Genomic DNA, 72089 nt, shown 5'->3' on the forward strand with positions numbered 1-72089 from the left:
AAGCATGTGTGTGCACACGTGTGCATGTGAGCAGGTGCACACATGTATGATCATGTATGTGACTGCGTGTGAAAGTGTAGTGTGTACACACATGTGTGCATGTGTGTTTGAAGGTTGTATGCACATGTGTGAGTGTGTGTGAGCATTGCATGCATGTGTGTACACGAGTGTGTGAATCTGTGTGTGTGCATTTGTGTGAGTATATGTGTGTGTGAGCGTGCAGCCACATGGGCCTCAGCTGAGTGAAGAATGATCAGCCTGTATCTGCTAGTAAACTTCATTGCTCACTTTGTGCTGTTTTGGGAGTTCAACTAAATTTGCACATTTAGAAAAAAAATCTTATCTCATTTGAAGAACTGCAATGTGCAGAGAACTTCCCCAATGCTGAGCCCAGAGCGCTGAAGGTGACATGGGCACCTGCAAGCCCTCACACTCCTGCACAGAGCCAAACCTCAGAACACGGGGGGTCTCCCCCCTGCAGCTGAGCGCACGCTCCACCCCTCTGCCCTCCCGTTTCTGACAAGGATGTTTGTTAAGAGCTCGCTTTCGCTGGCTTGTCTTGGACAGTCAGGAGCTGAAGCATAGAGATGAACGTGGTGCTGCCTTCCTCCCAAGGACACGTGGTGATCCCACACTCTTCCATAGACACGTGGTGATCCCACACTTTTCCATGGACATGTGGTGATGTCTCTCTTGCTCCCAAGGGCACGTGGTGATGCCACACTTGCTCCCAAGGGCGTGTGGCCAGACTTGATGTCCACCGGTAAGGCAGCACAGTGGTAACACAAGTGCTTTCCCATGGGAAAAAATCAGTGAAGGAGTCTGAGAGGGGTTTAGGGCTTCTGATTTTCCTGGCATGTGGGCTGAAAGCCCCACGTCTTTTTAGAAGAACTGGACTTGGGTAAGATAGGGACTTGACAGATGGGCTGTGTTTGGTGAATAATCATCTGTATTCATGTGATGTACCCAGAGGGACGCAGGTTTCCTGTGATGCTTGTCTTCGTACTACATACAGTGAGGAGGGAGGGAAACACAATGGTTTCGAAAACCCCTCCTGCGTCGCCTGCCACAGTCTCTGGTTTTGTGCATAGGAGACCACGGGGCTCCTTGTCTCTCCCCCGTCACCCCTACCCCAGGCAGGACAGGTGGGTCCTCCTCACTCACAGCCTTGTCCTTCATCTCCCAAGAGCCTCCCAGCCCTCAAGATTGTCCTGTTCTCTCCCAGCCAGAGATGACCCCTCTGCCTGTGAAACCTCAAAGACTTCGTGCTAAAGACCTCAAGTGCTTTGGACCGTGCGAGCTTACAGAGGCTGTGAATGAGCCAAGCGTGACTGGAACCAGGCCCTCTCCTTTCTTCGCAGCAGTCACAGATTTCTGCTCCCCTGACCACCGGACCCCACCCTGGCTGCCGTCGGCCGTCTGTGACCGGTTCCCCACCTGCTCCCAACCCGGCTGCTGGCCCCGGCCTCCTCCCTTGCTCAGGGTTTGCATCCCCAGTGAAGACCTCCTGGATCCCCTGTCACACCACCTGGACCCTAGCTATGGCGTCCACTGTGAGGATGATGAAGACTTCCTGGAACCTCTGTCACACCACCCGAAGTCCACTGTGAGGACGAAGCCTGCTCCGGCGCTGAGCTAACCGGGCCCTGCGTGTCCAGACAGGGTCAGACAGGAGCATGTTCCCTCTCTGTGTGTGAGCCTGTAGCACTTCACTCTATTCAACAAAATGGCACTTTCCATAATTTAGCAAAGACTAAAGTTAGACACCTAATTCTATCAGTGAGTTATTTTCCCATGTCTGCAACAAACTGTGAAATGAGGTGTAAAATTGGATAAATTTTAATGTCCCCTGTGCCTCTTAACATTCTAGACTCTGCTGTTTGCTACATCGTCGTCAGGATAAGAGCACTCTGAGTGGGTGTTTGAAGTGTGGAGGGAGACTAGGGGAGTGAAAAGAACTGTGCAGCATTAGGACCTGAGATCGGTGATGTCTTCTATTGAAGCTCGATTATGCACAGGCATTCACTCTGAACTCCCCGTGTGCCTGGGAGCCAGCGGGCAAAACGCAGGTCACGTCCTCCTTTGGGCGTCTGGTGGAGGGGCCATCAGGCGTCGGCGTCACCGGCCATGCTTGCTGGGCACGGATGGGTTGGAGAAGCTCAGCACTGCCCATGGTTCTAAAGCCTGGCACTTGCTCTGCGTTGAAGTCTCTGGCAGAGGATTCGAATTTCAAGTGACAAACATCTCCTTGTCCTCAAATGCTCTCCGAGAAGTAAGAAAAGAAACAAGATTAATGTGGAGATTCAGTGTGCTGAGGGACTCAGCTATTAAAAGCTGGGGCATCTAAGGAGACTCAGGTATCCCGAGGGCCCGATGTGGTCTTCATAAACTCAGCGCAGGGTAACAGCAGGGAGAGCTCCTCCCCATAACCAGCATGGCTCTCCTTCCAGAAGCAATGCCTTCAAGAGTGTCACCAGGCAGCGACAAGTGCGGCCAGCGGGGGAAAGAAGCCAGCACACGTGATCACGGCCAGCGCCTCCGTCTGCACCTGCCCCCTCCCCAGGGCAACCCCAGAGAGCGACTCGGGAAAGGCCACGTGCTTTCCCGCACTGCCACGCTAGGTCCTAGCCCACAGCTGCTGGGGTCACGTGGCGGAGGGAGGGACAAGTCCCTAAGTTCTTTTGAATTCCTGCTCCAGTGAACTGCAAAACCGCGCTGGCCATCCTCACACCTCTCTCTGGAAAGCAACTCGTGCAGGCCCCGGGGCGTGAGGAGACCCAGCAGCTGGAGATGAAGCTTGCAGAGGGGCAGAAGAACACAGGAGACGTGTGTGGAGGACGGCGCTGTCGCTACCTCTATCCAGAGTGTAGACCTTGTGGTGTCAATGGTAGACGCCCAATGTACAATGTTAGGATTAATGAACAAAATCAAGATCGGAAATTTGTGTTGCACTTTGTCTCTGAAGGCTCCTTGTAGATGTCAACATGCCAGGGTCACAGGATGTGCAGACATTAGGTCAAACATTATTCCAGGTGTTTCAATGAGGGTGTTTTTTTTAAAGATTTATTTATTCATTTGAAAGAGTTACAGAGAGAGAGAGAGAGAGAGAGAGAGGAAGAGAGAGAGAGAGAGAGAGAGAGAGGTCTTCCATCTGCTAGTTCACTCCCCAGATGACCACAACGGCCAGAGCTGTGCCGATCTGAAGCCAGGAGCCAGGAGCTTCCTCTGGGTCTCTCAGGTGGGTGCAGGGGCCCAAGGACTTGTGCCATCTTCTACTGCTTTCCCAGGGCACAGCAGAGAGCTGGATTGGAAGTGAAGCAGCTGGGACCAGAACCGGTGCCCATATGGGATGCTGGTGCTTCAGGCCAGGGTGTTAACCCACTGTGCCACAGCATCGATGCCAGCCAAACTTTAAAATCTCTTAATAGTCCAGGGACTCTTACAAATCAATCATAAAAAAGAGAAGGCAGGCATTCAATGGGTACTTGGGGGCCCGAGGGGGTGGAGAGCTCGCAATGCTGCTCATGCCCATTTGGCACAACTAGAAATTGAAACCAGGGCTGCCGATCTGGCATAGTAGGTTAAGCAGCCGCCTGCAGTGCCAGCACCCCATATGGGCTCTGATTTGAGTCCCAGCTGCTCCACTTCTGATCCAGCTCTCTGCTATGACCTGGGAAAGCAGTAGGAGATGGCCCAAATACTTGTACCTGTACCTGCGTGGGAGACCCGGAAGAAGCTCCTGTCTCCTTGACTTGGGATTGGCCCATTTGTGGAGTGGCCATTTGATGAGTGAACCAGTGGATGGAAGACCTCTCTTTCGGTCTCTCCCTCTCTCTCTTTGTAACACTGCCTCTTAAGTAAATAACTAAATCTTTTTTAAAAAATGAATTGAAGTCGATGCTGCAGCTAACCCACAGAAGCTGATGTTAATGCTGGCTGTAACTCTACCACACACAAGTACCCTGGAACTGCATTCTAGGGATGTACACTGACCAGGGAAACAAGGCCCCGAGTTGGAATGCTAATAGCCAGTCACAAAGTTTACAGGGCGATTGAGGGACAGCACCTTCATATTCCCAGCATTCAGCAGGTTTAATTTTTCCCTTCTTTGTGTAGTTTAAATCCATCCTGGTAGGACTGTATTTTTTCAAGCATCAGCATACAGAAATAAATTATCCTAAATATAAATTTGGGCTTTAGCTCCATTTTATACATGAGCAAAATTTGAGCCATAAAATTTCACTTATTATTTTAGAAAGAAAGCCCCCAAAGCATGAGAAGATGAATGGTTTATCCGGGGTCTTCTTTCTTGGGCCACGGCTTGAGTAATTCCTGCAGAAATCCCGTCTGAATGCTTCTGCTGGGAGGAGGGCTGCATTTTCCCAAGACAGCTGTTTTTAAACATTTACAGTGGCCAGGCCGATGCCCACCAGCTATGATGCTGGGGTTCAGCCATGATGACCGAGGGCTCGGAGAGACAAGCAATGCCCCTTGTCTGCATGAGGTTTCTGTTGGTCCCCAGGGGAAGTGAACAGAAAAGTCTCTCAGCACTGAAAGAAAGGCCACAGTTAAAGGAAACGTCTTTGCTAAGTGATTTATTGTCATTCAGCTTAATTTCCAGGGCGTACAATATATTCCCTCAAAGTTTTAATTCAATTTAACGGAATAATATTTATGATGGTCATACAGTGAGCTGGTATTCACTTATATTTTCAATCATTTGCTGCTGTGTAAGAACCACATCTCACGTACCTGTCACGGCACACCTTTCAATGTGCCTCGCACATTAGAATGCTAAGCCGGTTAATTGGATTATTTGATAAATTATAGCACAGAAACACTTGGAAAACGTGCGGTGATGGATGGCAGTGTTGTGGACCTGCCTTCTATCCTGGAATCCTGAAGGTTTGCAAGGTGCTGCTTTGACTCCAGGCTGCATGCCCTTCCCGGGATTCTTCAGCATGGGATTCAGTGCAGTTATCTCAGAATGACGAGTCTGATCATTTCTGGCATTTCTCCTCCGATTTGTTTGTTTGCTCTGGGTCTTTTAAGAAGTGTTTGTAAGCGCTTTCTGCAATTTGGGTACAGAAAAATTCAGTTTGTGCACATAGTTCTGTGAGATTTGTGTCACCAGCACCACTGAGGGAGGAGGTACAGACCTGCAGCATCGACCCCAGAAGTCCCCAACCACCCCCTTCCCTAAGCCCTGCCAACCACTGAACTAGTGTTCTGTGTCTTTATTTTATTTCTAGTTTTCATTGTAAAGTTGCCTTTTATTTTGTGCTACTTCAAATTCTTCTTAACATAAGTAGAGAGAAAATACTAAACAGAAATAAATTCAGAAGGCTTTTTAAGTTCATGTTTTTGTTACAGAGAACAAATATAAAATGCATAGAGTGCTGGCTCCATTAATGACTAAAATTGGTATCATTGTGGCACCATCAACCTGCAACTGTGTCTAGTCACTGCCTACCGCGTGCAGTTGAGGTTTACAGCTATGTTGTGTGGTGATGGTGCCTGCACATCCAGCTATGAGAAATGACAGAGCTACCACCTACACGCTTGTAGAATATAAAGAACTCAATCAAACATTCAATAACTCCATGGGTCAAGTTTGCAAGGTGCAAAGTGGAGTAATTTCATGCCCTGTAAGTGTTTGCTCAAACAAAACACAGCAAAACAGTAAACAAAAACAAAACAAAGCGAAAATCTCCTATAACATTTCAAAGCAAAAATATAATTATTGGACTATTTGAAGAACTCAAATGATTTCCTAAATTTAATGATTGTCCTGCATCAAACTTTGTGCAATTTCCACTGAAATTTCTTTCCAAACGGCCTTAGCCGTGAGTGTTCCCGTGCCCGAGCGCTGTGTTCCACGCCGGTGTTTGAGCTGCAGAAGGAGGACTGGGCGTGGGGAGGGGTTACTCTATCTGCCAGCACCAGGCCCCCGCGTTCCCTGTTCAGACATGAGCTGGGACACTCCTCTGTTTCTTCCCTCTGCTAGGGGCTGCCCCTGGACAGGAGGGGACAGCAGCTACCAGCGAAGGCAGGAAAGGGAGTGGGGAGAGAAATGAGCGGTGAGCCTGCACACCACCCTCTGCATTGGTGGTGAGGGTGGACCTGCTGTAAGTCTCACAGATTACATGACACAACCGGTTCTTGTGATAGAAACGCACCTGACATACAAGTGGCTGTGTCACTGTTCACAAACCCCCACAAAAGTAATGGGTACTGCTAGCACACTTCCTAAGTCAAGGGAAGAACCTTTCCACTGGATACGGTGTTGAGTGACAATTGACGGAGGCGGGGGATTTATAACTGCACAATGAGTTAATCATGCTCTGTACATCGGTTATAAGCTACAGTGTATCCAACTCAATGTAGAAAGAACTTTGCCAGGAGGCTTGTGAAAAGAATAAAGATACGTTAAGAAATTAAAGATAAGCCTCTGTTTCCAGGACGTTAAATATACCATTGGTACTTCTTAAAAAATATAACAAATAAATAGAACACATGAAAACTCTTAAGTTGAATAAAAGAAAAAGAACTAACTTAATCTACAATTTGCTGGTGTTTGTTTCTATTAAAATTAAGATCCATAAATGTTTTGTTTCTATTTGGAGCTATCAAAATATATTAACCAAGAAACAGTTTAGAAACACCAAAATATGAATAACTAAAACAATTCCTTAGGCATTATTTTAATTACTTTCCCTTCTTGAGCCCACCCTAATTTAAACTCATACATACGTACATTTCATATGGTCTTTCACTCAATGTTTCATTCAGAAAGTTGGATGTGAAGCAAGTCCAGTGAGATTGGCCTTGGTTTTTGTAGAACGATCTCTCAAGTCCACTTTGTCAGCTGTTGGTGCATCGAATGAAACTTGGAGGGGAAAAATAAAACCTTTATAAAGCCATCCAGTAGTTATTAAACACTTAAACTGTAAGGTAATAATCCATGCCATGCAGTAAATAACATACATACATTGCTTAACCAGACACGTCCATCACACACCCAGGCACACACATGGGCACGTCCATCCCACACCCAGGCACACACATGGGCACGTCCATCCCACACCCAGGCACACACATGGGCACGTCCATTCCACACCCAGGCACACACACGGACATGTCCATCCCACACCCAGGCACACACATGGGCACGTCCATCCCACACCCAGGCACACACACGGACACGTCCATTCCACACCCAGACACACACACGGACACGTCCATTCCACACCCAGACACACACACGGACATGTCCATCGCACACCCAGGCACACACACGGACACGTCCATCGCACACCCAGGCACACACGTGGACACGTCCATCGCACACCCAGGCACACACGTGGACATGTCCATCCCACACCCAGGCACACACACACACTCACACATGCACATGAGAGGCCTTCCAGAAACACATGGGGAACACGTATTATGAACAACCTATGCCTGGAGTTAAAAATCCTTTGCACCAAAGAAGTTTACCTTTTAATTTCATTTTCAACAGATTTGGTGGCAAAGGAACTATATTCTCTTCCAAAATGTACTTTAGATTTCATGTCAGGAAACTGGGCAAGGAGGAATGTGTGCTCCACTTACTGGAGACTTGGGATGAGTTCTGTGCTGTTCCGTTGCAGATTAATAATGAACAAGCAATTATCTACACTCAGCAGACTTGCAGAAAGTTTGATGAGGCTGTATTCCAACACAGCCGGATGAAGACAATTCACAAGAAACATTTTAAAGTCATTCTCTAAACTTTTGTGACGGACTTAGGCTTTTTTTCTTCCTTTAAAATAAAGAGAAAGATTTACCCTTGAGCTAATCTTGGTTTTGGCCTGGTTTTCAAAACCGGGATGGTAAACTTTTATTCCTTAAATAACACAGCATCAGTATCTCCAGCACAGTCTCTGTTAAAGCACTGTGGCTGCTGTCCATGAGTACAGACCCCAACTTCAGCTACAGATTCCAGGGCTTCCATGATCTGGGAGTTTCAGGGTCCATGGGTTCTGGGATCCGGGGGTTCCAGGATCCAGGGTTGCAGGATCCGGGCGTTCCAGGATCCGGGGGTTGTAGGATTCAGGGATTCCAGGATCTGGGGGTTATAGATTCCAGGGGTTGCAGGATCTGGGGGTTCCAGGATCCAGGGGATCCAGATTCCGGGGGTTGCAGGATCCAGGGGTTCTAGGACCTGGGGGTTCCAGATTCTGGGGATCCAGATTCCGGGGGATCCAGATTCCGGGGGATCCAGATTCCGGGGGATCCAGGATCCGGGGTTGCACACTTAAGTCTTTTTGCGGGGATTGAGGATGATGAGCTCATTATTTTTTTCTTTCTTGTTTAATTTCTTGTTTTTTAAAAAAATTTTTGAAGTTATCCAAGTTTTGTGTATTTTATACATGCAGACTTAGGACCAGAGTGATGGTGCCCACCCCACCCTGGATCAGACGCGCCCTTTTGTAGGAGAGGACCTAACAAGCCGTCCTCCCAGAGCAGCTCTGAGCGGCCCAAGGACAGCTCCCCGCGCTGCAGGGCTCCCTCCCCCTCCAGTTTGTCCCTGGGTCACCGGGGGAGCCTCTGCACTGCTCAGTGAGGAAATTGGAACTCATTTCCATAATGGAATAAACAAAGCATGATTACAAATTTAGAGGAGCCATGTGATCTAATCAACCGAGGAGCAGGTATTTATGGACCACGTCTCTGGACTGGGAGCACAGCCACGCAGTAGGCGAGGCACCTGCTTTCCCCCAGGAAAAGCGTGACCAACGCACAGTGATCGCTTGGATAGCAATGCTAAGTTATGAATTTTAACTTATACTGTGATATCAGTCTGTAATAAAAATCAAATAATAGAATATCATGTTCACAGTTCTGTTTAATTCTTCTAAAAGGGCAGAATTTGGGTGGGCTATTGATCCAATCCTTGAAAGGAAAATGTAGATTCTTCCAGGATTGTCTATGATTTAGCACATGCTTGAAAGAATGATTCTGGGAAAGATTGATTTTATTTATTTTGAAAGACAGAGTTACAGGGAGAGGTAGAGACAGAGAGAAAAATCTTGCATCTGCTGGTTCACTCTCCAGATGGCCACAATGACTGGAGCTGTGACGATCTGAAGCCAGGAGCCAGGAGTCAGGAGCCTCTTCTGGGTCTCCCATGCAGGTGCAGGGGCCCAAGGACTTGGGCCATCTTCTACTGTTATCCCAGGCCGTAGCAGAGAGCTGGATCAGAAGAAGAGCAGCGGGGACTAGAACCGGTGCCCTCATGGGATGCTGGCACTTCAGGCCAGGGCTTTAACCCACTGCGCCACAGCGCCGGCCCCTGAGCTATGCTTTTCAAACAAGGAGCCCAGAGCCTTCCCAGGAGATCCCTGCGGCAGACGTGCTTCACCACAGGGGGCGGCTGCTTCTAAGCCAAGATGCCTTAAGGTGCATCTTCACTCGGTGTTTGAAAAATACCGCAAAGTTGTAGGTGATTAAAATGTCCGTCCAAGTGGCCTGAGAGGCAACACTACCCTCTGTGAGGAAGCACAGTGTAATGTTACAATCTGCATATCCACAGCCTGTCTGGGACAGAGTTCCTTAAACTACCTTTACAGCTTCTTTTTTTTTTTTTTTTTTTACATGCAGAGTGGAGAGGGAGAGGGAGAGGGAGGGGGAGAGAGAGAGAGAGAGAAAGGTCTTCCTTTTCCATTGGTTCACCCTTCAGTGGCCACTGGAGCTGGCACACCACGTTGATCTGAAGCCAGGAGCCAGGTGCTTCTCCTGGTCTCCCATGCGGGTGCAGGGCCCAAGCACCTGGGCCATCTGCACTCCTGGGCCACAGCAGAGAGCTAGACTGGAAGAGGAGAGACCGGGACAGAATCTGGTGCCCCGAATGGGACTAGAACCCGGTGTGCCGGTGCCGTAGGCGGAGGATTAGGCTATTGAGCCGTGGCGCCGGCCTATTTTTGCAACTTCTAATCAGCTGGAGGAAGCAGCCGGACCAGTGCCCACCTGCATGTCCAGCTTACAGCAGAACAATTAGACTGACAGTTGTGAGGCTTTGTTCAAGTTATGCCGTGTGGATCCAAACACTGGTATAAAGGTGCAGAGTTCCGGAAGCGAAGAGCTGGTGGCAGAACTGAGCCCTGCCTCGTCTGGGATCTGGGCGAAGGCCGCACCGTCTCCCCACCTCCGTGCCTCTCACTGTCTCTCTGAGATACTGCAGACCAACTGGAGATTTTCTTCACGATGTTTGGGCGCATCACGGTCTGCAACGGTCAGCTCAGAGCACAGAGGAGCCAGGAAGCTGCTCACGAGCGCAACTCCACAAAGGAGAGGACACAGAAGGCCACGCTGGACAGACCCCCGCAGGAGCACAGAGAAGGCAGAGTGGAGCTGCGGGTCGTTGGGTGGAGGCACGCGACAATGGGCTTGGAAGACTCAGACATGGAACCAGTTACAGAAAGATGGCCAGGCACAAAATACTCAGTTCGACATTTACATTTATTTATTTACTTTTGTATTTGCAGCCATGATGGCCTGACTTTCCTCCTAGCAAGTCCATGAATTAACTTCTACTCCCCAGCAACTCTTCATGTGCCTCTGTGTGGATGTAGGGTCCTCACAGAGGTGATCAACTGAAATAAGACCCCACGGACGCTGGGCCTTTGTCCAGTGCAGCTGGTGACCTCACTGGATGGAAACAGTAATGTGCAGACACCACGTGGGGACACAGCACGTGGCTGTCCACGACCTGGGGAGAGAGCACTGGGCAGGGGCCAGCACTGTCCATGACCTGGGGAGAGAGCACTGGGCAGGGGCCAGCACTGTCCATGACCTGGGGAGAGAGCACTGGGCAGGGGCCAGCACTGTCCATGACCTGGGGAGAGAGCACTGGGCAGGGGCCAGCACTGTCCATGACCTGGGGAGAGAGCACTGGGCAGGGGCCAGCACTGTCCATGACCTGGGGAGAGAGCACTGGGCAGGGGCCAGCACTGTTCATGACCTGGGGAGAGAGCACTGGGCAGGGGCCAGTGCCATCCACGACCCAGGGAGAGAACACTGGGCAGGGGCCAGTGCCATCCACGACCCGGGGAGAGAGCACTGGGCAGGAGCCAGAACTGTCCAAGACCTGGGGAGAGAGCACTGGGCAGGGGCCAGCACTGTCAATGACCTGGGGAGAGAGCACTGGGCAGGGGCCAGCACTGTCATGACCTGGGGAGAGAGCACTGGGAAGGGGCCAGAACTGTCCACGACCTGGGGATAGAGCACTGGGCAGGGGCCAGAACTGTCCACGACCTAGGGAGAGAGCACTGGGCCGGGGCCATCGCCATCCACGACCCAGGGCGAGAGCACTGGGCAGGGGCCAGCACTGTCCATGACCTGGGGAGAGAGCACTGGGCAGGGGCCAGCACTGTCCATGACCTGGGGAGAGAGCACTGGGCAGGGGCCAGCACTGTCCATGACCTGGGGAGAGAGCACTGGGCAGGGGCCAGTGCCATCCTCGACCTGGGGAGAGAGCACTGGGCAGGGACCAGCGCCGTCCATGACCCGGGGAGAGAGCACTGTGCAGGGGCCAACGCCATCCATGACCCGGGGAGAGAGCACTGGGCTTGGGTCAGAACTGTCCACGACCTGGGGAGAGAGCACTGGGCAGGGGCCAGCGCCGTCCATGACCTGGGGAGAGAGCACTGGGCAGGGGTGGACACTGCAGACACCTTGACCTTGGAGCTTCAGCCTCCCCAGCTGTGAAAATCAGCCCCTGCCGCTTCGCCACCCAGGCTGTGTGGCTGTGCTGTGGACACCTAAACTGTGCCCCTTGGAAATGCAAGCTTTAGGCCAGGGTTTCAGTGCACGGAGTTTGTCAGCCGTAGCCACGTCGACTATTGGCGACTGATCGTGGCTGGAATCAAAAGGAGCAACACCTTAGCGTGACCTCCCCTGAGCGTCGCCCACTGGAGGAGAATGGATCACGTGGCAACGCTTTCCTGAAAGCTCAGGGGAGGTTTCTCACCCAGGCTGGAACCCTCGTGTGTCTGTGATTTACCGCAGCCGGATCCTCAATTCACGCCAGCTTCCACTCACAGGCCGTGCCGAGTCAGCCAGAGAATAGTCTAGTCATTCCTTTTGAGGATCTCAGATCTTTGCCCAGATGACGAAAATAGAAATGTGGATGAAAATCCCGATAAACTTTCTGCCAAAAGATTTTTCATTCTAGTTGAAACAGCGGCTACGGATTCTCATCATTGTAAGAGCTGAGGAGGCTGTAGCATGAGGCTGATCTTTGTCTCCTAAAGTGCAAGACTCACTCTCTTTCTTTTAATTTTTTTATTCTTTTTTTATTTAATAAACATAAATTTACAAAGTACAACTTTTGCATTGTTGTGGCTTTTCCCCCCATAACCTCCCTCCCACCCTCAGCCATCCCATCTCCCACTCCCTCTCCTGTCCCACTCTTCATCAAGATTCATTTTCAATTATCTCTATATACAGAAGACCAACTTAGTATATACAAAGACTCACTTTCTAAACCAAAAACGAACAGGGGAGTAAACTGACAGTAAGTGGCTGTCGGGCTGAGAGAAAGCCCAGGAAGTAGGGCCAGCGTGCCTGGGCGTTATCAGAACCAAGGCCAGGCCAGAGGCTGCTCCTCCATCCACTGCTACCCTCCCAGCCCCCATGCCGGGTCCCATGGACATTCCCAGTGCCCGTGTCCCTCATGCCCTCACCCGTGGACAGTGCAAGGGCACAGAGCCAGGCCCACCAGGGAAGCAAACTCACACCCGCTGAACCCAGCCCTGAGCCCCTCCCTTGGCAGTGGATTGGTGTGGAATCCTTCGGCGTCCTCTGAGGCTGGGGCTGTTGAAGCTTCTGACATGCAGGAAGCAACGTGCAGCTGTGCAGAGGCTGTTTCTTCGGACCCCTCACTGCTCACGTCCTCTCCCCCGAACTCAGAGGGCAAACCTGCAGCAAAGAACCCACCAACGTCCAGGGCACAAGAGCCACCCTGTGCACAGCCTTCAGTCACTGATGTCCAGGACTGACAGGACCTGGGACCATGACGCCCGGGCTGTCCGAGTCTCCGTTGACATCCTGTGGCCAGCAGTTAGTCATTTCTTCCAAGGCCATTGAGGTGCACGGCATCTGACGCCCGGGGTTGTGATCGCATCCACCGGGTGGCTGTCTGGGAGCTCTTCCAGGCGGTATCTCTGGAGTAGCTATGTGTAAAGCTGTAGGGTAAACTTCAGAGACCACACCGATGCACCTGCTACCTGGCACAGTGACGTGATAGCCAAGGTCAGCAGTGAGGGGAGGCCCAGCGCCCGAGTCTGCGGTGAATTTCCCACGCCCTGACAGTCCGCTCAGGCGTCCCTGAAGCACCCCCACAGTGCAGGTGTCAAAGCTTCCTCACAAGGGGAACTGAAGCTCCGGGTGCTCCCATCCTCTCCCAAACGCATTTATTCAAGTGGTGAAGTCAGAATGAATTCCAGGCCTGTCAGTCTGCAAAGACGGTTTCCTGCTTTGAGGAAATAAACAAGAGACATTTCTGCGTTGGAGCTCACAAACCACGGGAAGAGAAGGGTGGGGGAGGGTCGGCTACGAGATGAACATTCAGGTGGCTCAGTATTAATCGGGCTTTTGGCATTTTTAAACGTATGAGATAGGCGTGTGTCAGCCCTTACCACCACGAGCCGTCAACGCACTCGCTGCGGCTTTGCATCCCAGAAGCGTGTTCGCCAGCCTGTGCGTGCTGCCGCTGCAGTCCCAGGTGGAGGACCCGCAGGCGTCTCACAGCTTATTAAACTGTCATCGCAGGGTGTAATCACTGCGGCTGCACTCCGATGTCGGAGTTTTAAGAAACAACTTCCCTAAGTCAAAAGGGAGAGCAACCTTGTGTGTTTTCATGGTAATGATGTGATTCCATTAAAACAGGAGCCTGCTGGAGGTGCAAAGAGCGCTTTCCAGCCAATGGAGAAAGGATTGCACCACCCACCGCCTTAAACAACTGTGTTTGCCTTACAGTCCCCACTAAGAACCGGCACAGAAGCACTGCACGTTCACAATAGAACTTAGCAGGCATTTTAGTCACACACTGGTTTGCAGGTCACACAAGGACCTCTACTAAGGCAATCACAGAGGCATTGTGTACCAGGTAGCTTCTATTTGCTGCTGGTGACCATCTGAGGCAAGGGGGCCGCCCGCCTTGGGGTCAGACCTCAGTCCTGGGCCCTGCCGGCCATGGTGTCTGTGAGAGGCTTGTATGTCCCCTGCCGCCGCAGCTAAGAGCTGGAGCAGAACCCAGCAGCGCCCCCGGCGTCAGAGCTGCCAGTGCCCTCCCCGGAGCAGCAGGTGGCTCTCCCACCCCCTCTTCCAAAAGTTCATGGAAATGTGTGCAGGGCCTCAGGCATTTTTTCCACCAGAATAAATGTGTTCCTTTTTCTCAGTTTTGCAGGCACTTCTGGAAGTCCCCCTCTGTTGTCCAGAAGGCACTGCCCACCCTGCGCATCCGCACGGTCTTTTCCAGTGTGGGGGGGCAGGGGGCGTTCCTGTGATCCCTGCTGCTTTAGCATCCGGGAGCAGAAAGCCCCTCACTGTGGAGGCTGGCTGCTCTCGACGAGAAGCAGACAGGGTTGGGGTCCCCACAAGAAGCAGACAGGGTTGGGGTCCCCACCAGAAGCTGGAGGCTGGCTGATCTCGACGAGAAGCAGACAGGGTTGGGGTCCCCACAAGAAGCTGGAGGCTGGCTGCTCTCGACGAGAAGCAGACAGGGTTGGGGTCCCACAAGAAGCTGGAGGCTGGCTGCTCTCGACGAGAAGCAGACAGGGTTGGGGTCCCCACAAGAAGCTGGAGGCTGGCTGCTCTCGACGAGAAGCAGACAGGGTTGGGGTCCCCACAAGAAGCTGGAGGCTGGCTGCTCTCGACGAGCAGACAGGGTTGGGGTCCCCACAAGAAGCTGGAGGCTGGCAGATCTCGACGAGAAGCAGACAGGGTTGGGGTCCCCACAAGAAGCTGGAGGCTGGCTGCTCTCGACGAGGAGCAGACAGGGTTGGGGTCCCCACCAGAAGCTGGAGGCTGGCTGCTCTCGACGAGGAGCAGACAGGGTTGGGGTCCCACAAGAAGCTGGAGGCTGGCTGCTCTCGACGAGAAGCAGACAGGGTTGGGGTCCCCACAAGAAGCTGGAGGCTGGCTGCTCTCGACGAGAAGCAGACAGGGTTGGGGTCCCCACAAGAAGCAGACAGGGTTGGGGTCCCCACAAGAAGCTGGAGGCTGGCTGCTCTCGACGAGAAGCAGACAGGGTTGGGGTCCCCACAAGAAGCTGGAGGCTGGCTGCTCTCGACGAGAAGCAGACAGGGTTGGGGTCCCCACAAGAAGCTGGAGGCTGGCTGCTCTCGACGAGAAGCAGACAGGGTTGGGGTCCCCACAAGAAGCTGAGGCTGGCTGCTCTCGACGAGAAGCAGACAGGGTTGGGGCCCCCACAAGAAGCACCACGTTTGCCATGGCCGTGTCTGATTCCCGGCACACACAGTGCAAGCTGTAAAGCCGACGGCGGCACTGCCCAGGGCAGGCACCGTCAGAGTCTGCGTGCAGGAGCCAGAACCTCACGTTTAAGGTGCAGAGCCGTGCACTTCCACGCTGACGATACTGAGCCCTGTTGTCCAGCATGAAGGATTTCTTTTCCTAGAGTTTCAGTTTCTAAATCTTTCAAGTGGAAGCAACAGAAACAGGCTAATGAGACTGTTTCCTAAATGTACGTGGGGTTGAGGAGGTGCGTGGGAGACAACAGTCCTGAGGACTGGCAGTGCGCTGGATGAGAGAAAGTTGAAAGGAATGTGTGGAAGACCCCGAGATTCTCATCCTGGGAACCGGAAGGAAAGCCGGGGCTTGGACCCCTGTATGTGAGCTGGGTGCAGTCAGCTGGGGTCGGAGTGGTACCCCTGGGGTGCTTTATCCATGAGAATTAAATTTGTGGACTCATAGAATTCCCTCAAGAGACTTCTCTGAATTATACAGACTTAACTACCGTCATCCTATGTGACTGTTCCCACTGAATAGGTTCTTTCTCCCACAAGCCACCCATCTCTGCCACCTGCTGCCCTCAGGCCGAACACTCACTGGCCCACTGCCTTCTTGCAGGGATGTCTCTTTCCAGCCCCATTGTAAGCAGCACCCGAACTCACAACACATTGTCCAGCAGTCTCTCTTTTAAAATAATTAGTTTTCATTTATTCTATAGGCAGAGCTAGAGGGAGGGAGGGAGGGAGGGAGGAAGGGAGAGAGATAGAGAGAGAGAGAGAGGAGATTGAGTTTCCATCCACTGGATCGCCCTCCAACAGGCTGGCTGAGGCAGGCAACAGCCAGGAGCCAGGAACTGCTTCTGGGTCTCCCACGTGCTCGGGAGGGGCCGAGAACTTGCACCTCATCCAGGGCCTCCCGGCATGAGCGTTAGCGGTCAGCTGGGAGAGGTCCTGAGTGAGACTCTGCCCCGGCCAGGTTACCCCTCTTTCTCTGTCTGCTAATTCCAGGGAAGAGCCTGACCAGCAGCAGAGAAAGACCCGTTTGCTGGATTTGACCTTGGATGAGGGACTCGAGTACTCACCCTTAGTGATATCTACCTTCTAAGTCTCCATGAGGATGAAAGCCAGCCCGTGTTTGACCTGCTGTGGACTCTGGTGAAGCATTCCCACCGTCACCAGCCTTTCACCACCTCCCGCAGTCTTCTGGCAGAGGTTACTCCGTGTCCTGGCCCCGCTCAGTGTCGACATCCACAGATCTTACACTGGAGCCAACGAATCCTGCCCACGGCTTCCTTGTCTGCATCTGTGCCCCAAGGGCCGACGTTCTCATCCTGACCAATGACTGATTTTAGGAACATTTTCTCCAGGAAAGTTCCAGTGGCATTGCTATGGTCTGGGTGTGGTCTGAGTGCCCCTGAAGGGTACTGTCCCAAATTAAGAAGTTGGAAACTGGGGCTGGCATTGGGGCACAGCAGGTTGAGCTGCCACTTGCAAAGCCAGCATCCCGTATCAGAGCACTGGTTTGGTTGACACTGGCTGATCTGCTTCTGATCCAGCTCCCTGCTAGTGCTCCTAGGGACCTCTTCCCTAAGATTTGTTATCACTCTCCTAAGGCCTGCAGCAGCCAGGGCTGTGCCAGGCTGTAGCCAGGGCACAGGAGCTCTACCAGTTGTGGGGAGAGCTCAAGAACTTGAGCTGTCATCAAAGCAGTCAGGACTTGAACCAGCGCCCCCATATGGGATGTGAGCATCACGCACTGCCATTCACCTGTTGCTCTACAACAACCTACCCCTTTATTCTTAATATTTCTATTTATTATCTACACTTTAGTACAAAATCAGGAATATGCATACCCACACGCTCCAGGGTCCCTGTACTGTATTTTTAAAGCTATGTTTTTGTTTGTGTTTTCTGCCAATGTCAGTTTCATAGGAGCTTGTAAATTAATGTGCTTAGAGGTATCAGAAAGCCAAGGGACTTGTTAGGAGATTTTAAAAATATTCACAATTAGGTCATGAAGATTTAAAGTGAATCGTGTCGGTGCTCAGCAAACTCGCACAAACTCTGAGCACGCAGAGCGCACTCATCTGTCTCTGGCGACATTTGTAAACAATGTGTACACAAACATGGGACCTAAAATATTTAACCGTGGCATTCAAATTAAACTGATCAATGTAACTTACCACCCTGTCTTCAGACAGTGAATGGGTGCTGGGACAGCACAAATGGAGCGCTCTCAGATCTGGGTGCTTTACTCCTATCTAGTGTCCAAAATTCATCTGAGAAGCAGGATGAGAGGTGTAGAGAGAAAGTGAGCGAAAGAGAGGGAAAAAGATGGGGGACTCCCACCTACCAGTCACTCCCCAAGTGCTTGTCACACCAGTACTGGACTAAGCCAAAGCTAGGAGACTGGACCTCAATGCAGTCCCCATGTGAGTGGCAGGACCCAGTTATCTGCGCCAGAATCGGTGCCTCCCACAATCTGCATTAGCAGAGGTCCGGAATCAAGAGCCGGAACCAGGGCTGAGCTCTGATACGGGAAGTGGGTCGTAACCCCTAGGTCAGAGGTCCGTTCTCTGGGGTCTGTTTCAAAATCACCGAGGCGCACTGCAGAGAGCAGATTGGATTCTGTCGCAAAGCTGAGCACCCAGCACTGACTGCAAGCTTGCGTTTTAACAACACAAAGGACATTGGAATTCTAGCTCACTTGGAGCAGATTTCTGAGAGGCAGAGAGCATTGTTGTCAGGGCTGACGAGATCACTATTCCCTCTCAGAAGAAGAATATTCATTTTTTGTCTTAGTGCCCTCGCTTGAGGGTCAAACTCTCACCGCTTAAGGATCAGCAGAAGCCACGGGCGCCTCTGCGTGACTCTGTTGCGCGGCTGATTGGCGTCTCTCACTTGCTTTGTCTCTCTTGTTCAAATCACTCCAGCAACACCGTTCCCCTTGCAGCACTACACCCAGGATGCTTTAATCCGCCCTTGCACTCTGAGCAGGCGTGCCTGGTTCCCCAGGATGGTCGGAATTCTACTCCTGCATCCACAGCAGGATGGCAGGATGGAAGGTCGGTAACACCGCCGTCCCCACCCCAGGGGGCGGCAGGCTGATCCCATTGCCAGCGCTGTGCTGGCTGTCCTGGAAGGGACACTGTCTGCACTGCCCCCATCACGAGGACTCCGCGCCTGACTGCTGTCAGCGTCGCAGCGGGGCTCTTGGAACCAGACACAGGTGCTGTGCTGTGGAGATCCAGGGGCTGCAACTGAGAAACGCTCAGGGGAAATTGTCGGAGGATGTGCGCCGTTTTTGACTTCTTGGATGTTTCCATAGTAGCTGCCTTTCTCTTCATACGTGGAGACCACAGTCCAACACAAACCACCGCACGGGCTCATGCTCCAGGTGGATGATGGGATGGGATTACGGTGATGGGATGATGAAGAAACTCTGCCCGACATGGCATGCGCAGGGCTCTGTGCAGTGAGTGCTGACCACCAAGCAGGGCCGCCCAACCCCCTCTGACCACCCAGCACTGCCAAAGCAATGTTTAAAACAAAGAAAGACAAACAAGCAAACAAAGCCAGAGGCGGCACAGTATCAGATTTCAAGACATACTACAGGGCAGTTACAATCAAAACAGCCTGATACTGGCAAAAATAGACATGTAGACCAACAGAACAGAATAGAAACCCCAGAAATTAACCCACACACCTTCAGCAAACTCATCTTTGACAAATGAGCTAAAATCATTCCCTGGAGAAAGGACAGTCTCTTCAGCAATGGTGCTGGGAAAAATGGATTTCCATCTGTCTGTCGTCTGTCTATCTATCTATCTATCTATCTATCTATCTATCTATTATCTATACGTCTCTTTATATAACTACGCATATTGTGCAAACACGCACATATCCTGACGTACATACTTACTGATACATCTCTTAGGTATATATGCATTTTTGTGCTACGTACTTGGGTCAATCTGGATCAGTGGTGGATTGATGGTTTTGGATGTTAGCCTCAGTTTCCTTGTTACTTACCTGCAGCTGATAACAGTGCCGTCCCTTGTCTGGAGCCTGCGTGAGGCTCCGGTGAAGCTGGAGGGCCGCTGTGCAGCTCAGAGTCAGCTCACCCTGTGCAGTCTGTGCTGTGCCGTGAGCAGGGCACTTTTCTTTTTGATAGACTGCAAAGTTCAACGTCGCCTACCATCCATTCCCTTTATTCTGGGGATTGATCATTTTAAAATTCCATAACTAACATCATACATTGTGAGAATCAAGAGAAAAATCCATTCTCTAGGCACAGCTGCTGTGTCTTCGGATGCGAAGAGAGAACTGAACTCCTGCAGGCGAGGCCGCGCAGCACCGCCGGCCTCGGGGCATCAGCAGGTGTAGATGGGAGCTGTGTTTGTGGACCGAGCAGAACCCGGGACTCGCAGCAAAGCCGATCCAGATGAAGGCGTGATCCGCTCACACTAGGAATGTTCGTGAGCTGGGATTGGAAGCTGGCCTTTCTCTGTACTGCTGGAAAATCTGAGCCAACAGCACCTCAGCGAGCTGGAATAACGAGACAGCTACAAGTGAATTCGCCTGAGTTCGGCTGTGTGGGCGGCCATCCTGGACCACTTCCTCCATGGCACCATATGCCAGCGACAGTTGGCGTCCCACAGGGAGCTGCTCATGTTTTCAGATGCTTTGAGAGAGAGATTCTCTGTGCCTGTAGCTCAGCATGTGGAGAAGCCGGCCAAGGAAAGATGACAGAAAGGTGTATTTTTGTCAAAATTTTTTAGTGCTTCCCATATTTATAAGACTTCACGTAGTTGGAGAGACTTGGAGACTGAAGACGAAACGTGGCTTCCCCATGCCGCCCCTCCATGGATCCTCCTCCATGTCTTCCCTTCAGGAAGAGGAGATTCAGAAATTTCTGGACACCGTGAGGAAGCAGCTGGGTAGGATTGCATTCCACCCATCCCACCATCGAGTCCCTGGTCCTAGAACAGCTGCGCTTTAAAATTTGTCTGAAATGTTTTAAAGTTACATATTTAGTTCTTTCCAAAATCAACCGCTATGTCCACAAAAAAAGAACTTCTGTTCAAGGAAGCATAACAAGTGTAACTGCTAACGTGCACTGGAAACCAAGAAAGGAAAATGGCGCACGTTCCCCGTCTTCCTCTGAAGCCTTTGCGCTGAACTTCCCAGGCGCATTTAGCCACAGGGTCAACCTCAAAGGGAGCCCTTTCTCTGGACAAGCCGCAGACGGGGAGAACCATCACTTGCTCACCCCTGTCCCAGGTGTAGCCTTCGCCCCATGCCATCTCAAGTCGTTAAGGAGAGCCACAACTCCCAGCCCAGCTGTTCTCCTCAGTTGGCTGTGTTGGTGTGGACGGACTGACCTAAGCCTTACCGAAGATGAGGGACTGCGTCAACATTTCCGACGCGGCTTTGCTAAACAAAGAGGTCGACTTCGTAAGCAAAGGCTCAGCAGCAACAGTGTGCAGGAAGGAGTCTGACTTTCTCGACTTCCTCTACGCCGGGTCGTGTCTGAGGCTGTCACAGACAGCCTAACAGGTGCAGGAGGTGGAGGCGTAGTGAGAGGTCCTAACTTCCTGAACTCAGCCATTAGAAACTAGATCGGAAACCTGTGCCTGTCAGAAAGCTCGTCCAGGCAAGATCCCAGGTAGAACGCTCCTTCCTTTGAGGGGGGAGGTCGCAGTTACAGGGGTACAGTGGCTCCAGACAAAGAAACACCGTGCACACCGGGCTCAGGCAGCGAAGAGCAGAAACAGGTGGACATAGCAACGAAGAGAAAGGGGAGACTGAAAACCATCTTCCTTGATGGTTGAAAGTTGGGGCACAGGGGCACTCAAGCAACATGGGGCAGAGAAAATACAAAACGCGCCTTTGACAACAAGAAACGAGAAGAAGGAGAAGCTTCAGCTGATGTAGCATAGGGTGAAAAGTAGGTGCATCTTTTCCAATGGAACCATGTCAACGCTCATTAAAATGGCGGTCACCTCCTGCCACAGTGCCCTGCTGTGACCTGCGGGTCGCCTGTGCCCATCAGTGCTGACAGCCCTGCCGGAGGTTGACGCTGTCCAACCTTCAGCAGCAGCTGGGTTTCAGCCCCCGTCACGGTCAAGCCCAGAGCTGCTCTACCCTGAGGACTCAGTCACCGCAAACTGCCCACTCAGCCCTCGTGCTCATGAGGCCACCTCCAGGCGTGACATCCTTCTCCCAGGGAAACTCCATACCCTTTTGGGAGCATAGGATCAGGACAACTTTATTTCTTTTATTGCAGTTCAAAATATTTATTGATTTACTTATTTGGAAGGCAGAATTACAGAGCGAGAGAGTGAGGCAGAGAGAGAAGGAGATCTTCCATCAGGTGGTCACTCCCCAGATGGCGGCAACAGCTGGAGGTGGGCTGGTGCAGGCTGCAGCCAGGAGCTTCTTCCACATCCCCCACGTGGATGCAGGGACCCAAGTACTTGACTCACCCTCGGCTGCTTTCCCAGGCTACTAGCAGCCAGCTGGATCAGAAGTAGAGCAGCTGGGACTCAAACTGGTGCCCATGTGGGATGCCAGCACTGCAGGTGGCAGCTTAACCTACTGGTCCCACCACCCACTTTCTAAGTTGAAGGGACAACTTTTGCTAGCACAGCTGAGAGTTACATCGTTCAAACATGAGATATGCTAATCTTCCGCCTGCGGCGCCGGCACCCCAGATTCTAGTCCCGGTCGGGGTGCCCCTCTTCCAGGCCAGCTCTCTGCTGTGCCTGGGAGTGCAGTGGAGGATGGTCCAAGTGCTTGGGCCTTGCACCTGCATGGGAGATCAGGAGGAAGCAACTGGCTCCTGGCTTCTGTTCAGCGTGGTGCGCCGGCCACAGCGGCCATTGGGGGGTGAACCAACGGAAAGAAGACCTTTCTCTCTGTCTCTCTCTCACTGTAAAAAAAAAGAAATGAAATAACAATGAGTAGCTTAGACGTGACTTTTAATGATAGGATTTACTAGAGAAAAACGTTCTCTTAAATTTCTGTGTAAGTCTCTCAGCTTTGACATTTTAGATAGACATGAGGGACATGGGTGGCTCTGGCAGGCGGTGGCCCTCGTGGGGAATCAGCATCTTGGTTAGAAAGGCACCAGCACACAAAGCCCTGATCCCGGTCTGCAGATGCTGGGCCGCGGACCAACACAGTGCACGCAATGATGGATTGTGAGTGATAAAGCCCTCCCTGCCTGGCCCGGACTCGCCTCCAGCTGGTGCAGTGTGCAGCCACAGTCAACACTGGACTGAGTATGCTTAACGCTTGCATTGGACCACCAGGCGGGCAATCGTCATGTGTGGTTTGAGAGCAGGGTTACCTGTCCAGAATTTCCAACAGGGTCCAACAGGAGAACAGTGAGACAGCTGTGGCTGCGACACTTAAAGCATCTAAGAATTCCAAAGCCGGATTTCGACTTCTTATGATGCTCAGAAATGGAAATGGGGCCTGGACTTCTCTCTGTGGCTCCCTCCCTGAGCTGCCCAGCCGTGGTGGTGTCCGGTGCTCTGCAGGGACTGCGTGAGGTCCTCGCTCCCTGATCCCTTTTCACCCCACAGATCCGCTCCTGGCGGTTACCTGCTCATGGCCCAGGGACCCTCCGGTGTTTGAAGATGTGCGTGTGGAAATGCTTCAGGCTTTGGTGACTGTTTTGCCATTTTATTTCACATTTTCCCATGTTGAGATATGCCTGACATGTAAAAAGAATGGCCTGTTTCTGGCGATCAGCTCTAGAAGTTCTAGGAGATGAACGGGTGTTGGAACATGCCTTCAAATAGCACATGTGTTGGATCCACTTACTGCACGCCCCAGCCTCGGCCTCAGGCAGCCTCTTTTCCAGCTCCACGCTGTCCCTTTTCTGCAATCTGCAGGTGCGGTGTACCACTGCTGAGACCCAGCCGCCCGACAGCTGGGACGGTCGTGGTTCTTTTACTTCTGCACAGCACCCCAGCATGGACACCCTGTTCTGTGGATCCATTGGCCAGTTGATGAATGTTGGTGATCTTCTGACTTTTCACTTCCCTAGTAGGAATATCGGTGTGCATCTGTGGATGGAGACAGTTTTGGAAGTCCTCAAGGTGTTCTTTTTAAAATCTGTCTGGATGCCGCACCCCTCCACGTCACAGATTGAGAAATTGTTGGGATGAGGCAATCCTGCCCGTCACAGGTACAAATGACAGCAACACTGACATGTTCCCATAGGACAGCTCTGCACCTGTGAGAACGTGGAATCAAAAACCCTGGCCACATCAGATGCTGGCGAGGATGTGAGCCTTGGGGGAGCTCCTGCGTGAGGAGCCGGGCTGTGGGAAGGCAGTTCACCATGACCAAGGACTCCGCGCTTGCACTCAAAGGACCCAAAGCCTCTGTCTCCACAGCGCCCTGCACTGGTGCTGACGGGCACTTTCTTCTTAACTTATAACGTGCTAAACAACCGAGGATCTTGTCAGGAGGGAAAGTGACAACTGACAGCTACGAAAGGTTAATAAATGTCAGGTTAAAGAGATACAGAGAGAGACAGAGAGAGACAGAGAGAGAGAGAGAGAGAGATCTTCCATCCTCTGGTTCACTCCTCAAATGGCCACAACAGCTGAAGCCGGACCAGTCTAAATCCAAGAGCCAGGAGCTTCATCCAGGTCTCCCACGTGGTGCAGGGCCCAAGCACTTGAGCCGTCCCCTCCTGCTGCTTTCCCCGGTGCGTTAGCAGGGAGCTGCATCAGCAGTGGAGCAGCCGGGACTGAACTGGCTCCCTACATAGGATGCTGGCACTCCAGGCGGTGGCTTTATCCACTCAGCCACAGCCCTGGCCCTGGGTTAAATAGTTTTATCTCTCATTTACCACTTATGTGACACCACTGTCAATACTTGCAAATCAAATATTCCTGTAATCTTATATATCTCAGTAAAATTCCACATCCACATTGTCAAACTGAAAATCAAAGGGTTGTATTTTCCTCCCAATGTAATATTTTCTGTGGATTTCTGCTTTTCTCAAGTCTGGAAAAGCTACATTGATAGCCTATAACTGAGATGTGTGTTACTCAAGTCAGTACTTCTCAAACATTTTCTTACTGAAAACACATGACTGAGCTCACTTTCCTCAGTAATGGTGACTCACTATGGCAGTGAGTTTCAGTTTTTTCAGATTCATTTCAGAAAGGAAAGATCCATAAATTGAAAAAACTCTTGAGAATCACTTGGTTACATAAAAGTACTTGAAATATAATTTTATTTTATTATTTTAATCATTGCCACTTATAATAGATTCTACTTTGCCATTTTACTGCATTATATTCATCATTTACTAATGAAAATGAAATACCTTAATTTTTATTTATTTATTTGAAAGGCAGAGTTATGAGGGGGAAGAGAGAGAGATCGTCCATCTGCTGGTTCATCCACTTCTTTTTTTTTTAACTTTTATTTAATGAATATAAATTTCCAGTATACAGCTTATGGATTACAATGGCTTCCCCTTCCCATAACTTCCCTCCTACCCGCAACCCTCCCCTCTCCCGCTCCCTCTCCCCTTCCATTCACATCAAGATTCATTTTCAATTCTATTTATATACAGAAGATCAATTTAGTATAAAATACTTCAACAGTTTGCACCCACATAGAAACACAAAGTGAAACATACTGTTTGAGTACTAGTTATAGCATTAAATCAAAATGTACAGTACATCAAGGACAGAGATCCCACATCAGGAGCAAGCGCACAGTGGCTCCTGTTGTTGACCCAACAAATTGACACTCTAGTTTATGGCGCCAGTAACCACCCTAGGCTGTCGTCATGAGTTGCCAAGGCTATGGAAGCCTTCCAAGTTCGCCGACTCTGATCATATTTAGACAAGGTCATAAAAGACAGGGTGAGGATAGTAACCAATGATCCTAAGAGTTCATCCACTTCTTAACAGAAAAATAAGCCAGATTTGATTTTTATTTACTTATTTTAGTTGTTTAGAGAAAGAGAGACAGAGGCAGACAGGCAGTCAGAGAGAGCTCCACCTGCTGTTTTACCCCTCAAATGCCTGTGGTGGCCAAGCTGGCCTAGGGCTGAAGCCAGGAGCCGGGAGCTCCATCCGGTCTCCACGTGGGTGGGGCCGAGTCCTTGAGCTCCATCAGCTGCCTCCCAGGATGCAGCTTAGCATCTCGCAGCCCGGAGTCCCTGAGCGACTCAGACTTCGTCCAGCGCTGGGGTGAGCATCCCCAGGGCACCTCGCAGGCTCCCCTGCAGAAATCAGCAGACTTACGTTGATCAAGGTCCTGCTTCTCAGCACGAACGTGCGTTTGATCCAACAGTAACAAAGGAGGGTGCCATGTTTTTGTCCTATTTGCAGTTTGGAGATCGAGTCGGCGATCTCTCCAACAGCTGCCAGGCAGCCCTGTGAAACAGCAAGAGCGGATTTCGACAGTGGAAGCCGCAGCTCCTCAGGGAGGGAGGCACCGTCTGCTGCCCCTCCCACAGTAAAGCAGGAGTCATTTCCCCAGCGAGGACCGCCGGGAACTGCGGCCTCTGCCGGATGCTGATCTGCTGGGCTATCTTTTGAGCGTACGTTGGGGGCTTTTGATCTCAGTTTGCCTGAAATAAACAGACGGCAGCTAACTCTGCGCCTCTGATTCCGCCCGATGAGCCGAGTCTCCGGGAAACCAGAGAGGGCGGCAGCAGGAGCCCCGGGGAAGGGCGCCTGTGGCTCACCCGTCCGCGCTCCACCTGTGCCACTTGCTCCCCCCCCCTCCCTTCAAGAACAAGTCCCCCAGCTTTTGCCTTTAGGTACAAAGAGATCCCTCTGCCAGTTTACAGGCTTGGCACTAGGGCTTGTGCAGAATCTAGCAGCTGTCCTAGGACCGGAGGCATCTGCACGCAGACGGCCTCGCATCCTGGGGTTCTGAGTCCCCAGCAGACCCTGACTCTCTGCTGGACACTGAGTCACACCTGGACTCGACACCACGTGGTTGTCTAGGAAACGATACCCTCCAGTCAAAGAGTTACATTTAGCCAGCATTGTAAACAGTGGAAATTTACTGTCAGAGACTTTATTTTTAAAGACATTTATTTATAGGAGAGGGAGAGAGGCAATGCTCATGTCTGCTGGTTCAATCCCCCAGTGGCTGTGTGGCCGAAGCTTGCAGCAAAGAACTCAATTCAGGTCTCCCACGTGGGTGCAGGGAGCCACCTGCACCAGCACCGCTGCCTACCAGCGTCTACATTAGCGGGAAGCTGGGGTGAGGAGCCGGAGCTGGGACTCGGCCTGGGTTCTCTGACTTGGGACAGTCGACACCCACCTCCCTCAGATAATGCTGTAGACACTTCCAAGACATACCCCAAAACACTGATGGCTCAGTGTGCCCGAATCCCCAGCTCACGTCCTGGGCATCAGGCAAGTGGAGACGATGCCACAGCACACCTGGTCTCCTGGGGTCAGAACCCAGCTCTGCCAATGACCAGGTGTGCACATTTAGCCAAATCCCGCAGCTTGTCTGTTTCTTATATTTACCTGCTGTGACTCGGGGGCAAGAATAGCCCATGACACATTGGGTTGCCATGCAGATGAAATTAGTCAGTGTTTGTACAGCGTGTGACTTGATGCCTGGCCCAGAGTCATCAGTAGCAGGTGGCAGGGTAGAGACACACGGAGCGCGAAGCAATGGGTGTGCAGTGGACACAGGGCTGATAAAGCTATTGACAGCCACCGTGTGCTTCCCGGAGAGGGCCACTCTGGAAGTCATTATTGATATATTTTTTTCCTCTCCCAGGGAAAGCCTATTTCTCACATGCTAGCCCTCATTTCTTTAGGTTGCCCCTAGCAACACTGTTGGCTCTGCCTTTGTTAGACCTCAAGCAGATGGCTCGAAAGGACCACTGGAAAATACATCTCAGCAGAAGATAATCGGGTTTCCTCAAATCATTTCTGTAAGGGGAGTCTAGGAATCCAGCGCCTGCAGCCAGAAGTCCGGTGAAATCAGAGCAGCCTTTCAGAAGATAGTGCGTGGCTTTTCCCTAGGAAAACGCTCTCCTGGACCACTGCGGGAGAACTCGATCACTGTGAGTGGCATCTCAGACGAGCGTGTGACTGAGCACCTGTGCAGTCGGAGGGTCACCTAAGCTCTGAGCGTGGCACACATGGAACACTTCACTCCCGTTTCTGTCCAACAGGAAAGGACTTCACACAGTGCTGGGAGGGGCCGCTTGGCCCAACCTTAGGGTGCTGGTGTCCCCGCTGGAGGCCCTGGCCTCAAGGACACCTCTGGGTCCTGACCCCAGCTTCCAGCTGATGCACACAGCAGTGGCGGCTCAAGTGGTTGGGCCCCTGACACCCACGGGGCACAGCTGTGTGGGGAGGCCCAAACGTGGCCAGTTGTGATGGTTGTGAGCATTCGAGGAATTCCCCAGCAGATGGACTCTCTCTCTCTCTCTCTCTCTCTCTCTCTCTTTCTCTCTCTCTTCTTTCTATACCCTTCTCAAATAAATAAGCAATATTTTTTAAAAAAACTGATGAAAATTAAAGTGAAGTTTATTTTGGCACAAAATAGTTGAAATACATGGATATATTTCTCTTTTTTTATTTGACAGGTAGAGTTATAGACAGTGTGAGAGAGAGACAGAGAGAAAGGTCTTCCTTCCGTTGGTTCACCCCCCAAATGGCTGCTATGGCCGGCGCTGTGCTGATCTGAAACCAGAAGCCAGGAGCTTCCTCCTGGTCTAGGGCCCAAGCACTTGGGCCATCCTCCACTGCCTTCCCGGGCCACAGCAGAGAGCTGGCCTGGAAGAGGAGCAACCGGGACTAGGACCCGGCGCCCATATGGGATGCTGGTGCCGCAAGGTGGAGGATTAACCAAGTGAGCCACAGCACCGGCCCATATTTCTCATAATATGCATTTCCTTGAGTTTTTTTTTTTTCAAGACCCTTCATATGCTTATGAAATTCGCATATATTCTGAATTAAGATAAACTTTTTTTCTGGGGAAAAAGAACATGTATTTTTAGAGTGTTCTGTAGAAGATGATATATGTTCTGTGCTTTACTGTCTGGGCCTCTGCAACATACATGGAGTTTGTGGTAGGAGTTGGAGCCAGTACTTTTTTTGTGGATGGTGGTTTATCCATTAACTTTCTTTTGCAACCCTTTCTATGTGTCTTAGTGAACTTCAGGAGCAAAAGACCCTCACATGGGCCCCCCTCCCTCTGTGAAACCCACCGAGAGGGCCTGGGAAGATGGAGTCCATGTTGTGTCTCTGCAGAGGGTTCTCTACAGAAGTCACACGGACATTGGCTGGACTCTGGACTTCTTTCCCAAAATTAATTCTTAATAGCAGTTTGATTTGTGTTTGTTTTCCTCTAAAGCATCTGCAGATTATTTGAAGGAACTGGTTCCCTAGAAGTAGCCCGATTCTCTGCCTGGGTCTATAGAGACGGAAAACAATTGTGTGTGATTAACTGTGGGATTAGAGGGTTGTGTGGCAAGTGTGAACGGTGCAGCCCATGGATTCTGTGTGCATTAGCAACTGATTGCTGTTGTATCTCAGTATTCACTTAATAGCAAAATGCGTACGAAATGCAATCAAACAAGGGTGCTGCTGTACAGAACTGAGCTCCCAGCTTTTTACAGTTGTAAAATTTGTTATGAATCTCTCTGAAATGACTGACTATTCTGCATCCACATGTTCCAGAGGTTTCTAGAAGCACTTCTAGGGCAATGCTGTTCTTGAACTGTGGGGAGACCCAGGGCTCTCCCAACGCCTGGACCAAGACATACAGGACATTCTGAGAGACCCCTGGAATTGAAACAAAGAAAATGATGTGTTAAAAATGCCGACTGTGGATTATGTGACCTTGGTGAAAAACCATCACACACATGAGAGCACAGAGTGGTAAGTAATGAATAAATCACTTTGAACATATTAAACGTTCGTCATTTTATATTACCTTGTTATCCATATCATCACCTATATCATCACCTACAAATACAGGCTTTACATTTAATAGTTGATTTTTATCTTTTTACTTAGTATTTTTTAAAGATTTATTTGTTTATTTGAAAGACAGAGTTACAGAGACATAGGGAGATTCAGAGAGAGAGAGAGAGAGAGAGAGAGAGATCTTCCATCAGCTGCTTCACTCCCCAAGTGGCTGCAATGACCAGGGCTGGGCTGGGCAGGAGCCAGGAGCCAGGATCTTCCTCTGGGTCTCCCATGTGGGTGCAGGAGCCCAGGCAGTAGGACCGTCCTCTGATGCTTTCCCAGGTTCACTAGCAGGGAGCTGGATCAGAAGTGGAGCAACGGGGACACAAACCAGTGCCCATATAGTATGCTGCTATGGCAGGCTACAGCTGTCTCTGCTACACCACAGCTCAGCCCCACTTAGTATTTTTAATAATAATTTTTTCTTTTGTGCTATAGCTTTTTTTTAAAGGTTTCATTTATTTATTTGACAGGCAGAGTTACAGACAGTGAGAGGGAGAGACAGAGAAAAAGGTCTTCCATCCACTGGCTCACTCCCTAAATGGTTGCAACAGCTGGAGCTGCTCCAATCCAAAGCCAGGAGCCAGGAGCTTCTTCCTGGTCTCCCACATGGTACAGGGGCCCAAGTGCTTGGACCATCTTCCACTGCTTTCCCAGGCCACAGCAGAGACCTGGAACAGAAGAGGAGCAGCCAGGACTGGAACCAGCGCTGCAGGTGGAAGATTAACCTACTGAGCCACTGTGCTGGCCCCCATAGCTTTTTTTGTCTTAAGTTTTTATCAGATACATATTACAGATAAAAATGAAAACAAGAAGCTCTCAAGTCTTAATGCTGAAAAGAAAAAAAACAACAACAATGTCACACCCTGTGCCTCCCCCAGCGTCACTCATTTCCCCGTGGTGGTGATCCACGTCTCACATTGTTAGAATTCCCTCTGTTCTTGAGCCTGTAATTTTAATCAGCATGTTGCTACTACAATTTCTTGATTGGCTCTGCAGGAATGCGTTTCTCACTCACTTGTTCCTTTGGTAAGGATCTCGTTTACCTGTGGATGAAGTCACACACGCAGCACACACTCTCACCTCTCATTTCCATGGTTACGATGGCTTCATTGCAGTCACCATGCAATTTACGGTTGTCAGAGTCACATCATCATTAGTGCAACTGTGCTGGATAAACAGAGTTCATCAGAGGCCTAAAGCTTCATTTCCTCTCTGAAGAATTTATTTTCCTCTAAAATAAGCAATGCCTTGTCTTTCTTGTTTAGCCTTCCATACAGTTATCATTTTTTTTATTACATACTATCCTTTTTTATTTAGTAAATATAAATTTCCAAAGTACAGTTTATGGATTACAATGGCTTCCCCCCCCCCAATAATTTCCCTCCCTCTCCCACCCCTCCCATCTCCCGCTCCCTCTCCCATTCCATTCACAACAAGATTCATTTTCAATTCTCTTTATATACAGAAGATCGATTTAGTATATATTAAGTAAACATTTCATCAGTTTGCACCCACACAGAAACACAAAGTGTAAAATACTGTTTCAGTACTAGTTATAGCATTACTTCACATTGAACAACACATTAAGGACAGAGATCCCACATGAGAAGTAAGTACACAGTGACTCCTGTTGCTGATTTAACAATTTGACACTCTTGTTTATGGCGTCAGTAATCTCCCTAGGCTCTAGTCATGAGTTGCCCAGGCTATGGAAGCCTTTTGAGTTCGCTGACTTCGATCTTATTCTGACAGGGTCATAGTCAAAGTGGAAGTTCTCTCCTCCCTTCAGAGAAAGGTACCTCCTTCTTTGATGGCCCTGTTCTTTCCACTGGGATCACACTTGCAGAGATCTTTCATTTAGTCTTCTTTTTTTTTTTTCCCAGAGTGTCTTGGCTTTCCACGTCTAAAATACTCTTATGTGCTCTTCAGCCAGATCCGAATGCCGTACGGGCTGATTCTGAGGCCAGAGTGCTATTTAGGACATCTGCCATTCTATGAGTCTGCTGTATATCCTGCTTCCCATGCTGGATCATTCTCTCCCTTTTTGATTCTATCAGTTAGTATTAGCAGACACTTGTCTTGTTTGTGTGATCCCTTTGACTCTTAGGCCTATCAGTGTGATCAATTGTGAACAGAAATTGATCACTTGGACTAGTGAGGTGGCATTGGTACATGCCACATTGATGGGGTTGTATTGGAATCCCCTGGCACATTTCTAACTCCACCATTTGGGGCAAGTCAGCTTGAGCATGTTCTAAATTGTACATCTCCTCCCTCTCTTATTCCCACTCTTATATTTAACAGGGATCACTTTTCAGTTAAAATATAAACACCTAAGAACAATTGTGTGTTAATTACAGAGTTCAACCAATAGTACTAGAACAAAAAAAAATACTAAAATGGATAAAGTATTACATTGTACATCAACAGTCAGGACAAGAGCTGATCAAGCCTTTCACTTTCAGTCTGTATGCATCTTTGTTGGAAAGATGTGTTTTTTGTAAGCAGCAAATAGATGGGTTTTGTTCCTTAACCCAATCAGCCAATCTGTGTCTTTTAACTGGACAGTTCAGGCCATTAACGTTCAATGTGACTATTGATAAGTAGTAACTTTGCCCTGCCATTTGCCAAAGATATTTTCTAATATATGCTCTGAGCTTCCTGTGATATTTTACTGGGAGGTTTCCTTCCTTTACCTTATTTCATATTGATGACCGTGTTTCTGTGTTTCTGTGTGTAACACATCTTTAAGCATCTTTTGCAGGGCTGGACGAGTGGTGACAAATTCTTTCAATTTCTGTTTGCTGTGGAAGGTCTTTATTTCACCTTCATTCACAAATGAGAGCTTTGCAGGATATAATATTCTGGGCTGGCAGTTTTTCTCTCTCAGTACCTGGGTTATGTTTCGCCATTCCCTTCTAGCTTGTAGGTTTTCTGATGAGAAGTCTGCTGTGAGTCTAATTGGAGATCCTCTGAGAGTAATCTGACGTTTCTCTCTTGCACGTTTTAGAATCTTTTCTTTATGTTTCACTGTGGAGAGTTTGATTACAACGTGTCATGGTGAGGATCTCTTTTTTTCATGTTTACTAGGGGTTCTTTGAGCTTCCTGTACTAGGATGTCTCTGTCCTTCTCCAAACCCAGGAAGTTCTCTGCTAGTATCTCACTAAAAAGGCCTTCTAATCCTTTCTCTCTCTCCACACCTTCAGGAACTCCTAGAACCTGAATGTTGGTTTTTTTTAATAGTATCCTGTAGATTCCCAACAACATTTTTTAGATTTCTATTTTCCTCTTCTTTTCTTTGGTTTGACTGTATACTTTCCTGTGCTCTGTCTTCTAAGTCCGATATTCTCTCTTCTGTTTTCACTGACTCTGTTTTTAAGGCTCTCTAATGTGTTTGTAATTTGTTCTATAGAGTTCTTCATTTCATTTTGATTTCTCTTCACTATCACTTTCTTGTTCTACTAGTTTCTGCATTTCATTTTGATTCCTCCTTAAGATTTCATTTTATCGAAGGAGATTTTCTATCCTGTCCAGTAAGGAATTCCATAGCTCAAGCATTTGTTTTTGAAAACTTCTAATTGTTCTTATCATAAATTTTTTGAAATCCATAGCTTGCATTTCTTCCACCTCATCATCTTCATATTCTTGGCTTGGGGTGTCTTGTTCATTTGGGGGTGTCATACTGTCTTCCTTGTTCTTGTTTCCTTGGTTTCTGCGTTTGTTCCTTGGCATTGTAGAGATATTCTTTAGATTCTTCTTCCCTCACTGTGGTGTTTTTTCTTGTGCTATGACTGTATTAAGTGGACTGTCTGCTTTTGATGGAGCCTTAGAGGCTTGAGATGGGTGTGGCCTGAGAGTTCTCTTTGGTTCCTCAGGGTTAAGGGTATGCCAAAGGTGACACTCCCAGGTTAGGCGTGGTAAATCTCTCTCTCTCTTTCTTTCTTTCTTTTTTTTTTTTTTGATTCAAAAGGAAAGTAATTCCGCACAGCTGAGCAGAACTGGAGGTAGTTAGCAGGCAAATGATATACCCACAGGAGCCAGCGATCGGAAGCTCTTTCCCAAGGAACACACAGGGAATCTCTGCTGCCCTCAGTGTGGGCTCCAATTCTCCTGCAGTCTCCCACTGGGTTGCCAAGGTTACTGAATTGTGGCGTCTCTGGAGAGTACTCAAGTGAATTCCGTGAGTTCTCTCCTCCACCGTCTCTTTTTTCACAGTGTCAGTTCATTAGCACCACACATTCACTAGGTCCTAATCTCCTGTTATTTCACCCCCCCCCAGAGTCAGGTTTTGTGCTTGGCTGATGGCAGGTGCATACCTGAGGTCGCCCTGCTTAAGACGTATGTCCAAAATGGCGTCTGCTCTTTGTCTTGCTCGCCTTTGAGAGGTGAGTGGAGAGAGAGAAACTCGTACCCGTATAGGTCACTTTTTTTTCCTCTCTCTTCTAGATAGCCTGGTGAACTTTTCCCCACAGGGTTTCAAGCCTCATTCCCTCTAGTCTCCTCTTTCCACTTTCCCGCTGGTGTCTCAGGCTACTGAGATTCGGCTCACCTCGCGTTCTAGTGCTGGTGTGTTGATTCTGCCACTGGTGTCCCGAACCGTGGGCTCCCACACTCTCCATGGAGGTCCACTGTGAATCACTAGTTCTGGAAGAGTTTCCTCTGCTGTTTCTTCTGTAACTCTTCCTTGAACCTGCAGTATCTCCACTTTTACTAAACTGTCTCTTCCCAGACTATCTGTGCTCCCTTCGTATTCCACCCTCTTGCCGCTCTCCCATACATTTATCATTAAGTCAACTCAAAATACTTAAAAAAGTTATAACTTTCTTTTCAATATGTGGAAAACTCTGGAATTATGTTAGTATTGTGCTTTTTCTTTGTCTTGGCGACTAGGCGACTTGGCTGTATAACTTCCGGAGCCTAGTACAAAATCAAAATTCTAATTTTTGTTTAAAATTAATGATACTAACGTGCAAAGTTCATTTCCTTTTTAAAATTTATCTATTTTTTTATTTGTAAAGCAGAGTTATAGGGCGGCAGAGGCAGAGTGGGGAGGGGAGTCTTCCATCCCCTGGTTCACTCCCCAAATGGCTGCAAAGGCTGGAGCTGCCTTACACCTTGTAGCTGTCACCCAGGAAGTGAGAGTTAAGATTTGTACAGAGCTCAGAATCTGTGCTTACACATTCATTGCTGTATTTTCTGCTACAAGAATGCTTCAATATGATAATAGTGTCCTCTCCTGTCAAATGGGACAACTTTTAAATTCCTCTTCCGTTTCCAGGACTGTGGGTAGTTGTTTTAATGCTGCAGGGTTTCAGAACTCCAGCCAGCCACCTGTGGCCCCGTGCACACGGCCACCTGCCGCCTGCAGCCCGAGGGCAGGGCCCACCTGAGCACACAGCACCCCGAGGTACACCTTTCCGATCTCGGCCTGCTCCTGTTCCTCCAAACCTCAGAGATGAATTATTAGGAATTTAGTGACGGAAAACAAAGCAATAAACCAGTGCACGGCTCTTCTGAAGACGGGTCCTGCGAGGCTGCAGGAATCCCGAGTCCACGGAGCCAGCGCTGACCAGGAGTGATGTTGAGGAAGAAGTGGCAAGCTTGGTTCCCATCACGTGTACAGCACCCTGCCACGAGCCGGGGCCGGCGCCTCTCCTAGCTGCCAGAGTGCACGGCCTGCGGCTTGTCTTGTCGGCCAACTCGAGCCTCAACCGGCGTCTTCCCATTCCCCACCTGCAGTCTTGCTCTCCTCTCAAAGTCCAGGGGTTGCCCTGGCGGACAGGGCAGACGGCCCTGCCACTCCACCTGCTGACTCCTTTCCTGCTGCGGCCCCTGGGCTCGGGGGCCTTTGCCTTCAGATTGCCTTGAGCACGGGTGTCCGGCATGAGAGCATCGTCATCACCACGGCCTTCATTACCTTATCATCATCACCACCATCATTGTTTCATCCTCATCATCCTCACCATCTCTGCTTTATCATCCTCCTCACTGCCTCCCGTGCTTCACCATCCTCACCGCCCTCTGTACGCTGTGAGGCTCTTCCCTGGGTCTGGGCCACACAGCCTCTAGTCGGGGAGGCATTCCTGCTACAGATCTGAGCATGAGCAAAGCTCGGAATCGTGGGCTTAACCACAGCCCTCTGTTCCCCCACAGCCTGGGGCTGAGGTCTGACATGGAGACGTCAGCAAGTTCGACTTCCCCTGTGGGTCCTCCAGCTGTCTTCCCCACCCCACCCTGGGGCCTGTGTCCTGATCCCCGCCTCCCCTGCTCTCATGGGGAGAGCAGACGGTTGTGGGCGGTTGGGGCGTTCCCACGCACCCCTAGCTCTAGCCCTGTCTGCTGAGGTTGCGAGTGCACCCATACGTTGTGTGCTGTCGCCTCTCCAGCTCTCCAAGTGCACCCTCACGTCGTGTGCTGGGACCTCTCCCGGTGCTGTCCATTCTTCTCTCCTTTGCTGTTCTCCCCAGATCAGTCCCTATCCCTTCTCCCTCTCTGTTCTACCTGTAGGCTGCAGATTTTCCAAACCTTTAAGTTCTGGTTCCCTTTTACTCTACAGTTCCTTCTTCACTTTGTCTCTCCCTTCCTGTGTTTTATTGTGACAGCCATGCCCTCGGCCCTGTGTGTGGAAATCACATCCCTCCAGTTTCCAGGATCATCGTTTGTAAGTTTCATTGTCTACAAACACTGGAACGCGATGTAGCCAAGTTCTTGTGCCCTGTAATAAAAGCCATCCTCTCTCCTGCTTTTAAAAATCACGTTCCTCATTTCTGAGCTCACCAGAAATATCTTTGAACTTTATATTCCTTTCTAAAACAATTTTATATGATTTTTCTTTTCAAAATTAATTTTTTTACTTTATTTGAAAGGTAAAGAGAAAGAAGTGAGACAGAGAAAAAGGGAGTGATCTTCCGTTCACTGGTTCACTCCCCAGAAGTCCACAATAGCCTGGGCTACGACAGGCCAGAGTCAGGAACCGTGAACTCAGCTCGGTCCCTGCACGAGTGGCAGGGACCCCAGTACTGCTGCCTCCCAGGGTGTGCTGAGCGAAGCTGGAACCAGAGTGGAGCCAAGACAGACCCAGGCCCCGATCCACAATATTAACAATGAATGAATATTTTCCATCAGATTTGCATTCTTATTTCTTATTGTGAAAAAAAAAAAAAAAACATGTAGGCCTCCAGTGTAAAGAATTTGTGAAATATCTTTGATTCATTCTTGATTGGGGCATTTTCTTTTTATTTACATCTAAATGTTTTATGCTTTTTAGTTGAGAACTTTCTGTAGTCTTCATCGTCAGAGGCAGTGCTAGGAAATGTTCCATGAAATTTATTTATTTTACTAAAATAGTGTATCTTAGTAACCAAATTTGGATGTTTAAACATTCACCTTTGTGTGTTCACTTTCTGACACATTCCTTAAGAACTTGGAAAATTGCCAAGGTCCCAAAAAGCTATAAATATATGAGTAAATTTGTTCATTTTTCTGTGAGAAATACTGTATTTTAGCTAGATATGTCTTTAGGAGGTTGTGACACATGAATACATGTTTTGAATTAGCTGTGCACTGTAATTAACTCATTAAAGTGTTCCCAGATCATTAGGAGAAGATTAATTTAAATATTATCTAAAAACTAATAGTCATTTCAGCTTTTGACAAGCAGCAACAATGTTAATAAATACCTAAGCCATGAAATGATGGACAATTCCCAGTATTGTAAAGAAGGCCCATAGGTGGAATCATTTTGGAAACATTGCTTCTACTGGAACTGACTGTATTTTCCTATGAAAAGAATGTGGAATACGGCGTTTTATAGGAAAGTGATCTCTCTCTCCAGATAGGGTTAGAGTTCTCTCTTTACAAGTTAATGGAAAAGTTCAGTCCAATTAGTATTATAAACCAATTTCGGACATCTCTTTCTTTGCTGCTTTGTTTGAAGAGCTGCACAACCTGGATTCATTTTTCTATTAATAATGTAATGAAATAACAGTTGACAGGAAATAGTTGGGTGTATTTTCTGCATCTCAGGAAGAAATGAGGGCCTACTACAGAGTGATGAGAGCATCATAAAACATAATGGGAGAAAAATAGAATAATATCAGGAATTGCTTACATGTGAAGGCCAAGTGCTGTCACTAGAATGAGTAGTGGCCGGTGCCGTGGCTTAACAGGCTAATCCTCCGCCTTGCGGCGCTGGCACACCGGGTTCTAGTCCCGGTTGGGGCGCCGGATTCTATCCCGGTTGCCCCTCTTCCAGGCCAGATCTCTGCTATGGCCTGGGAAGGCAGTGTAGGATGGCCCAGGTCCTTGGGCCCTGCACCCCATGGGAGACCAGGAGAAGCACCTGGCTCCTGCCATCGGATCAGCGTGGTGTGCCAACTGCAGCGGCCATTGGAGGGTGAACCAATGGCAAAAAGGAAGACCTTTCTCTCTGTCTCTCTCTCTCACTATCCACTCTGCCTGTCCAACAAACAAACAAACAAACAAACAAAGAATGAGTAGTGATCAATGGCCCCTCTCACTTTTTAAGAAAATAGTAAAGGGATTGGTGGCTCTCTGTGTTAAGTCGCCACTTGAAATGTAGGTATTCTATGTCACAGTGCTGGTCAAGTCCTGGCTGCTCCGCTTCCAGGCCAGGTTCCTGTTGATGAGCCTGGGAAGGCAGGAGATGACGGCCCCAGTTCTTGAGCTCCAGCCACACCTGCTGGAGACCTGGATGGGGCTCCTGATTCGGAGATTTGGCCTGGAAGATCTCTCTCTCTCTCTCTCTTTGCCTGTCTATGTCATTCGTTCAAACTCTTTCAAATAAAATAAATAAAGCTTTCAAAGAAATCATCACAGCTTGAGTCATAATACCCCAAGCTCACACTTGTACTTGTTCACCCACTGGTTTAAACTAACCATAGAACTAAGTCTACATAATATGTGAATGCTTATTTATGCATTTTACATGTAAACAAAGGGCACCATGTAGTTTCTAAGTATAAATTCCCAGTAACTTGTGTTTCTGTTATTATTCCAGAGTTGGTATATGGTGGCATTTCTTCCTTCAGGCTCCCTACCAAGGCAGCTGAATTTTAATGTAAGGTATTGTGCTCTCATAATCAGGAGTGAACTTCGCCTTTTTGAGAATGATGTTCTCAAATCACAATATTGTTGGCAAAACTGGAAAAATATTCGTTTCTGTATGATTTTTTTCTAGATGCTGACAAGCCAGGAGAGTCTCCTGACTATTTTGAATGCTTTCCATTTTGCATAGAAGCAGCATCTGAAACTCCGTCTTCACATTGTTGGCACAAAACCACTTACACAATAAAGTTATATTGTCCCAATCATACTATGATGAGCAGCCAAATATTGCATCTAGAAATAAAAATTCAGCTGCTGCCTCAGAAGTGAAATCACATGTATTTTTAGTACCCAAATTCACAATTAGTCTGTTTGAATTGCCATTAAGTTTCTCAATCAAAATATCCTCTCAGGCTGCCCCACCTCCCCGATCTCCCGTGCGGAGTGGCGGCAGCGTTCCTGTCCCTTTCTTGTTGGTTCCCCGTGGGGAGCTGCAGTCTACATCACCCTGGCTGCTTCCCACGAAGTAAAGATGCTTCCTCCTACAGCCACAGGCTCTCTCCCTGGTGGCTTTCATTCTCTTCCTGCTCTGGTTTGTTGTCCACTGCCATGGGCTTTTCCAGCCCGCCCAAGGGCTGTATGGAGCACTTCCAGACACGGTTCTTCCTCGGCGATCACGTGCTGCCTACTGCGGTTTATCTATTACACCCTCGTGCTATTGAGTTGTTCATGCTCCTGAGAGTGACCATGTCCACGCTCACGTCATCTTTTTGTGGGATCTGAGTAGCAAAGTGACACCTGCCATTTCAGCATGCACTAATGGTCACTGCACCTCACCTCAGTAACCACCACATCGCAACACAACAGCCCTGAGAAAGTCTGGGTTTGAGCTGCGTCCGTGCACAGCTCCTCGGTCAGCAGCTGCTCCCTGTCTGGAAGACGAGAGGAGGGTGGATCATCAGGGCCGATCCTTTCTTTCTGGGAAATGAGAACAGGTACTTGCATAATAGGAGGAGTCCCAGCAGAGCCTGTGCATGTGCAGTGAGGGCAGCACCAGGACGGTGAGCAGCACGTCCTGTGCCCTGAGTCTCCCAGTCAGCATCCTGAATGGTGCCCGCATTTGCACCCATGTTTAGCTGAGTTTGTCCATTGAGACCGCCGTCAGGATGCAGCGGACCAAGAAAACGACTCGGTACTACACTGCTCCAGATACACCTGAAGCTGCCGAGTGTTCTTTACCTGTCTCATGAAAACGTTGTTTTGAAATAAGGACAGCCAGGCTTATCTTGAGACAATGTATACTTTCATGGTGTTTATGTAAAATAACAACAATAACACAAGTTCTCGGGCAGGAGCCCTGAGGTGTGGGGAGGAAGAGATGTCTCCTGGGAGGACAGCTGAACTCCTGAGCCTCCACAGTCACTACACTGTATCTGTGCATACAGTCAAGCCAAATAAACGTGAATTTTTTTATAGTATTATTATTTTTTTTGGCAGGCAGAGTGGATAGTGAGAGAGAGAGACAGAGAGAAAGGTCTTCCTTTTTGCCATTGGTTCACCCTCCAATGGCTGCTGCAGCCGGCGCATCGAGCTGATCCAAAGCCAGGAACCAGGTGCTTATCCTGGTCTCCCATGTGGGTGCAGGGCCCAAGCGCTTGGTCCATCCTCCACTGCCTTCCCAGGCCACAGCAGAGCTAATTTCTTAATAAAAACAATCCAGATGGAAAGATTCCAAGGCATGCAATGCTCCAGCCAGCCTGCCCCTGGTGCTGAGCGCTGTTCACACTCACGGCTGCCCCAGGGAGGGGAGAGCCCCTCCATGCTCAGTGCTCTTCTGCTGCTTGAACCACCACTGTTGAGCTGGACTTGGGCTTGCCATCACCTTCCTCTGTGTGAGCATCTGTGCCTAGGCCTCCACTGGGGAGCCCACGTCATCCTGGGCTCATTGCTGTGCTGTTCCTAGAATTCTGCCAGTCTTGCTTTTTGTTTGTGTTAATTTCCAATCAACTCATGGAACAGGAACCCCAAAGGGGCAGAGTCCACAGAAGAAGAGGCACGGAGGAAGCTCTGATTTAGAGTCCGGGGGGCATTTGCCTACAGAAGAACAAGCTTTACTGTTTTACACACAGAGAAATCCTAAATCCCACAACAGAGACAGTTACAAAAATTCATGTTTAATTGATCATTTCTACTCCGTGAAAACTGAGAAAAAAATCATGACACCAAAATTTACAGCTTTTGTTGAATGGCTGAGAGATTTGCTTAGGGAAGCAGCAGCTCCCAGGTGTGTGGAAAGCACTTGCTAGTGTGCAATTGGTTCAGCCCCCCGTTGGTCTGGACTATTGGTAGTCCCCTACACGGCATGAGGCAGAGCACCGAGGGCCTGTTTCCTAGATCCTCCTTGTGGGTGGCAAGGACAGGCAGCTGTCCATGGTGCTGGTCTTGCCTCTCACTGCAACCTTTGTGCATTACAGGGACAGATCCCTGGCCTCACAGCCAGCTCTTCAATATGCTCAGAGAGGACCTTAATCTGCATCAACAACGCTGGCAAACACTCCTTCTGATTCGCCTGGCTTTGAATATCAGGATAAAATGCATTTTGAAAGACACAGACGTCATTAACTAAAATGAAGTCAATGGAAAGGGGAAGAAATGGGCACAAAGTGAGGGATTTCAGAGGAAGATGTGGGCTTCCTGACTTGAAAACGTAGACAGGCCTGGAGGGTTAGATAGTCACTGACCTCAGTTGACTTCCCTTTCGCAAACCACAGAGACCAAAGGGCCTTCAAGTCAGGGTGTGGTGCATGAATTGTGACAAAAATGCTAACATGACAGGTTAACAGGTGGACATGGGAACACGGGACTGGGGGATCTGGGGACCATCACTGACTCATGGCTCTTGTTTTGCAAACTTAAGACTTTTCTACATAAAATGATTCAAAAAGAAAACCTGTGAAATGACCTGAGTGCTCTGAGGCCAGGGGTGCCTGCCAGCCCCCTCCCGCTTGGTGGGAAGCACGAGGAGGATTGTGGGAATGTTTCCCCTCCTAGGTTTGGGAGGGAGATGTGATAAAAACGCTTCCTGCCCTCACTCCTCCCTCCCTGTCTGGAACCATCCTGTGAGGAGGTCACTTCTGGGGCCATGAAGGCTCCTTGGCCCCAGAAGCAGCCGCGTGAGGCCTTGCCCAGGGCGCTGAGAGCAGCGTGTGGCCAGTGCTGCCTGAGCCTGGGCACCCCGTGTCTCCTAGCCCAGCGGGTCTATTTTCTCCGGGCTGCTGCCACGTCACTCACCAGGTTCCTCTGTCATAAAGGGAAGTGTTGCTGCCCAGGACAGAAGCGTGGCAGTGACAATGGCTCACGTGCTTTGTGCGCTCACAGAAGGAAATGAGGGTGCCGTCTCGGCACTCAGAGAAATCCTGAAATCGGTGTCTTCTTAACGGATCCAAGGCTCTGAGAGGCGGAGCAAGGGCAGAGCTTGCTCACCAGGAGCGGCACATGTGACCTGGAGCGCAGGCTATGGGGACAGAGGAGGAGGGAGGACGTGGGACAGATAGCAGCGGCTTCCGGAAAAGGAGGAAAGAATCCCCTCACAGCGTCACAGCCCCACACACGCTGACATCCTCAGCCTGTTCCACCAGGCACGTGCCCGAGGCGGCCATCTAGGGCCCTCCCCGCCCCCACCTCCCTGTGCTGAGGGAAGGCCCCAGTCCTGACGTCTGGGTGACAGGGCTGCTATCGGGTCACCAGCTCCAACCCTGCACCCTTTCCGGGGAGACATGGAGACACCCCCCCTCCCAGGAAGTGTGGCGTGCACCCGGTGTGACGGTGCTTGTCGTCTGTCTTGTTTGGACTTGAGTGACATTTCATTTAAACAACACCACATAGGTTTTTTTTTTTTTTTTTATATTGTAAATGTTTCCATTTGTCAACAGGCAGAATGTATTTAAAACGCTTGGGAAAACAGTAATAAAACTGCATGCATGGCCATTTCAGTGACCGCGCGGCCATCCACGAGGGCTGCAGGGCGGCGGCAGAGCTGTAGCTGGACGTTTGCTTGGGAAGGAGCTTGACATGCAGAATTCAGAGAGCCAAGCCCAGACGCTGTGCCCAGGCCGACTGGTGCAGTGACATGCTGACCACGGACGGCTGTTCGCCCCGTGTCGGCTTCCAAGCTGGTTCTATCAGACAACTTTAAACAGATGAAGAAAGAGATTAGAACTCCAAAATCACATGAATAATTGTACCTAATTTCCATGAGAAAGGTAGAAAACCAAGGGAAATTTTAATTTAGTTGCTAATTTCAGGCTCTGATTGTACTCTGGGTTGATGCCGTGTTATATATAGAGTGAAATGATTAATCTTTCTTTCAATTGCACTGAGAGGAAAAATTATTAACAGGGATTTGATCATTATAAAAAAGGATGAAACATAAAATACATTTGATTAAAATATTTGTTCCTGAGAGGAATTCGAGTGAGTTGGACTGCAGGAGCCTGGCCTGGAGATACCGCAATCCCGTCCTCATCGCCATTCTATTCCCCTCCTTATTATTCCGCTCTCTGCGAGGAAGAGACAAGTGGGAGACAGAAAATTTGTTGGAGACAGTGCTTCAGTCCTTAACTCTCTGTTCTCATCCAGCAAGTAGCTGCTTGACCAGTGGCCTTTCTCCACCTGTGTGTGTGTGTGTGTGTGTGGACCCCAAATGCAGCCAGGAAACCCTGAGAAAGCTGGAGATGTTGGCACTTTGAATCCAGTGAGTGCTGTTGCCCCCTCTTCTTTCCTCCCCCTCTCTGTCTTTTCTCTCTCCCTCCCTCCCTTCCCCCCCCCCCCCCCGGTCCACATGGGACAACACACTACGTCTTACACCATCACTCTGGCTTGCATCCTGTTATCTCTGAAATATGGTAGAGGATGTGGACAAGAGGGGCAGGGGGAGAAGAGGCCGAAGCTGGGTGAGACCTGCGCTGGGGCGGGCCTGAGGGGAAGCCACTCGGGCGGTGGGGTGATGCTGTCCACCCACAAGCAGGTGCCCAAGCAGGTGCCCACTACAAGCCTTGCTCAGCAGGCTCGGTCTTCCACACAGCCGTGTTCTGTAGGCAATGTCCCCACGCGTGCAGCTTGGCCGTCCTCACTCACTGCACACAGTCGTGTTCCGTAGGCAATGTCCCCACGCGTGCAGCTTGGCTGTCCTCACTCACTGCACACAGCCGTGTTCTGTAGGCAATGTCCCCACGCGTGCAGCTTGGCCGTCCTCACTCACTGCACACCGCTGTGTTCCGTAGGCAATGTCCCCACGCGTGCAGCTTGGCCGTCCTCACTCACTGCACACCGCTGTGTTCCGTAGGCAATGTCCCCACGCGCGCACTCAGCCGTCCTCACTCACTGCACACAGCCGTGTTCCGTAGGCATTGTCCCCACACGTGCAGCTTGGCCGTCCTCACTCACTGCACACCGCTGTGTTCCGTAGGCAATGTCCCCACGCGTGCAGCTTGGCCGTCCTCACTCACTGCACACAGCCGTGTTCCGTAGGCAATGTCCCCACGCGAGCACTCAGCTGTCCTCACTCACTGCATACAGCCGTGTTCCGTAGGCAATGTCCCCACGCGAGCACTCAGCCATCCTCACTCACTGCACACAGCCGTGTTCTGTAGGCAATGTCCCCACGCGTGCAGCTTGGCCGTCCTCACTCACTGCACACAGCCGTGTTCCGTAGGCAATGTCCCCACGCGCGCACTCAGCCGTCCTCACTCACTGCACACAGCCGTGTTCCGTAGGCAATGTCCCCACGCGTGCAGCTTGGCCGTCCTCACTCACTGCACACCGCTGTGTTCCGTAGGCAATGTCCCCACGCGTGCAGCTTGGCCGTCCTCACTCACTGCACACAGCCGTGTTCCGTAGGCAATGTCCCCACGCGTGCAGCTTGGCCGTCCTCACTCACTGCACACAGCCGTGTTCCGTAGGCAATGTCCCCACGCGTGCAGCTTGGCCGTCCTCACTCACTGCACACCGCTGTGTTCCATAGGCAATGTCCCCACGCGAGCACTCAGCTGTCCTCACTCACTGCACACAGCCGTGTTCCGTAGGCAATGTCCCCACGCGAGCACTCAGCCGTCCTCACTCACTGCACACCGCTGTGTTCCGTAGGCAATGTCCCCACGCGTGCAGCTTGGCCGTCCTCACTCACTGCACACCGCTGTGTTCCGTAGGCAATGTCCCCACGCGCGCACTCAGCCGTCCTCACTCACTGCACACAGCCGTGTTCCGTAGGCAATGTCCCCACACGTGCAGCTTGGCCGTCCTCACTCACTGCACACCGCTGTGTTCCGTAGGCAATGTCCCCACGCGTGCAGCTTGGCCGTCCTCACTCACTGCACACAGCCGTGTTCCGTAGGCAATGTCCCCACGCGAGCACTCAGCTGTCCTCACTCACTGCATACAGCCGTGTTCCGTAGGCAATGTCCCCACGCGAGCACTCAGCCATCCTCACTCACTGCACACAGCCGTGTTCTGTAGGCAATGTCCCCACGCGTGCAGCTTGGCCGTCCTCACTCACTGCACACAGCCGTGTTCCGTAGGCAATGTCCCCACGCGCGCACTCAGCCGTCCTCACTCACTGCACACAGCCGTGTTCCGTAGGCAATGTCCCCACGCGTGCAGCTTGGCCGTCCTCACTCACTGCACACCGCTGTGTTCCGTAGGCAATGTCCCCACGCGTGCAGCTTGGCCGTCCTCACTCACTGCACACAGCCGTGTTCCGTAGGCAATGTCCCCACGCGTGCAGCTTGGCCGTCCTCACTCACTGCACACAGCCGTGTTCCGTAGGCAATGTCCCCACGCGTGCAGCTTGGCCGTCCTCACTCACTGCACACCGCTGTGTTCCATAGGCAATGTCCCCACGCGAGCACTCAGCTGTCCTCACTCACTGCACACAGCCGTGTTCCGTAGGCAATGTCCCCACGCGAGCACTCAGCCGTCCTCACTCACTGCACACCGCTGTGTTCCGTAGGCAATGTCCCCACGCGTGCAGCTTGGCCGTCCTCACTCACTGCACACAGCCGTGTTCCGTAGGCAATGTCCCCACGCGAGCACTCAGCCGTCCTCACTCACTGCACACCGCTGTGTTCCGTAGGCAATGTCCCCACGCGTGCAGCTTGGCCGTCCTCACTCACTGCACACAGCCGTGTTCCGTAGGCAATGTCCCCACGCGAGCACTCAGCTGTCCTCACTCACTGCATACCCTATCCCCTGACGGTCAGACAGGGCTCCCCAGGAGGCCGTTCTGGACTCTTGACAATAGATACTTTCCCTGGGTTTGCCTTTTGTGAGGGTACTCACAAAGTCCATGGAAACGTGTATTATGAAAAAAAAGCATTATTTTAAAAATATTGGCATCAGAAATAAACTTACGTAACTCCATTTTCCCCTAGCGTAAGAACAGTGTTTAACTGAGAAGCGGAGAGTCAGACAAAGGAGCTTCAGTTGCTTGTTGGCTGCCCAAGTTCCCAGAAACTCACGCGGAGTTCCCCACAGGGGCACAGGAAACAAGCCACTGAGCCCTCCCGGGACCTGCATTGCAGGCTGAGGATTCGGGAGCCAGAGCCAGGCGCCAAGCTCCGGACTCTGATGGGGGACCCAGGCGTCTTTCCCAGTGTCCTACCTGCTGGGCCAAACTCTCTGAGGTGCCCTCAGACACCTGTGTGTGTGAACCTTCCTATCAGATCAGACTCACAGATTTAAATACATCAGCGCGTTTTCACCAATTCATTGCATATAGTCAAATATATGGCATACTATGAAATAATTGCATATGAATATTTTATAAAATTGTACACTTAAACATTTTTCTCCGATTTTTCCATTCCTTTCCAGTGAACTCATTCCAGTTCCAATGAACACTAAAATACAGCCTTCTACATAACCTCCCCCATGTTCCTCCACAAGTCAACATGTTTGCCTGGGTTGGCACCGTGGCACAGCCGGTAAAGCCACCGCCTGCAGTGCTGGCATCCCATATGGCCACTGGTTCAAGTGCCCGCTGCGCCACTTCTGATCCAGCCCCCTGCTATGGCCTGGGAAAACAGTGGAAGATGGCTCAAGTTTTTGGGCTCCTGCACCCATGTGGGAGGCCTGGAAGAAGCTCCTGGCTCCTGGCTTTAGCCTGGCCCAGCCCTGGTCATTGCAGCCATTCTGGGAGTGAACCAGCAGATGGAAGACCTCTCTCTCTCTCTCTGTTTCTCTCTCTCTTTCTTCTCTGCCTCTGCTTCTCAGTAACTCCGATTTTCAAATAAATAAATAAATACATATTTCTTAAAAAATATGTATTTGCTTACGAAAAATGCAAAAACCGCTAAAGCGACAAGCTGCATCAGCAATAACTTAAGAAGAATTACCGATACAAAGCCTTTGTGTTGAGGAAACCCAAGGTGGTTTAATGGGAAATGGGCAAAGTGCGAAGTGGTCATTCTGACACCAGCACATCACTGGGGAGTGGGTGTGGGAGACGGGGCCGCTGCGTGCCAACAGGATGTTACAACCAGGAAATGTCACGGCACCGGCGATGTGGATACGATCACTTCTGCAATGATACAGCCTTAGGAAAATAACTACCTGCACATTCCTAAAGACAGTGCGGATTAAGTCACTGCTTTCTGTATTTTAGTGACAAAAGAGGAAAAGGAAGTAGTTGTGACCTCTCTGTGGCTAGTCGTGCTGGACGACCCAGCGCCCAGCTTACTTAGGGTACCCTGGGCGGGCTTCACTCACAGCTACAGGGCACAGATGGACACTGGCAGGGGCTTCACTCACAGCTACAGGGCACGGATGGACACTGGGAGGGGCTTCACTCACAGCTACAGGGCACGGATGGACACTGGCAGGGGCTTCACTCACAGCTACAGGGCACGGATGGACACTGGCAGGGGCTTCACTCACAGCTACAGGGCACGGATGGACACTGGCAGGGGCTTCACTCACAGCTACAGGGCACGGATGGACACTGGGAGGGGCTTCACTCACAGCTACAGGGCACGGATGGACACTGGGAGGGGCTTCACTCACAGCTACAGGGCACGGATGGACACTGGGAGGGGCTTCACTCACAGCTACAGGGCACGGATGGACTCGGGAAATTAGACACCTCTAGAGACAGATCCCTTACACTTGAAGCTGAGGCGCTTCAGTTTTTCATTTTCTTGTTTTATTTCTGCAGACAATATTTAAGGAGCAACTGCATGGATTCATGTGTTTGTTCTCACAATTTTATTTGTTCACACCGTTTTTCTAAATCTCAAATTTTTCAGAGTGTTGCTGCTTCTTCACCTACGCTGGAATCTCTTTTCTTTCTTCTCTCAGCTCCGAGGTCTGTTTACCAGTGGTCAACCACCCGGGGCCCTCGTGTCCTGGGGGTGACGCAGGCCCTGGCTCGGGTGACACCTGTGATCCTGGGGGTGACACAGGCCCCGGCTCGGGTGACACCTGTGGTCCTGGGGGTAACACAGGCCCCGGCTCGGGTGACACCTGTGATCCTGGGCGTGACACAGGCCCCGGCTCAGGTGAGCAAGTGTGTGGTCCTGGGGGTGACACAGGCCCTGGCTCAGGTGACACTAGTGATCCTGGGGGTGACGCAGGCCCTGGCTCGGGTGACACCTGTGGTCCTGGGGGTGACACAGGCCCTGGCTCAGGTGAGACCTGTGGTCCTGGGGGTGACACAGGCCCCGGCTCAGGTGAGACCTGTGGTCCTGGGGGTGACACAGGCCCTGGCTCGGGTGAGCAGATGTGTCCTGAGGAAGGGCCGCCGTCAGCCACAAGAGGAAAAGGGATTTTAGTGGACGCTCAGGAATGTGCTTTGTAAACGGGATCACTGACATCCCGGGCTGAGCCCAGGAGAGCGTCCTGGGAGCTATGGCTGCTTCCCCTGTGAGAGCGGCCTGCTGACTCAGGGGTGAGGTTGGTGAGGTCCCAGCAACGCAGGTGCAGCCACCAGCACAGGTGACCTTGCTGTAAAGACCAATGCTCCATTTACCACCTGTGCCACCCAGGTCAGGGAGCTCTCGGGCGGGAAGGCCTGCTCGCCTGTGCCCAGGTCCCTGTGTAGCCTGTCTCCAGGACTCGGAAACACAGGACCGTCCCCGCCCTGCAGAAAAGAACGAGATGAGAGCCACGGGGCTCAGGGAAACAGGGCTTGGTCTCTGCAGCTAAAATATTTCTTCCATCCCAGCAATGTTTGAAGTCAGGTCCACACAGCCACTGTTGTCTCTGTGCAGAAACCACACAGCAGCTCCCGGCAGGGCTGAACGGAGCTCCTCGGAGTGCAGAAGGCTCACAGCTCCCGTGACTGCCCTTCTGCACCGGGTGCGTGTGGCTGCGAGGCTGGTGGTTTTCGGTCAGACTGGCTTTGGACTGTCTAGGCCAATCCCCACCTAATCCATCTGAGGAGCTGTGCAGCTCACCCTGCCAGCAGTGTAGACCGACTGTTCCTCAACAGCCAGCACAGGTGCACTGTGTTTTTTTTTTAAAGAAAAATATACAAATTTATTTTCCTATGATTTATTCGCCACCCACATCAACATGCTACCTTAGCTTTATTTAGACTGAAATAACAAATAACTATTAGGAATTTAGTTGACTGGACAGTGAGCCGGATCCGGATGTATGCATAATACGAGTTGTTTTGTTCTGACCACCAGGCTGTTCTGAGGATTCTGGTCGCCCCGTGTGGGGATGAAGTTCCCTGGAATCCCCGTGCCTGGCACAGCCCTCTGTCGGGCCCTGCAGCGATGAAGCGCTTGTTCATTGGAACACAGTTCTCAGTGTTGGCAGATTTCACCGTCCTTAGTTCTATAGACAGCCCCACTGCAGCACGCTAATTAATTCCAGAAATAATGTTACAAATACATTTAATGCCTGGGAGAGATAACTGTGCTACAAAGGAAGCAGAGTTTTATCATCGGTGGACGGCATGGATTGTGCCTCGGCGCTTCGCTAATTAGCTGTGTGGCCCTGAGGCCCTGGGAATTTCTTCGCATGTCAACGTGTTCCTCTGAGAAAGTGACAGTAAAGGTATCAGTGCGTCAGGGCGTCGCACAGACCTAGAGACCCATTACAGCACAGTGACCTTCAGGTGATCCGACGCCTATCCAAACATCAGCTGTGCTTTCTCCCCATGGGATCTGACATCAGGGTCACGACTGCGCCTTCCATGTTTCTAGATCGACCACACCACATTCCGCAACCCTGTTGTATTTAAAATAGGTAGAGCAACATAGAGGAGCGGATGTGTTAAATCATTTTGAATGTGTTAATTTGTATGTTTACTTACAGGTAGGTGACAGAGCTTGCTGCATGAATTGGTTGACAAGAACATCCCTCATCTGAGCCTTGCATCCCTCTAGGAAAATGCAGACGCGTTTAGAAGTGTAGCAGACTAAGCACTTCGGCAGGAAGGCTTTTCTGAGCATTCGGGATGCATCAGAACTGTTTCTATAAACGCTTACGAGAGTTAACCGTAAAAACAGTGGAAACGCTGCAGGGAAATGTGAGGACATGATGGATTTCTGTCCAGTCTTATTCCGGTGAGGTTTTTTATTATGAAAATGCATCTGTGAATTTTTTATATAAGAGTGAGGAATTACAAAAGTCGCCAGACACACACGTTACAGTCTTAGGTTTGCACCCCATGTTCACAGCCGCTGTGACCACGATGGCTGGGGACCGGCACAGCCCGAGAATCCACCGATGCACTGAGCACAGATGCTCCAGCAAAACGAGCCCCAGGCCAGTCCCGGCTGCTGCGGCCTGGAGTCAGAAAGGTCTGCCGGGACCCGTCAGGCGCCGGCCGCGGAGATCGTGCCTGATCCCCACTGCGGCTGTGAAATGCGCCTCTCACCACACAGTCACGGCTAATAAGCAGCTGGCATGCACCGGCTAGAAGGAGCTGGGGCTTTTTGCCGCTCCACTCTCCACTCTGTCCCCCTAGAAAAGAGGCACCTGAGCTTCCAGATCGCCCCCTTCTGCTGAGTCAGGACGTCGGGGCTGCCACTGCCCCTGCTCTCGCTAGCGAAGGACGCTGCGAGTTTTCATCTTCGCTCCTAGGTTGTTTTTGTTTTTGCCTTAGCTACAGAAATGCTCATTTTACTGGTCTTGGGTTATCCTACACATAATTCATTTCATAATGAGAACAATGACAAAAATACTGAAGCCAGATGAGATGCAAACAGAATAAAGCTTTCAATAATAATGAAATAAATGGAAACTTCATACATGTCTATGTGCATTGTATTATATTTAACAAATTGCAATTTATAAATACAAAAATCAATTATTTAATAATGAAGAATGCATCTGAAAAGGAAATTCACTAAATCTACTATTTTAATTACAAAATAAAATGTTTTATGTAATTAGTGATCAAATGTATGCTATTGAGACCTATAAACATTCCAATCCATCTTTAAAGTCAGAACCCTCTGGAGGGAGGGCCAGAGTTCCCTTAGCTGGAGTCAGACGCAGAACAAGCATCTGGAAGGTCTGTCTGCCTGAAAGCTCGAAGTCTCTGCAGGTGGTTACAGCTTCGGATAAACTGTTCAACTGTTTAACTGTCTAACAGGAACACACAAGATTTAAGACAATTGTGTCTATTACAGTGTTGTTTCATGATGGAAAAAACCCCTCTATAACATAAGTACCCCAATAGGCAATTTTTGACAGAACCGTATGAAGACTAGCTGTGTGGCATTTATAATGCATTAGGTATTGTAAGTCATTAGAGAAGATTTAAATGCACAGACAATGTGCAGAAGTTCAATGCAAGCACTGCAGCGTTTTATGGCACCTGAGGTCCTTGCCACCCCAGGGGGGGGCTAGAACCCAGCCCCGAGATTCGGAACACGGCTGTGACGACCACAGAGGTAGGCACTACAGCCATGAATGTGTGGAACACGCACGCGTGTGTGAGAAACGTGACGGGAAGGCTGTGGGCCTGCTGACGGAGCTGATGTGATAGACTGTGTGACAAAGATTCGCCTACTTGTGTGTGCATTTACAAATATTTAAGCTGCAGACAAAATCAAGAGGAGACATGCTTGTTATCACACGGCCATTTAACATTTGCTTTTAAAAGGCAGTGGTTAAAGGCGTAACAAGTGATCCTCACTGTAAAGGACATTTCCAACCCAGGAAGGTCAAGTCGTCTGCAGGCCTTTCCAGCGTCCCTCACTGGAGCTGCTTCCAAGCGTCCTGCCCCACCCCCGTCCTGCTGCTGGGCGTGGCCTGGCCACAGTCTCCCTCCTGTCAGTTTCTATTAGCCTCTCAGTTGGAGAACTTAGTCGTGGCTTAGACAGCACCTCTCTTAGGTCCTCTAGTAATGACTCTGACCTTTGTTCTAGACCCTGTCTAGCCCATCTGGGGCCTCACCCCTTGTGATCATAGCCTCTGCCCTAACATCAGTCCCTCTACTCCTGACCTGTGTATTGATGGTCCTCTCTCCCACTTATGTTGCAGGATTGTTCTGAATTTCTCTATAGACAAACCCCTCTACCTGCAAAAGATGAGTGGCTTTTCTCCTGGTCTTGGTTGGGATCAGCTTTAAACCACCAAACAGTCCATCAAACAGTCTTCACAAGGGTCCAGAGACACCACTCCCCTCATTTCCTTTCCTCTATGAAATCCTCTCATTACCTGGTGAATACCACTACTAGGAGCATTGGCTGCTATTCTCACCCTGTCTTTATACAACTGTGTCTGTTTAAGTGTTTACAGGAGGTGATAATGGAGTGAACCAGGGTCTTCAGCAACCAGACGGTCAACCAAATGCTGCTACAGGGATATACTCGGCTCCCCACCCAGGAGACAGTGGCTTAAGACATTGCCCCATGCCAGCAAAGAGTACCTCGTCTCCCCATGTCAGCAGGAAGTAGCTCTAAAGACAGATCATCATCCCTCCACCCCTCCTGGATTTTCGGGACTAATGTAATCCCACACAACTGCTGCTTTATAAAAAGCAAAAGGGGGGGAATGTTAGGAAAATGGTGCAGTCTTATCCATGGTGCGATCTACACCCAGACACCATCCTAGACTCTGGCCCCCGCCGCCATTGCTGGAAGCCATGTGACCCCATGGCTCAACCTCTGGGGTCAGCTCCACCCCCACCCTAATGGGATTTGCTGCTCCTACTTCCCTGCCCACCCCACAACGTTTTAAGAGAACTTGTTCCTGAACACATGGTGCTCTTTCTCTCCATCTCCTGATCTCTCTCTCTCTCTCTCTTATCCTCTCCTTCTCCCTCTTTTCCTTCTTCGTGCCCCTTCCCTCCGGTTTGTCAGGTTTCCCCCAATAAACCCCTTCCCTTAAAAAAAAAAGAAAATACATAGGGACCTGCCCCCTGTGACCTAGCAGATTAAACCACGACCTGCAACAACAGCATCCCAGATGGGCACTGTTTCAAGTCCCAGATGCTCCACTTCTGATCCAGCTCCTGCTGATGTGTCTAGGAAAGCAGCAGCAGATGACCCAAGTGCTTGGGCCCCTGCCACTCACCTCGGAGATCTGGGTGAAGTGCCTGGATCTTGGATTTGGCCTGGCCCAACACTGTTCACTGGGGAGTGAACCAGTAGAAGGTGTGTGTGTGTGTGTGTGTGTCTCTTTCTTTCTGTAATTTTGACTTTCAAATAAAAAAACAAATCTAAAAAACAAGGAAAAATGAATCAAAGCATATCATTACTCCCAAAAAGAGGGAGAATGGATGGGAAGAAAGGAAGAGAAGAAAATAAAACAAAGAACGGCCAGGCCAACAGAAAATCATTAATAAAATGTCAGCAGAAAGTCCTCAGTCAAAAGATCTAGAGTGACTGAATAGATAAAAAGGCAGGATAGGGGACGATGCTGTGGTGCAGTGGGTTAACGCCCTGGCCTGAAGCGCCAGCATCCCATATGGGCACCGGTTCTAGTCCTAGCTGCTCCTCTTCCAATCCAGCTCTCTGATATGGCCTTGGAAAGCAGCACAAGATGGCTCAAGTGCTGGGGTCCCTGCACCCACGTGGAAGACCCGGAAGAGGCTCCTGGCTCCTGGCTTCGGATGGGCATAGTTACGGCTGTTGCGGCCAATTGGGGAGTGAACCATCATACGGAAGACCCCCCCCCCTTGTGTGTGTGCGTAACTCTGACTTTCAAATAAATAAATCTTAAAAAAAAGGCATGATAAAATTATACACAGGGGATCAAATACTTTGGGAAAACTCACACAATATCTTTTAATTCCATTTCTCTGAAAACTTTTGAAGTCTGCTCAAATACTATCTATAAGAGATTCACTTTAGAGTCTGGTTTTTATTATAGGTGAAAGTGAAAGAAGGAAAAAGTTGTTATGTGCAAGTTATAAACAGGAGGACCAAGGTGGTTACACCTGTAACTGCCACAGCAAAGATGCGGAGACAATGACTCAACTCAGAGGACGAACATAAGACTTACACCTGCACCTAACATCAGACCCAGAAAACAGGTGACACGAACATGGGGCTGCAGGAGGAGATGGACAGCACCGCAATGGCGGCACCAGACTTAGGCAATTCACTGTCACTGGTGAACAGTGCAGGAGGGAACAACCAGACGGAAAATGGACGAGCCCGTGGAGCTGAAACCCACCGGAGGCACCGCACCAGGGCCAGCAGAGCGCATTCCTCTTGAGGGCTGATGGAAGAACATCTTCCAGCGAGGTCTCAGGGTAGGGAAAAAAAGTCTTAACAACCTTGAGAAGATTGCAATCACAGAACGACCATTCTACACCCAGGAAAACAAGTGTGGAAACCAAGGGACAAAGTAAACTGGAAATTAAACATACACTCAAGGAAAGCCAAGTGAGTCAAAGAAACCCAAAGAGAAACTGGAAAACATCTTCAGACAAATGAAAATGAAAACATAGGATGCAGCCAAAACAGCCCTCAGAGGAACGTCATAGCAGCGCACACCTGGAATCGAAAGCGGATTTCCAGTTGAATACAACCTGCAACCTCGCTCACTCCCCCAGGAATGAGAAAACGCACAGTTATGTTGGAAGTTAGCTGCAGGAAGGAAATAATAAAGATGGGGCAGAAAGAAATGAAATAGAGAATAGAAATATAAAAGATAATTGAAACTGAGCTGGTCTGATCGACTAACTTACCCAGAATCCTCAAGCTGAAAAGAGGAGACATCCCAGCAGATGCTAAGAATAAGCACAATCATAAGAGAATATGTAAATAACAACAAACTGGAAGATCTAGAAGAAACAGATAAAAACCCAGAAAGATAAACCTCCCAAGGTGGACGGTAAAGAAACAGACGATCTGAGCAGACTTACGTGTGTGAGTGTAATCATTTATCAAATGCCTGCCACAGAGGAAAGCCAGAACCATTCCCTCTCTGAGTAACTCCAGTTAGCAATTACAGAGGAATTATTGCCAATCCTTCTCAAGCCCTTCCAAAAATGTAGGAGAACGGAGTAGTTACAAACTCATTTTATGAAGCCAACATCACTCTGACACCAAAGCCAAACAAATAAATCACAATAGGGAAAACTATAGACCAATTTCCTTGATGAACATAGAGATATAAAAATCTTCAACAAAATACCAATAAGCCGAATTCAGCAGGACGCTAAAAGGAGCCTGCAGGGTGGTCTGGGTCAGCACAGCCTCGTGGAGCTGAGGATGGCTCAACACGGGAAAGCCGCTGATGACACAGCACGTTAGCAACGTAAAGCGTGAACATCTCAGTGGATGCAGGAAATGCAACTGACAAAAAGCAACGCCCTTTCATGATAAAAAGTCTCAACAACCAGAGAATAAAGCTAAATTAGAGCAAAATAAGATCTTGTGCCCAAGTCCCAAAGCTAGTGCCAATCAATGACAGCTGCCTGTCTCCTTCTGTGTGCTTTACAAGACACATCTCCTTTCCCAGCCATCTCTGTGTCACTGGTGGTCTTTCTGCTCCTCAAGGGGATGGATCCAGGCTTGGGGCGCCATGGGAACGTGTCCAACCAGCTCTGGGCGTGTTCTGTATCACAGGCAAACCAACAGCATCCACGAAGGTGAGCCCAGATTCCGAAAGCCTGGCCCAGGAGCAAGAAGGTGAATTCTGTGCCACGGGCAGTTACAAATACTGAAGTGCACATTGATCCGTTCACTCCTGAGGGTGTTATGAAATCCGGCAGGTGACCACCTCGTGTGGGCAGTCTGCTCACCGTCAGTGCAGCACCCACTGCAGAGCTGGGCCAGGCTCTCCCATTTGAATAGGCGGTAGGTGGTTTGGCCTGAGAAGTAATCCCCCATTGTCCGAGCTCTGAGACACGGAGAGACACAGCACCGAGCCTGCGGGAGCTGCATCACTGCAATTGGAAGCCAGCACTGCGTGCTGCCCCCGAGTCCGTCAGCCAGGTTTCTGCCTTGCAGTTGGTCACTGGTGATGCTGACTGTGGTCATGGTTTGCTCCATGTCCAGCTTCCCAAGTGCAGAGTCTTTCTTGGATACCCTGGACTCTGCTCACGTAAATTCCGCTTGATCACGTACCAAGCTCTGTGGAGGGAAGTGGAGTCGACAAGGGAGACTTCTGTCCTACACCAACCTGCTGACCTCCTGGCGCTCCCTGAGTGTGGCGGCTTTGGGAACCATCGCCCAACAGCAGAAGGGCCCCGCCCCCTGTGAGGGGCTTCTTCTCTTAAGGGAGTCGCTGGAAACCCAGGAAAGAACCCACCGGTTACAAAGATAGTGAAAGGCCACCAGTGCTGTGGCAAAGAGAAGCCACAGGTGGTGGAGCTACACGCCCAGCCATGGGCTGCCAGGGTCTTCCCTACAGCAGTGTGATGGACAGGAGGCAGCCTGCCTGGCTCAGCCTGGCCCCCACGGAGCAGGGGGCACAGGGGCAGTGCCTTTGTGCCAAGGACAGAACCATGGCATCGCACACATCCCCTTTGGGAATTGCATTTCATTTGACCATCAACAAAATCCCCCGATGGTTTTGAAAATACCAGTACGATAATCAGATGTAAAATCGTGGGGCAGTTTGGACGAGATTCCAACTTCCAGCTTGGAACGGCAGTCACAGCTCCGGAGTGGTGATGGAGACTGTGTCTAGGTATCTGCGGGTCTGCTCGGCTCACCTCCCCCTCACAGACACACAGAAATCCCAGGGAAAGCCCCGGGCCCAGCTGACCTTTGTGCCCTGTAGCAGGAGTGAGGGCCTCAACGCCCCTGTGCGTGGCCTGTTGCAGCCCTGCAGGGGAATGAGCCAGGCTGCATGTGGTCCCCTCTGTCCATGGAGCTTGGGATGGCCTCCTTGCAGGTTGGAGGAGCTGGACTGGCTCTCAGCAGAACTTCCCTGGACACTGTGCTGGCAGGCAGGCTGCAGGTACCTTGCTACAGCCTGGTCAGGTGGACATCTGCCCTGCCCGGGCCTCTTGCACTGGTGTGTGTGTGTGGTCTGGAGTCGGGTGGGGAGGGTGGTGTGGCACAGTTGTGCTGCAGGGGCTCATCCTGGGATGCCAGGCTGCCGCTTGCCTTCCTCCTTAGTGGGGGCCAAGGCCTGGGAGGGGACTTCTGTGGCCTGCACCCTGTGGTGTAGCAGGTGGACAGCTACTCATCCCGTGGTGTAGCAGGTGGATGGCCTCCTCATACTTGGTAGTGCTTCATGGTAGGAATGGGGAACAGAACGTTCGTGCCATTTCTGGATGTGGTCATTCCAAGACCATGAGATTATCCTCAACTGCTGGAGAGAAACGTCGTTTTTAAAGAAAATACAAAAATATTAAAAATAAAATAAATTGCTGATAGACCTGAAACAGTTATGAACACTGGGTTGTGAAAATATGGATTAAGTAAAGTGAAAAGGTAACCTCCCCAGCAAGGAAGGAATTTGTGATAAATGTCGCCAGTGCTAATTCAAACCTTGCCTATTAAAAAAGAACTCCAACAAATCAGTAAGAAAAAGTCAGCATATCCCATAGGAGAACAGGCTAATAACTCGAGCACTTTACAGAAAGGAAATCCAAATGACTAATAACTTTGCAAATGTCACATTAATCACAGATTTGCAAATGAAAGCTACAATACACTCTACCTGTTTCAGAAAATAGCAACTGATGGTGAAGACCTGGGCAGCGGGGACCTTCGCACGCTGGTGCTGGGGGAAGAAGCTACTGCTGTTGTTTGTTAGAGTGAAGGCATCACACTCCGTGTGTGGAGATGCTAACATCAATCGACACCGTGCAGGGGCACACTTCATGTACAACAAAGCACAATCCTCATAGCTACTCAAAATGGAGAAACACCACACTGTATACATTTGTATAAGAAATATTTTTATAGCAATGAAAAAGAATGAATTAGGTCTAAAAGTAAAAGCATAAATGAATTATACACAACATCAAAAGAAAAAAAAGACTCAAAGGAATATATAGACTGTGGCCATATTTATAACAAATCCAAAAACAAGCAAAACTAAGTTGTGGTATTTAGGGGTCAATGCACAGATAGTGGCTAGTTTGATGTGTCACCTAGCCAGGGCAAGGGATACTGGTGAAGACTTATTTCCGGGCATGCTCGGGCAGTGTTTCCCGAAGAAACCCAGATGTATCTGTTGGCTGATTGGCTTGTTGAGTGAGCCGACTTTCTCCGCTGGGTGGAGCAGATCTGTCTTCCATGCAGTTGGCAGCACGCAGTTTGCTCACGTCCTCCAGGTTACGCAAAGGCAGAGTAGACCCGAACTTGCTCTCTGCCTCCTGGAGCCGGCACGCCCTTCCCTTGCCTGAACGGCAGCCCTGCAGGCTCTCCGGCCACGGGACTCCAGGAGCTCCTGATGCCCCCTGGATTCACAGGCCTCAAATGGAGAATTTCACCGGGGCTTCTGCGTGCCAAGGCTTTCAGACATGGATGTAGGTGCACCGTGTGTGTGCCTGTATGCTCGCCTGTCCCCAGCCCGTGTGGTGAGCCATGTCCCCTGGCCATCCCCTCCAGTATTGACCACATCTGTATCTGTATCTCACCCAGATGTGTATCTACATCCCACTATATCTGTATCCCGTCTGTGTCTACACATCTCATGGACTCCTGTGTCTATGGCTTGCCTTTACCTATCTGTGTATCTCACCTCTGTCTATACCTGCATCAGTATCTCCCCTGTGTCTGCAGGCAGACGCTGAGGGAGGCACACAGAGGTAGCTTTAGCAGACACTGACTTGTGGGTCGTGTGCGGGTCGTGGAGCTGGGAAGACAAAGCGGAGACTGTTGCTGTGGGAAGTTGCAGCCGTTATTACGATGATAGAGTAGTACACTGGGAAGGGCAATGCTGTATCTCACTTCTACACGTTTGGCTTCCTCTCCACAGTGGCCACAGTACAAGCGTGTGTCACATTGGGTGCACACGTATACAGTTCCTGTTGCTGAATATTTTGTTCCACAAAACTTTGGTAGGGAGAAGAGAAGAGTAAAAGCAGGTAGCACAACCAGAAAGTGGTGTTTGCAACCCAATCATCAAACCAGGGGAGCCTGCAGGTGCGACTTCTGTTAACCACACACCATGGGAGCCTCGGTGTTGGACCGAACTCATGCACAGACACCAGCGAATCAGCCCACGCCACAACAGAGTGGCTTGTGCCTGCAAAGCCACGGAGACCCATCCCAACACTGACCGATTCTGTCTGAATGTAGAGGCCAGTTTTGTGACTGACCATGACAAGGATGTCCCCTCCATTTTTAACCTTAATAACTAAGCAACCTGAAGTGAACCTATCCGTTTTCCCTGACCATCCTGTTTCTCTGTCCCCGCCTCTGAAAACCGACAGCTGTGCCTTTGCACGTGGGAGCTCTGCCCAGGCTTGTGACCCGTGACTAAGAGCCAATCAGACCTATAGCCACGTTTGTGGTGATGTTGCAGGTCAAGGGCGACCAGCCAGCCGCACTGCCTGGGTCCTCACACCCACGTGGCCTCCAAGTCAGCTCTAACGCAGGTCCCCATTGGACAACTTGAGGGGACACACGGCTCATGTCAGCTGCCTGTGGAAACATACCACCCCATTTCATTTCCAAAGGAAACCAACACAGCTCTGCTCAGTGGTGTTTGCCCTTTGTGTCATTCATGGTCAGGTCCTTGAGGCAAGTTTCCTTCTTTCCGTTAATGATGAAGCAACGTGTGCCCATGGGCACAGACTCAAAGCCAGGGCAGAGCGCATGTGAGCTGCACCAGGGCGCAAACACTCTTGCAGCCGTGGACTACGGAGCCAAGTGGACACTGCGACACCGCCCGGCCTGTGAGGCTGGTGAGATCTCCTTGCTCCCCTAATTCTTCTTCTCCCTTCACCGTTGTGAGAGCGGCACTCCCTCAGCCGTGCAGGGCGCTGGCCACGTTGGGCTCTCTGGAGGGCGGATTGGGTATCCCCCGAGTCAGCTGAGATCCAGCACCTTGTCCAACACGCACCGACGGATGCTTGCAGCAGCGTTGTCTGTGGGTTTTATTCTAGGAAGTATTTTATTTTATTTTATTTTGCTTTTCGTGATGATTTGCCTCCGTATGAGTCTAACTTTCATTCTTCTTTTTTTTTCTTTATTTACATGTATTTCACATGTAGAGCTTTAAGGGCATGAAGATGCTTCTCCCCCCCTTCCTTACTTCCCTTTATGGAAATTTCTTAACTTTAGCAGAGACCAATGTACACTTAGAGATGTGATTACAGATTTGACGACTTTTGAAAATGTCTTCCACGCTTCCCAGATGGCACCTGCAGTTTCGTGCTGTTGTAGAGACACTGTCCTATCTTGCTTTCACCTTTAGCTCAGCAATGTCCCTAGAATTTGAGGGATGATTCAAGATTGGGGACGGTTTTTCATTTACGTTGTCTTTATAGATACCCAGCGATACCGACAGCATTCATGTGACGTAACTCCTGCCCACTGGTCCCTAGGCCATGCCCATCACGGATATAGCATGAGCCATGCACGCATCTCGTGTTCATTTTTGCTCCTGCCATTATGCCTGAGCCCAGACTCAGGACTCCAGAAAACACGCACCCCTGTCTCACAGGTTCTGCAGGTTCCAAGTCCAGGGACCGTGGGGCCCAACTGCTTTCTCCACTTACGTAGCATCAGGGATGGGCAAGACTCTGTCTTCCTGGAGTCTCTGGGTGTGGCCTCACTTCCATGCCTGCTAGGGTTGTGGGCTGCCAGCCGCGTCTTGTGGCCGTGTCTTGTGCACAGTCGGAAGGGGCTGCCTGTGTTCCTAAAGCCTGCCGATTCCTTCTGGAGCTTTCCAAGTGGCCCTGGCCCTGCACCAAGGAGCTTCTGATCCCTCTGTCCTCCCCAAAGAAAGCAGTGAAGGGACTTCACTTAGCTGCAGATAATCTAAGAAATCTGCACATTACTCCACCATGTTTTAATAATTGTAGAGAATTTATGAGTCAACAGGTACTGGTCTCACCACCAAATCTAAAGTCTTTGTGAACGCTGGGATAGTAACAGGAAACGAAGAGAATAATTTTAATTATTTTTTTCACATCACTTACTTAGAAATGATTGCCATTCTGGAAGAATCCCTAAAAATACTCCGAGAAGTCCCAGTCCCGTTTGCCCAGGGCCTTTTATGCCGGGATCCACTTAGAGTGTGTTTGGTGTAGAGTGTGTTTGGTGGCCTCGGGCTTGAAGGTAGAGGCTTGGATCCACCGCCGTCCGCCAGCCTGCGTGTGCAGCGCAGCCCTGCACCGACTCCCTCCACGGGCTGGGCGTTTGTGAAGCTGGAGTGGGAGCCGTGAGGCCCCAGCGACCACCCTTGCGGGGGCCGAGGGCAACAAGCTCCCCCGCGTCTCCTGGGGTAAATCTTGTGGGGAGAGACACACGTTCCGGACACAAACGCAGTGAAGCGAGGCCGGTTTTCCGTGTGTCTGGGCTGCCTGCCCGGGGACCGTGAACCCGGGTCGCAGTTCCATACGGAGTCTTGTTCTGCCTCCACGGTGCCGCCATAGACAGACCAAGGCCTGGCAGCGTCTGCGTCTTCCCTCTGCCTTCACGGAGGCAAGAGCATGCGGGAGGGTGTGAAGGAGCAGCTGGTGCCACGGGGCCACTGAGGACCCTCCAGGTGCCCTGTGCACGGCACAGGTGATGTTGCGGCCACGAGGGCCCAGTGTCCCAATGCAAGGGACAGGTACTAATTCGGCCACTGAAGGCCCAATGCCCCGTGCACGGCACAGGTGCTGATGTGGCCACGAGGGCCCAGTGCCCCGTGCACGGCACAGGTGCTGATGCGGCCATGAGGGCCCGGTGCCCCGTGCACGGCACAGGTCTGTGGCACACCATGCTCCACTCTTTCAGGAAGCACAGGCAGCCCCTCCACAGGATTTTTCCCGAAAGGGATCGAGTACTCGTTCCCAAATCTGCCCTCCGTAGTGCGCCCTTCCCCTAACAGAGCAGCGTGGCATCCTCAGCCTGCAGAGGTGCACGCGTGTCAAGAAAGTTGGACCCCGGCCTCGCGGATGCTGCTCGTCAGTTTGTAACGAAGAGCGGTGTCCAGGCTGCCCTGGGCGTCCACACTCCTGCTTTCCCCTCCTGGGGACCTGGCACGTCCAGTGCTGCATCGAAAGAGATTTTCCTTATCTCGTATCTGCAGGCATTCATCAGCGTATGCAGAGTTTGGGAAAAATCCTGTTCAAAACGCGTGTGGCGCCCTCGTCGCACTGCAGGGCAGAGATTAGAGGGGAGCTGTGCGGGCTCTTCTGGAACATCCAGGTTCTGACACATGGACCGTCAAGCGGCAGACACTTCCCGATGTGTATTTTATGCATATTTGAGTGTAAAATAACATGGGAGTGCTAGGCAGGTCTGTGCGTATCTGAATATAATTCTTCGTACTGATCCCGAGACCCGTCCTGCCCACACCTCTGTAACCACGCTCTGCCCACCTCTGTAATCACGCTCTGCCCAGCCCACCTCTGTAACCACGCTCTGCCCACCTCTGTAACCACGCTCTGCCCTGCCCACCTCTGTGACCACGCTCTGCCCACCTCTGTAACCACGCTCTGCCCACCTCTGTAACCACGCTCTGTCCTGCCCACCTCTGTGTAACTCGGACGCCATGCTGAGAGCTGTGCAGGCTCAGATCTGGGAGTGTGAGGTTCACACAGTGTTGTGGTTGTCTCCCAGTCCTCTTGTGCTGGGCCTCCGTGTTCAGAAGCTCAGTGCAAAGCATTCCTGAGCGAGACAGAAGACGGGAGCTTTCTGCCCAGGCTGAGGTAGCCGTGAGCTGATGCCTTGCAGTTGGTGGGAGCTCATGGCGACCATGGCTGTCACAGCGGAGAGTCCAAGGTGAGGCACAGAGAGGCAGGAAATGGCAGTGAGGACTCCACACTGCTTCTCCCCAGCAGGGCTGCACCCGCTTTCCCCCGGCCTGCATCACATGGAGCTGAGTTAGAGAAAAAGGCCGAGACAGAGGCAGACGGAGCGAGCTGAGAGCAAAGGCCACAAGTTGCTTGTTGAAGGGTCTGAGGTTGTTACTTTGTCACTGCTGATAGTTGAGCTCACAAGAGAAATGCAGGGGGAGCTACATTTAAAGATAGATCTGTTCTGCTTGGAGACCAATGCCACAGTGAGTGTAGACAAGGTCAGGCTCAGTGCTGGGTGAACGCTGGCTGACATAACTGAGCCTCGGGTCCAATTCATAAACACCTTGCTAATACTCAGTGAATTTTTAATTTTGTAAATTAAGTCTTTTATTCGAAAGGCAGAGTAGGGGGGTGAGACACCTCCAACTTGCTGATTCAACTGCCTGGGCTGGGTCAGAACAAAGCTTTGAGGTATTTTTAGGGATTCTTCCAGAATGGCAATCATTTCTAAGTAAGTGATGTGAGAAAAACAAATACATCCAGGTTTCCCACACGGGTGACAGGGCGCCAAATCCTGGGGCTGTTACCTGCTGCTTCCCAGGTGTGATAGCAAGGAGCTGGGTCAGAATGGGGCAGTGGGGACCATCACTGGCACGTCAGGGTGTGGCGTGGGCCTCCCCAGTGCCAGCTTCACCTGCTGCACTAGAGCAGCGGCCACCTCCACACACTTTAAACAGATTATTTCTCTGGAAACATAGTGGGAGCTACAACACTCCGCGATTTCTTTCAGCGTCACACAATTGCCTGCTGGTAGATTGCGCGAAGCCTGAGCCTTTGTTCTTCCAGCCGTTGTGTGCTGTCTCCAAAAGGGGTTCCCACCTCTGTCGACTTCCCACTGCCACGGTGCCGCTATAGTCATCGCTACTGTTGCACAAACACCACCAGACCCAAGGCTTCTGGCCTCTGTCGTGGTGTGGCTTTGGGGCGGCTGTGTGACCCCAGCGTTAACATTCTTATCTGTAAGAAAGAGAGGCACAGCTGGCTCCACTGCTTCCCTGTGGCCCAGGGAGCACCCGAGGCTCCGTGCCTTGATCAGATCCGTCTGCAGGAAGAACCGTGAGCATTATTCTCATGTAAGTCCCCAGCGAGAGAGAATTTTACCAAGGGCCTCACGTCCCACTGCTGCGACTGCTCATCCAGGAACGGTAACCGGGACTCAAAGGGGCAGGACCCAGCCTTCTGACTGCTCCTCCCTCCCCATTCCTCCTTGTCCCCATTCTGGTAGCTGCCGTGTTCCCCTCATTTAAAAATGTATCAAACACCTCTGACATCCTTGGCCTATTCAGTTCCGATGACTGCTTTTTCACCGTCTTACTCTACGACCTAGTCTCACCAGGATCTCACCGATACCCAGGGAATGGCGCCGGCCCTGATGCCACTGGTCCCAGCACGCTGCAGCTCGACCAGCGCACCTGTGCAGGCACACGGATGAGAAGACGCCTTCTCTCTCCAGGTGTCGGCAGCTGACTTGGGCTTTCCCTGCACAAAGCTGCTCTCAGAATGGGCTCCATATTCCACCTTTACAGCCACGCCCCTGCAAAATCTTCCAAGGTCTTTACTCTGCGCAAAACCAGCCGTTTCATTCTCCTCTCCCTGTACCGGCATGGCCATGAGGGCATCACACTCTGATTCTTTAATGTAAACACATTTATTCAAACCCGAGAACAGATGTTGTAAGCACACGGGAGAGAACAGAGAACTTCGGTCCACTCCAAAACCCTCCCGTGTGCCCCTCCCGTGTTCGTTTTCCTCCCTCTAAAGTATAAGCAGAGGGGCCAGTGCTGTGGTGTAGCGGGTAAGGCCACTGCCTGCAGTTCCGGCATCCCATACGGGCACTGGTTCGAATCCTGGGTGCTCCTCTTCTGATCCAACTCTCTGCTGTGGCCTGGGAAAGCAGTAGAAGATGGCCCAAGTCCTTGGGCTCCTGCACTCATGTGGGAGACCCAGAAGAAGCTCCTGGCTCCTGGCTTCCGTCCAGCCCAGCTCCAGCCATTGAGGCCATCTGGGGAGTGAACCATCGGATGGAAGATCTCTCTCTCTCTCTTTCTGTGTGTGTAACTCTGACTTTTAAATAAATAAATAATTCTTAAAAAAATAAAGTATAAGCAAATTTACATGAAAAGATTTTAAACTTTATAAAGGAATCATAAACATACTATTTTGCGTCTGACTTCTTTTGCTCAATGTTATTAACGATGTCCACTTATACTGTTGCTAAAGGTTGCTATTTGTTCTAAGTTCTATTGTACAGACTTCAAAAATATGATAATTTTATTTAATAATCATAATCCTTTTAGGCATTGGCTTACTTGCAGATTGCATTTACTGTGAAAATATTTCTATGACCATTTTTCTACATTTTTTCCTGCAGTTCAGTAAAACCCGTGGGCACAGTTCTGCTGGGTTATCCCTAACGGAGGAGTTAGGGGCCGTGGGCTTCGGTGTGCGCGGCTTGCGTGGGCACCCCGTTGTCTTGGGAAGGCTCACTGGGGCCGCACAAGGCTGTCCTGTGTCCTGTGCACAGAGCAGTCTCCTTCATTTGCCGTGCTTTGGATTCCCCTGCCTGAGTATTCGCTTTCAAAAGTGGTCGGCACCCTTTATCGACGTCCAGGAAGATCCTCCCCACGCGGGTTTCTCTCTGTAAACGTTTTCTCGCTTGGTTGAAGTGTGAAGGTGCCTGCACTTCAAGCGAGGCCGTTTTAATATGAATGGAGGCAGGGAGCTGCTGATTTACCGCCAAACTAATCCTTAGGATCTCCTAATAGCTAAGGAGGAGAAGAGCTTGGAGCCACACAGACGCTGAGAGCCTGTGGCACAGCACAAGGGCTCAGCAGACCAACGTGGACAGAGAGGAACCTGAGAGCCCCGTCTGAGAGCACCTGCCTCCACAGCAACTCTGTGGACTCTGGCCCAGGTGCGAATCGCGAAGCTGCAGGGGTGCGGCCAGTGCGCAGCAGGCAGAGCCTCATTGCAGTCGCCGGGCGACCTCTACTGCAGCACCCCTGGCCTTTCCTGGCTGCCCCCCCATAGGTAGTGAGTTCTGTGACTTTCTCCTCATAATGTTTGCTAATGTTTGGAAGGATGCTGTGTCTTTAAGTCATAAATAGTTCCTAAATTCTGCATTGAATAGTCAGACTTAGGAATTAAATTAATCATAACTGTAATATCTACAAATAACTTGATCTTTCAGCACACAAAACACAACACAAAATAAACTTTAGGGGGTTTGGTGCTGTGGCATAGTAGGCTAAGCCTCTGTCTGCATCCTATACGGGTGCTGGTTCCTGCCCTGGCTTCCCCTTTTCTGATCCAGCTCTCTGCTATGACCTGGGAAAGCAGTAGAAGATGGCCCAAGTGCTTGGGCCCCTGCACCTGCGTGGGGGACACAGAAGAAGCTCCTGGCTCCTGGCTCCTGGCTCCAGATTGGCTCAGCCCCGACCATCAAGGCCATTTGGGTAGTGAACCAGCAGATGGAAGACCTCTCTCTGTCTCTCCCTCCCTCTGTCTGTAACTGTTCCTCTCAAACAAATAAATACAAAAAAAATTTAGGAAGATTATTTTAATTTTGGTCTTTAATTCTATTTAGTGATGCATTTTAAAAGAAAAAGTCCCCTTTTCTACAAGGTAAAAGCACAATATCCATTTTACTATCTCAAAATTTTACAAAGACAGGAACTTCAAATCCGTGAATAGATGCCATGATAAATTGTTCTCTATTCAAGCAGAGGAAAACTGAAAGTATTTGAATAAAGGAAGAAAGCATCGGTGAAAATTAAGAATCGAATTTTGTTCTTGCTCAGACTTCAAAAGCAATAGACTTCGACACGACTTCAGACTAGAACTTCTTGTGGCTGTGAGTCAATGGAGACCTGTCAAACGCTTTGCAGCATTCACATCTTTGCTTGTTAAAGACAAAGGGCTTTTGAAATTTAATCAACTACTGATGTTATTGCAAAGTTCTTGCAAAGCATGGAACACAAAACCTCAGTGAGGAACTGTATTATGCTGTTCATAAAAAGAAGTGTAATTATGTTTTTAAATGGGTTGCTTAAAAAACTGGGGACACAATGACTTAACGGTGAAGTTAGTATTTCTTTTTTAAAACACACTGCAATTGATCAACTATGTATAAAATGAAGGATTAATGGAACAGATAATTGTCATTAATTCATTCATCCCTGTTAACTGTCTTATGATGCTAGGTACTGCCGTAGCCTTGGGGATAAAAGGCGAAAACTAACTAAAATGCCATAGACAGAGGCCCCAGCCCTGAGTGGAACTCTCGTCTGGAGGAGAGACGCAGATGTGACCTGACCGACCCAGTGCGCTGTTCGGTGAAATCGCATCGGTGCCGCGGTTCTCAAATGTGATGGCTTCACAGAGAGGCTTCTCTCGGAGCAGATGTGGGGACTCGCAAACAGTGATTGCTGGGGCTCACGGCAGCCACGTGGACACGGGGAGGGCTGCCTTCCAGGCGGAAGAGCAGTGAGTTTCCAGGGCTCTGAGGCCACGTCCCGTGAGGCTAGTCCAGTACACACTGGACGCCTGGAGTGGTGAGCGGAGAACCAGCAGACCATGAGGATGGGGGACGTGGAAGGACCACAGGTGCTGCTGTTCTTGCACAGAACGTGGTCTCGGCTGAACAACTCAGAATGGCCAAGGGCTTCTAAAATCCACTCCAGGGCTTCCAACACAGCTTCCCACAGCCCCAGGCGAGGCTCCGGCCGCTGGCCCTCTGGACAGCTGCCCACACGGCGAGCCTGGGAGGATCAGCTCCCAGAACTCAAGGCAGCAGGCTGGCGCCGTGGCTCACTAGGCTAATTCTCCGCCTGCGGCACTAGCACCCAGTCCTGGTTGGGGCGCTGGATTCTGTCCCGGTTGCTCCTCTTCTGGTCCAGGTCTCTGCTGTGGCCCAGGAGTGCAGTGGAGGATGGTCCAAGTCCTTGGGCCCTGCACCTTCCATGCCCTCCCGCATGGAAGACCAGGAGGAAGCACCTGGCTCCTGGCTTCGGATCAGTGTGGTGCGCCGGCTGCAGCAGCCACTGAGGGGTGAACCAACGGGAAAGGAAGACCTTTCTCTCTGTCTCTCTCTCTCTCACTGTCCACTCTGACTGTAAAAAAAGAAAAAAAAAAAAAGGGCCGGCGCCGCGGCTCAATAGGCTAATCCTCCGCCTAGTGGCGCCGGCACACCGGGTTCTAGTCCCGGTCGGGGCACCGATCCTGTCCTGGTTGCCCCTCTTCCAGGCCAGCTCTCTGCTGTGGCCAGGGAGTGCAGTGGAGGATGGCCCAAGTGCTTGGGCTCTGCACCCCATGGGAGACCAGGAGAAGCACCTGGCTCCTGCCATCGGATCAGTGCGGTGCGCTGGCTACAGCGCGCCTACTGCGGCGGCCATTGGAGGGTGAACCAACGGCAAAAAGGAAGACCTTTCTCTCTGTCTCTCTCTCTCTCACTGTCCACTCTGCCTGTCAAAAAAAAAAAAAAAAAAGGCAGCGTCCATGGTGGAGTAGCCCTACCCGAAATGTGTGGGGTCACAAGCGAGATTTTATTTTTTTTCATGATGTCTTCAAAATTCTTTTTTTTTAAATTTTTAATTATTAATTAATTTTAAAGCATTTATTAATACATTAGATTCTCAGGGTCACGGCAGATGCATGATAATTACTATAACACAATTCTCATGTTAATGTGATATTAATACACAGACTAGGTTCTATGTAGTTCAAAGATGCAATTCTAAAAATAGGATACTTTTTTAGTATCCTTTCCTCCCTCCCTCCCTCCCTTTCTTAATTTTTGAAACAACATATTTGAACTTATATTATAGTCAACGGCCTAATGCACCACTGAAGGCGAGTTCCACAGGTGAACATATCGCAGTTCTGTGAGAACGCAGGCCAGGGTGCAGACCACAATCCCATGAAAAGGTGTCGACTCCAGTCTCACACAGTGAATTCCTTATAGTGCAAAATACACACAGATCATTAAACTTACAGCAGACCTAGATAATGCCCATAGAGTCACAGCAAATACTCAGGACTTTGTTCATAGGCTTGTAAGCAAGGTACCTTACCAAAATCAATAACTGAATACCTAAGTATATAAATGAGTGAGGGCAAATTGAACCATAAAAAAGATAGCAAGTGTCTTGGATTTCGTGGGGCTTGGGGAAGGCACATGTGCATATACATAATGAGATGCTTGGGGCCAGTACTCTAGTCTGATGACAAAGTGCATTGCCGTTCCATAGAGACTTCATAAACACGCCTGAGCCATAGAGACTTCAAAAACACACCTGACCTGTCCCGGTTGCCCCTCTTCCAGGTCAGCTCTCTGCTGTGGCCAGGGAGTGCAGTGGAGGATGGCTCAAGTGCTTGGGCCCTGCACCCCATGGGAGACCAGGAGAAGCACCTGGCTCCTGCCATCGGATCAGTGCGGTGCGCTGGCTGCAGCGCGCCTACTGCGGCGGCCATTGGAGGGTGAACCAACGGCAAAAGGAAGACCTTTCTCTCTGTCTCTCTCTCTCACTGTCCACTCTGCCTGTAAAAATAAAAATAAAAAAAAAAACACACCTGAGCGTAAACTATACTTAACATGTGTGTTTTAATATGTAACCATTTTTAGTCCTGTTTTAGAGATGAGTACAAGTTGAGGTTGGCACTGTGGATCAGTGGGTTAAGCTGCTTAGCCTGTGACTCCAGCATTCCTTATGAGAGCCTGTTCAAGTCCAGACTGCCCCACTTCTGCTCCAGCTCCCTGCTGATGCGCCTGGGAAAGCAGCAGAGGATGGCTCAAGTGCTTGGGCCCCTGCACCCACGTGGGAGACCTGGAAGAAGCTCCTGGCTCCTGGCTTTGGCCTGGCCTGGCCTTGGCCATTGTGGCCATTTAGGGAGTAACCATTGGATGGAAGGTCTCTTTCTGTGTCTCTCCCTCTCTCTCTAACTCTGACTTTCAAATAAATAGATACAGCTTTAAAGATGAGTAGAGTTGAGCCAAACCAGATATTCAGGGGACACGTGGGGTTGAAAGGGTGTCTGGGGCCCCGTGCTCCCCATCGAGGTCTCCCTCCGGCCCCCTCACCTCCATTCCCACTACTCAGCTTCCTCCTCCTGTGCTGTAGACCCAGCACAGGACTGTGTGTCAGTTTTCTTAAAACCATCAGTGTGTGCCTCTGTGTGCTTTGCTCTCTTGGAGCTGTTTTTGTTTGGATGTTAATGTTGGCCTCATAAAGTGAGATCAGAGACACTCAGGCACTTATGCTTTGCCCGTGAAATGCTCCCTTTGTGGTGTCCTGGGAGTGCTCACATGGTGCCGAGTTTTGAAGCCGCTGGGTGTCAGCATCGTCCTTGGCGGTGCTGCTCCTATGTGCCCAATGCTCGCTTCAGAGTGAAGGGTCCATCATGAGCTGCAGAGCGATGGCCCAAACACTAGGCCTGGGGATCTGAATGCTGCCTGTGCGGCTCCCAGACTTCCAGAGAGCAGAGCTCAGCAGTGACTCCAGGGGTTTCTGACTATACCTGGGCCACACTGCTGCAGACGTCAAGGGCGGGGACTGTACAGGACATGGGTTATATCAGCAAAAAGTAAGTCCAGAAAAGCAGCCAAACTAAGGTCCTTGATGTGGGCATTTTTCTGCACCATCTGCACTACAGCTCTGCTGGAGGAAGTGAGCTTGTGCTTGTGCAGAGAGCTAAGAGCAGACACGTTGAGAGAGGACTGCGCCCTCTTGCATGCTGGTTTCTCGGGTCTGGGTAACGCTTCCAAATGTCAAGCGTGCCCACAAGTTGTCCCTGAAGGACCGTGAGCAGCAAACGATCACAACAGCAGAAATAAACGTGCAGGTGCTAAGCACTGTTAAAGGCGCTTTTGAAAACATTCATTGACTCCTTCAAGAGATGAGCAGAGTTCCGTGTGCGTGAGTGCTCCTGGCGTTCCGTCAGTTCCACCAGCCTCACCTTGAGTCAGGAAGGCGAAGGGAAGATTCTTTGATGTGTGGGGCTACAGGACGCCTGGCCAGGAAGCCTGGTGACGTGTTTGTACCCCGAGGAGCAGCCGTGATGCACAGCTGCCGGGCAGACCCTCACTCCTCTCTCCTGGGGGGCTCTGGGGGACAGCCAAGCCCGTATGTGGCCACAGGAGCCACAAGGTGGCTGGCAGCACTGAGAAAGGGTTGTCCCTCCTGTAGACGGGGATTGGATCTCTCCCTCCGAGCAGTCGGGCAGTCCTTGTGCAATGCTTAACTTGATTTGGTTTCCGTGTGTTCCTGCAGAGTTCTAGGCTGTGAGCTAATTCACGTTGGCAGAACAGGAAACATGTCCTGCAAAGGATGGCACCAAAGTGTGCAAACTCTCCCGTGGTTCCTGTTTCTTTCATTGTGGGTGGACATCTGGAGGAGATGGTCTCCGGAGTCCATTTTTCAAGAATTCCAGAGATCAAGGAAGGGATGTTGGTGTGTTACTCAGTGGTCATGGCATCACTGAATGGGTGCACTTGTCCTGGTATAATAGTGGCCAGCAGTGGCAGCCTGCGCCGTGGAGTCCATCACTTTCCAGCAAATGGACCACAGGAACCCACCTTTCTCAGACCCCAAGCCCAGCATCACACCCTATGCTGGCTTAGGAATTCGTGGTCCCTGGGGCATTGCCATGCGCACAGAGCCCTTCCTATGCCATCCACGGTCAGCCGCAGTCCTGACGGCTCACAGCATCACAGGAAGCAGGGTGAGCACAGGATGAGAGAGAGAGGAGAGAGAGGAGGGCAAGCATTCGTGCAGTGACCACGTGGCACGTTGCTGCAAGTGCTTATTCTGTTACTCGGTGTGGCTGACCTGTCACTGTGCCGGATTCATGAGGAAGCCTCACCAGGAGGATGCAGGAGCAGGGAAACCACAGCTCACAGAGAGTCTGGTGCTCACAGGGAGTCATGGGTGAAACCCCTTGTTCCAGGCGTCCATGGGGATCCTGGGACATAGCCCTGTGCGTGGGGGGAGACTGCTGTAGTTACTTCCTCTGTGTTTCCATGAACTGCAAGCTCTCTCGACATTGACGTTCAGCTGTGTTGCGCAAACAAGCACACTTGCACAAAGATACCTTTTTATGTGGTTCCGATGAGACCATTTCAC

This window comes from Lepus europaeus, chromosome 20, assembly GCF_033115175.1.
Source record: "Lepus europaeus isolate LE1 chromosome 20, mLepTim1.pri, whole genome shotgun sequence".
In the NCBI taxonomy this organism is placed as follows: domain Eukaryota; kingdom Metazoa; phylum Chordata; class Mammalia; order Lagomorpha; family Leporidae; genus Lepus; species Lepus europaeus.